Raw genomic sequence first — 72,089 nt, forward strand, 5'->3', positions numbered from 1 at the left:
GAGATGTTGAGACCCTAGAACAGACATGTCAAACACAAGGCCCGGGGGCCGGATGCGGCCCGCGAAGTGGTTTCATGTGGCCCGTGAAGCCATCCTGGAAACAGTGAGGGAACGGCCCCCACTGACTTGGCCCTGGCCCAGAGACCCTCCTTCTGCCAGAGACCCTCAGATCTGTCCCACTCCAGCCCAGGCCCCCATAGGCACCCTTGATGCCAACGATGTAGAGCTGGCCACGCCCACCCAGTAGGCCATACTCACTCTAGCCACGCCCACCCAGTAGGCCACGCCCACCCTGGCCATACCCACCCAGCCCCCTGAGGGCAACCGCAATGCTGATGCGGCCCTCAATGAAATTGAGTTTGACACCCCTGCCCTAGAAAGAGTACAGAGAAGAGCAACAAAGATGATAAAGGGACTGGAGGCTAAAACATACAAGGAACGGTTGCTGGAATTGGTTATGTCTGGCTTAATGAAAAGAAGGACTAGGGGTACATGATAGCAGTGTTCCAGTATCTCAGGGGCTGCCCCAAAGAAGAGGGAGTCAAGCTATTCTCCAAAGCGCCCCAAGGCAGGACAAGAAGCAACGGATGGAAACTCATCAAGGAGAGAAGCAACCTAGAACTAAGGAGAAATTTCCTGACAATTAGAACAATTAGTGGAACAGAAGCTGTGAATGCTCTAACACTGGAAGAAGAGATTGGACAACCATTTGTCTGAAATGGCATAGGTTTCTTGCCTGAGCAGGGGGTTGGACTAGAAGACCTCCAAAGTCCCTTCCAACTCTGTTATTTTCTTATTCTGTAGCTAGTTGAAGCTGAAGTCCACACGTCTGAAAGTGGCCACGTTTGGAGACGCCTCATCTACAGTGTTATGTTTGTACATTGACCCACTCCTACTTATCTAAAATAGAGAAAATCATAGAAAATGAAGAAGCTAAAATGCTCTGGGACTTTAGCAGACACGTACCCATCACATTACACTGAGATTTAACCATTGTTGATAAGAAAGACAAAAAATAAAAAGTCTGGATAATGGACGTTGTTATGTACTGAGCTTTTGAGGCAGCAGTTAACATGGCGGGAATAATGGGTTCAATCTGTTTGGCTGTTCAGAGCTTGTGGACTATATATATTGTGCAACGTTACCCCAAAGCCCCAGTACAGTTCAGTCTTAGTTACAATAAAGCTATGTTGCTTCTGTACTCATCTGCCTGGCGTCTTCCCTGCTCTTCAGAACCCACAAGACAACAGACGTGGCACTTTCTGAAGACCGCAGAATAGAAGAGAAAGAACTGGAGAAGATAACAACGTACAAAAAACTGCAAATAGAAGTAAAATAACCGGGGCAACAAAAAGCAAAAGTAGGATCAATAGCTCGCTGCCTTGGGTGCAGTCCAAAAATATCTGAAGCTCCGTTTGAACATCATCGGCTTTGACCAAATCCCCATCAGTCAATTGCAAAAGGCAGCTTTACTCAGTGGTGGGATTCAAATACCTGAACAGCTGATTCTCTTATTGGATGCAGGCCTGGGCCTCTGAGGCCTAGAATGGACTTCCGGAAGTGGCATCCACACCCTTCCGGTGGGCCGTTCTAGACCTGGGAGGCCTCCTCCAGGTCTCCGAGGCCTAGAACGTACTTCTAGAAGTGGCATCCATGCACTTCTGGCGGGCTGTTCAAGGCCTGGGAGGCCTCCTCCAGGGATCTGAGGCCTAGAATGGACTTCTGGAAGTGGCATCCATGCACTTCCGGCTGGCTGTTCTAGCCTTGGGAGGCATCCTGCAGGCCTCCCAGACCTAGACTGTACGTCAAGAAGCAGTGTGCATTAAGCCAGTTCTCCAAGCTCAGCAAAATTTAGCTATTTGTTCTATTGGACTGGTGCAAACCACCTGAATCCCACCATTGGCTTTACTTCGAACAGCTTACATCTGATGCAATAATACCTTTAACATCATCAAACATCCCCATCTCCCCATCCCAGGTCCTTGGGAAGGACTCGATAGGTGGACAAAAATCCAGTGCTTTTTTTCATAGAACACACTGGAACGGTGTTCTGGCACCTTTTTTTGACGGAGTTTGTGGGACTAAAAAAAGTTCAGTCAGACCTTCCAACTTTTTGTGAACAAACAAACAAACAAACTCACAAGGAGTTGGAAGGTCTGACTGAACTTTTTTTTAGTCCCACAAACCCCGTTTCCCTGCAGCAGAAGAGAAACACACCAGGAAGTGGCAGGAAACAGGGGCTGCCCTTTCCAGAAGGATGAAGGGAGATTTGGGGCATCCCTGCATGGAGCCTCTGCGTTTTCCGTTCTTGGAGGGAGGTGGCAGGCAAGGCTTGTGCCGCCCAGTCACAGCGCAAGCCACGGGAGAGATGGCGGAGGACAAGGAGGTGGCGGCCGCACCCGGGCAGGCGATCTGTGGGGCGAAGCTTAAAGAAAGCCCCTCCAGTGGCACACAGCAGCAGCAGAGCCATTCACCGGCACTCCCCCCGGCTCCAAAATGGCGGAGGGGAACCAGGCCTATCCTGCCCATCCCATCCACCTTAGCATGGCAGTCTGGCTCGGACAGGGGAGTGAAAGGTTGGCGATCAAGGAATGGCCCTGCGGGAGGAAGAGGGGGCTGAGTTGCAAAAAAAAGCACTGCAAAAATCCAACCTAAACCTCTTGCTGACCATGTGACCAATCATAACAATATGATAGTAGTACTACTCAGAGCCAACGTGGCAGTGTAGTATAGCAGTGGGATCTCACTGGGTGACGTCAGGTCAGTCACGGTCTCTGGCAGGGTTGCTATTTTGGGGATATGATGAATGGAATATCCTGGAAGAACGGCCAGAGATAAATCTACGGAAATAAAAGAAAGTGGAGCAAACTTTATTCAACAGGCACTTCAATATTGAAGCATTAACTTACTGCCCCGTGGGAGAGCATCTAGGTTAATTGCTAGGTGCCAGAGATCGTGCCTTCCCTCTGAAGGCCCATCCAATTCCTCTGTGGTAGGCCAGGTTCATCCAAGCTAGCTATATCGCAGTTTGCTCAGTTTTTAGCTTAGAGAGAATCATTGCATCAAAGTGTCTTGTGTCTTACCAAACAAACTATGGTTAAAACAAAGCTGGCCAAATGTAGGGGCATCCTCAGGACAGTTGGGACCGGACAGAGAAATTTCAGCTGTACACCCAGGGCCCACTCTTTTAATTTGGGGCACTTTCCCTACTCGGCACACACTCCTGATCTGATGTGTGTAAAATCTCAAGAATGAAGGCAAATATAGGCATCCTGGGATAATGACGTGAGACTGAATTTGGGTCAGTCACTGGGACCAGAGATTTAGTCTTCTGAGATTTTGGACTCATGCTGGAGCTCATCTTCAGGAAATTTCTCTCTAATGGAATACGTACTTTGGGCTGTTCTATGAGTTGTGTTTATTGGTGCTTTCCTATTGGCTGAATGGTGTGTTGGTTGGCTGTCGATTGGCTAGCAAGGGCTTGGGCTGCCAGATCCTCGGCTTCTAGGTATTTGATAGGCTGGTGGTAAATCAGCACTCCTGTTGACTGACAAGGGGCCTGTTTCCCAGGTTTCAATCATTTCCCTGGCTATTTTTGTACCTGCTTGGCCAACAATCTTAGTAGCTGAGAAATTGAATGTATGTCCTTATTCATTGAAATGTGAGGCTACCAATGAGTTTGGATCTTTTTCATCTGACCAGTCACTTGTGTTTTTGCAGTCTGGTACTTAGCTTCCTCCCCATTTATGCTACATAGTCAGGGACAGTCTATGCAGGGGATCCGGTAGATTACGTTGCAAGTATCTCCCAATGATGTTTACATAATTTGTCCTCGTATGGTAGCTTCTGGGCAATGTGCAATGCCCGCTTGCAGATCCTGGAAGCTGCATTCCACTGCTTCTGAAATGTTTTTGATGTACGGCAGGGTGTGCCACATAGTAGGTCTTTTACCTTCTTTTTTTCTATTTTCTCCTTTGCTTTTTTTGTGTAGGCATCTTGTGTGAAATCTGGATATCCAGCCTGAGTTGCAAAAAACAAAACACAAACAAACAAACTTTTTATTTTTATTTTAGACTTCTTTATCCCACTTTTATTACTTTATAAGTAACTCAAGCTGGCGAACATACACAATTCTCTTTCCTTCTCCAGTTTTTGGCACAACAGTAAAACCTATGTGGTGGGTTGGGCTAAAACAGAGAGGGAGTGGCCTAATGTCACCTAGCGGCCTATCAAGCTAGGCAGGACTACAACATGCTGTCTCCAGATGATTGGTCCAATGTCACCCAGCTGCCAATCATGCCTAAGGAGGGACTAGAACTCACCATCTTCTGATGATTGGCCCAAAGTCACCCAGTCGCCTACCGTGCCTATGGTGGGGCTAGAATTCACAGTCTCCAGGTTTCTAGGCCAGTTTCTTAACCATTACACCAAACGGAGTCAATTTAATGACAGTAAAGAGATAAAGAAAAGTCTAACCCTTCATTGCTCTCTAGGGTTTATTTGAAATTTTTTCAGCCCAGTGGATGTTTTGCATCAAATTTTGTTTTGTCCCATCAGGTCAGTGATGACTCCTGGCTGAATAGGTCCCTGCAGTTCTCTTGGCAAGATTTCAAAAGTGGTTCGCCATTGCCTCCTTCCTAGGGCTGAGACAAAGTGGCTGGCCCAAAGTCGTCTAGTTGGCTTCACGCCCAAAGTAGAACTAAAACTCTTGGTCTCTCAAGAGTTTGAACCTGATGCCTTAACCCAGGGCTAGGCAACCTTGGCTCTTTTATGGCTTATGGACTTCAACTCCCAGAATTCCTCAGCCAGTATGGCTCAGCTTGGAAACTCTCCCTTTCCCCTCAGCATGGCTGGCTCAGGAATTCTGGGGGGTTGAAGTCCACGAGTCATAAAAGAGCCAAGGTTGCCTACCCCTGGCTTAACCACTGCAGCTAGTCCTCAACTGATGGCAGGTTGCTTAGTGACTATATTCAAAGTTAGAAGAGACCTACCTATAACCTGGGTTCGAAGTTCTGACAGTTGCAAAGTGAGCTCTTGCCCCATTTTACGAGCTTTCTTGCCACAATTGTTAAGTGTATCACTGCCGTTGTTAAGTTAGTAACATGGGTTGTTACTAAGTGAATCTGGCTTCCCCATTGACCTTGCTTGTCAGAAAGTCACCAAAATGTGATCACGTGACCCCGGGATACTGCAACCATCATAAGTATGAGCCTGTTGTCAAGCATCCAAATTATGACCACATGACCGAACTTTGGGTGCTCAGCATTTATGGCTGTTTGTAGCATCCCAAGGTCAACTGATCATGTTTTACAATGTTTTTTCCCCCTCCAAATTGGCATTTACTACCAGTTTTCAGCAAAAACGGAGCCACAGTGCACCATGGGTTCACTTAACAGCCGTGTTTGCTTAAGGACCATGGCATTCACTTAATGACTGTGGCGTTTCTCTTAAAACCACCACTACAAAAAGGTTCGTACAATTTTACAACCGGCATGAGTTACCGTGATGGACAGGCTCTGTTATGGTCATAAGTTGAGGACTGCCTGTACGTCAACCAGCTCCTTCTTGCATTGAATGCATGACCTCGTCCTTCCTTAAGGCAAAATAGAAGGACATGTTTCATATTATCCAATCGAAAAATGCAATGGCATTTTTGCTAACTTTGTTTCCTCCTGCAATCAGAAGCTGTACACCCCAAATAGAACCTCTTCTGCTTCCCTTAGCAAAAGCAAAGAAAAAACTTAAAGCTTTCTTTAAATTGGCTTCAGTCTTTTTTTTATTTTTTAGAAAAACTTGATTGGACAAGTACAATTCATTTATTTCTAACCCTTCGGCAGATCCTTAGGGTCATAATGCCAAGGAGGAAAACAACAACAACAGGGTTTAACTCTTCTGAATCTACAGAGAAATGAGATTGGCAAGGTAACAGAGGTGGTATTTAATTTTTGGGATTTATATCAGCAACCATTTGCTTAGCAGGCACCTAGTTCAAGAGGGCATGACAAATAAATCACATCTGTGCATTTTTCCCTAGTGCTATTGTCCAACCTCCAGCAAGTAAGCTAGAAATTAGATAAATTTTGATCATTCTGGCCGATTGTAAAAACAATAAGGCTGCATGAAATAAAGTTGATATGCTGTAATTATACCTTTAAATTTCTGATGAGATTCAAAACTCATTGGTAGGCTCACATTGCAATGAAGAAGAGCATGCTTTTAATTTCGCAGCTACTAAGATTGTTGGCTGAGCAGATACAAAAACAGCCAGGCAAATAATTGAAGCCTGGGAAACGAGCCCCTTGTCAGTCAACAGGAGTGCTGATTTACCAACTGCTTATCAGATACTCAGGAGCTGAGGGCTTGGCAGAAGAAAGAAAGAACAGCAATCACTGGCCATCAGCACACCAATCAACCAATAGGAAGGCACCAAATAAATATGACTCATATGGGTAAATTACAACTCAAAATGGGTAATTGGTAATAGGTAAGGGATTATATCAAGGGCAAACCCAAAGGTATCTGGGAATGGATAAGGACTCAGTCGAGGTTAATTCTGCTTGGCACATCATTTACGTCTTCAATACTCACTTGAAAAATTGGACATTTAAGCCTAAGTTACAAACAAAAACCATCCAGAGGAATTTTTAAACCTAATCTTTATTTCAAGCCCTACACAGACCAGTTCAAATTCTCAGGCTGCATTGATCTGAAAGCAAAGCCCATAGTTTTTGTGTATAAGCAGGATTTTTTTAAATGTTTGTTAAGTGCCATGGTTTCTTTTTTTTTTAAGTCAAAGTATCTGGTTAGGGCTCTCCACAAGTTTTTGGGCACATTTTTAGTTCCTGGGTAACTAATGGGCCTGGAACAGTCACTTAAAAAAAAACACCAAGAAGCAACAACTGAATTAAGCACTGGAGATATAGGATTTGACCCCCAAGTGAACTTCCAACACAGCAAAGGATTTCAACATAAAATATAGATATAGGACTTGACTTAAGATTGGACCGGATGGAAAAATTGGTCTCTGCAACCCATATATTTTGCAGAAGGTTTTGATGTAAAGGGTTGAATGCAAGAAGCAATCTATCTTCACCTAGGGACAAACATATATCCACAAAACCCTTGCTTTTCCTGGGTTAAATATAGCTTCATCTCTAAATATAGGGTGATCCCTACAGGTCACCCCTGCAAGTCAGAACTGTGAACTTTTTGCTTTATCAAAAGCTGTGATGGGGTCAATCATTCATGTTTTTCCTCCATTTCTCCTTTATCTTGTACAGGCAGAGAACGGTGCCAATTTATCTACCACTGTTTAAACAGAGGTGAGATAGTAAGGTTATCTGTTAAGGGGAGTTCAGCAGTGAAGAGTGGTTTGAAGTAATGTGGAAAAATAACAACGATGGAGGTTAGTAGATTAGGAGAAGGCCCCACCTTCACCCTGTTTACGCATTGGTCCTTTTTATCCAGTTTGTGGCTAATTTTAATGTTCTAACTTTTAATGCTTAATGTTTTTAACACTGTTTTACAGGGCTTTTTTTGTCATAGAACGCTCAGAACGGAGTTCCGGCACCTTTTTTTGGATGGAAACTTGTAGGGTAGGCAAGGCGGGTTGTATGACCTTTTTCTTTTACAAAAAAGCACTGCTGTTTTATATCCTTATTTTATGATGTTTTAAGCTGCAGAGCGACATGTGATAGTGACTCCCTTTAGCTGGTGGTACTCAGACTGAGGCTAATAAAACCATTGCAATAAGAAAAGAATTGCAAACTGCTTAAGAAATCACTATTTATTCAAAGAGTGAGCTCAGTATAAGCAGGGGTAGGCAACCTTGGTTCTTTTGTGACTCATGGACTTCAACTCCCAGAATTCCTGAGCCAGCAGGGCTCAGCTTGGAAACCTCTCTCTTCCCCTCAGCATGGCTGGCTCAGGAATTCTGGGAGTTGAAGTCCACGAGTCACAAAAGAGCCAAGGTTGCCTACCCCTGCCATAGATATATCTTCCTGTTTAATCACCTTGGACAGGGGTAGGCAACCTTGGCTCTTTTGTGACTCGTGGACTTCAACTCCCAGAATTCCTGAGCCTGCATGACTCAGCTTGGAAACCTCTCCCTTTCCACTCAGCATGGCTGGCTGAGGAATTCTGGGAGTTGAAGTCCACAAGTCATAAAAGAGCCAAGGTTGCCTACCCCTGTACTAAACCATAACCTACCAAATGGGATTTTAACTTCCTTTGATATTTATTTATTTTATTTATTTTAATTCCATTTATATCCCGCCCTTCTCCGAAGACTCAGGGCGGCTTACAAACTTAGCAGTAGCCTTCATTCTATGTATATGCCTGCTTATTAGGGCTTTCACACACACCCCAAGCGGCATTATTACAAAGTCAGCTTAATTGCCCCCAACAATCTGCACCAAGCCAGGGCAGATCGAAGAAATGTTGCTAGTTAACCCCATTTTAAGGTACTGTATAAACCTCGCCAATTTTTGTGTATGTGGGGGGGGGAGGGGATTTTGGGAAGAGTGGTCCATGTCCCTTGAGGAACTAATATGGAAAGTATCCCTTGGAGGTGAAAGTTTACTTTAGAAATGCAGATATTCCACGGCAAACAAGAAGATTTATGAGATCTTTCTCACTTCTTTCAGTGGATTTTGAATAATCTCTACCTCCAGCTCTTATTTATGGACTGCTCTAATTTATAACCTTTTTTATTCACAGAGGAAGAAAAAAAAATCTTCTCTATGGTGTGTCACTCTATGGGAAAATATAAATCACAAAACACATCTCTGGCAGATATTGCTGAGAGCTTCAAGGACAGCCGACTCTTATATGAGGGAACGTGAAGTGAGAAAAAATAGCAGAAACTTGGAGAAGAGAGATGTATGTTTATTCAACTGCCCTGGAAAGTATTCTGCTTCGGCAGTAACAAAACACAATACTTGGTGCACTCTGAGCTTGGTTGTTTCAATAGAGCTGGAAGGGACCTTGGAGGTCTTCTAGTCCAACCCCCTGCTCAAGCAGGAGACCTTATACCTGGGGGTCTTCAAACTTGGCCCTTTTATGACTTGTGGACTTCAACTCCCAGAATTCCTCAGCCAGGCTGAGGAATTCTGGGAGTTGAAGTCCACAAGTCATAAAAGGGCCAGGTTTGAAGACCCCTGGTCTGGATCCAAGCCTGCAGTTTCATCAAAATGGCTGGCTGAGGAATTCTGGGAGTTGAAGTTCACAAGTCATAAAAGGGCCAGGTTTGAAGACCCCTGCCCTATGCCATTCCATATCCTCTTCTTAAAAGCCACCAGTGACGGAGCACCCACAACTTCTGTAGGCAAGCAAATACCGTGAGTAAACCAAAAGAATCTGTAATCCATGAAGAAGAAGAAAAAAAATGGAATCATCTACTATGACCTTTTTTTCACCCTTATGACCGTTGCAGCATCCCCACGGTCATGTGATAAAAATTCGGATGCTTGGCAACTGGCATGTATTTATGACGGTTTTGGGTGTTCTAAGGTCATGTGATCCCTTTTTGCGGCCTTTTTAGTATTATAATTCCCCCCCCCCCGCATTTTAATAATTTTAGTGTTTTCTCAGAATATAAAATACAAAGAAAAAATAAAAAAGTACTAATAGAAAACTAGAAAAAAGGGATATAAAATATAGAATAGAATATAGAATAGCAGAGTTGGAAGGGACCTTGGAGGTCTATACCATTTCAGACAAATGGCTGTCCAGTCTCTTCTTCAAAGCTTCCAGTGTTGGAGCATTCACCGCTTCTGGAGGCAGGTGGTTCCACTGGTTAATTGTTCTAACTGTTAGGAAATTTCTCCTTAGTTCTACGTTTCTTCTCTCCTTGGTTAGTTTCTATCCGTTGCTTCTTTTCCTGCCCTCAGGCGCTTTGGAGGATAGCTTGACTCCCTCTTCTTTGGGGCAGCCCCTGTGATACTGGAACACTGCTATCATGTCACCCTTAGTCCTAGAAAAGAAAAAAGAAAAGATAAGAAATAAGCACCAACTTCTGAGTCTCTTTAGCACAGTAAAAGATACCAATATTACAATCACACAACAATACGTGTTAACTTTTTACCTTTTACAGAACAATACATACTAAACTCATCTTATTAGCAAAAAGCAAAATCCAAATTTCATTTTTCTTTTTCATTCATCAAGCACAAAGTCCGGAAGCAATTTGAAAATAAAAGCAAGGTTCAATATATTCTCTTCTTCGTACAAAAGAATCAGTTTGACCATCGGTATACAAATAAAATTATTATTATTATTATTATTATTATTATTATTATTATTATTATTATTATTATTATTATTATTATTATTATTATTAACTAATTATTATTTACTAATTATTATTATTAATTAATTATTATTATTATTATTACTATTATTATTATTATTATTATTATTATTATTATTATTATTATTATTATTATTATTATTATTATTATTATTATCTCTGCTACTCTTTGCAGTGGGGAATAACACATAGCTCTATTGACTCAGTTTGTAAAATATCCAAATCAGGATATATATTTTTTTTTATTGAAAAGTTTTACAATACATTTTTCAATACAAAAAACCCCGTCCTCCCCCTCCCCTCTCCCCAACCCAAAATCAGGATATTTTTTTAACCCTTTAGGGTTAGGGTTAAAAAAACACAACAACACAAAATTATATAGAGGATTCCCTTAATATGAATTATGACTTTTTGCAACCTTTTGACAAGCAATGACACATGACCCCAGGACACTGCAACGGTCATAGATACATGCCAGTTGCCATCCACATTTTGATCGTGGGGCCACAGGGATGTTGTAAAGCTCGTTAAGTGTGAAAATGGCTTTAGTCAATTCTGTTTGGTGCTATTGCTACTTTGAACGGGTCGCTAAACTCATGGATGTAAGTCAAGGGCTACCTGTAGATTTATTTTTTTTATTGAAAAGTTTTACAGTACATTTTTAATACAAAACCCCTCCCCTCCCCCTCCCCTCTCCCCAAACCTCCCCAACTCTCCCCTCCCCTCCCCCCTCCCCGACTTCCCAGAGCTAAATACAGGGTATAAAAATACAAACAAACATAATCTAAAATATGCAAACAACAATAAGATATTAAATTCTATCGCACATTAACTCTTAATAAAATAACTACAAGCTAATTGTACATCATATAAATCCGTTACTTATACAAATGCTAAGTGAAACGTTTTAGTCCCATATTTATTCTGAATATAATCTATCCATCTCTTCCACTCCACAGTATATCTCTGTTGCGATTGGTCTTTCAAATACGCTGAAATCTTTGCCATCTCCGCCAAGTTAGAAACTTTTAAAGTCCATTCTTCTATAGTCGGCAGTTCTTCCTTCTTCCAATATTGCGCTACCTGTAGATTTGGCATTGTTCCTAAGAGCTTGACAGGAACAATTCAATAGTGCAATAAAGAGTTTAAAGCCAAGCTTTAAAGCAGGGGTGCCAAACTGCCAGGTCCGCGTGCCGAAACTGCGCCCATCCCATTGCCGGCAATGGAAAAAAAGTCAAGATACATTGTGACATGTCACGTGACGTGGCGAGTTGGACACCCCTGCTTTAAAGGATTCTCTCAGTATTTTGAGAGGCTGAAGTGAAGCCCATCTCCAACCAGCCAATAGAAGCGTGAGAAACAGAGAAGTTGGATAAAACAAGATTTACGGAGGGGAGACAACCCGAAACTTGTACTGAGTGGCAGCACATCAAGCCAAAAAAGGGGCCAGATTTGACAGCTGTAGACACACTGCAGCTCAGCCAAGAATAAATCAACTCGCCTTTCAAATATTGCTGACCTTATATGGCAAGTCCGGCTCAGGTCAGATTTTGAACTGTTGCAAAAAGCTTGCATGGAATTTGCAGCTGGCTGCAAGTAAATATTGCAACCAGCTGTCTCTAAATGCTGTCAGTGTATTAATTTGCATTTTTACTGGCAGGGAATACGTTTCTGCTTGAATGCCTCAGGTGCTAAAATAACAGCATACCTTGGGAGAACTGTTTTATTTTATTTATTTTATTTTATTTTATTAGTTTTCTATACCACCCTATTCCCGAAGGACTCAGGGAGGTTTATAGGGCAATATTTAAAAGACAATATAAAATTAAGATAAAAATAGAATTAAAAAGAATTAAATTAATAATAGCCCAACAATAAAACAATGTTAAAAACTTAAAACTAAAAACCCCCTCAGTCCAGGCCAGATAGATCGAAAAGCCAGGTTTTCAGGTCCCGGCGAAACGAGCGCAGGTCGGGGGCAGTCCGGAGTTCCACAGGTAAATCATTCCAAAGGGCAGGCGCGCCCACAGAGAATGCCCTCCCCCTGTGGATCGCCTGCCGGCATTCCCTGACTGGCGGCACCCTAAGGAGGCCCTCCCTATGGGAGCGCACAGGACGATGGGAAGTTGATGCCGGCAGCAGGTGTTCCCTTAGATAGTCCGGACCCAAGCCATTTAGGTCTTTATAGGTCATCACCAGCACCTTGAATCTCACCCGGAGGGCAACTGGAAGCCAATGCAGCTCGCGGAGAAGAGGTGTTACAAGGGAGTATCCCATCACAACTCGCGCGGCTGCATTCTGCACCAGCTGAAGCTTCCGAGTGGTCCTCAAGGGCAGCCCCATATAGAGAGCGTTGCAGTAGTCTAAAGATATCATATAATTTTTTAAAAAAATATGCATCACCTGGGACAGCTCCGTGTTCTGTTCCCTGGGTATCTTTTGGCAAACCCAATGTTTGGGGATGTACTAACTCCAAAACTTTGGCTCCAGCTCCAGCGTGTTCTCAAGGCAGTACTGTTTAGCGACTTTGTAAAGATGTCGGTCCAAATTTCTCAAAGCATCAGGCCAGCTGAAAGGAAAAAAAAAGAATAGTGATAGGCTTTGCAATGGGGATGGCCTTCAACACAGGTCTGATCTTGAACCAGAGGAGAAATCCGTATCTTGCAGCTTTGGAGCCACGCGTGACCCTCAATGCTTTTCTTTACAACTCTGAGAGGATGAACAAAGTTCAACGGCACGACAGCAGAACATGGAAAAGAGTGTTTCCTGACATTTTGAAGCAAGAAGCAGGTAAAGCTGATAACAGTTAGTCCTTGACATATGATCACAATTGGAACTAGAATCTCCATTGCTGAAAAAGGCAGTTGTGAAAGATTTTATTCTTGGATTCAAGTCCGACTCTTGGTGACTACACGGATGGATACATACGGTTTTCTTGAGATGTTTTTAGAAGTGTTTTGCTAGTGATGTTCTTACTTCTCCTCTTCCTTCCTTCCTTCCTTCCTTCCTTCCTTCCTTCCTTCCTTCCTTCCTTTCTTCCTTCCTTCCTTCCTTCTTTCCTTCCTTCCTTCTTTCCTTCCTTCCTTCTTTCCTTCCTTCCTTCCTTCCTTCCTTCCTTCCTTCCTTCCTTCCTTCCTTCTTCCTTCCTTCCTTCCTTCCTTCTTTCCTTCCTTCCTTCTTTCCTTCCTTCCTTCCTTCCTTCCTTCCTTCTTCCTTCCTTCCTTCCTTCCTTCTTTCCTTCCTTCCTTCCTTCCTTCCTTCCTTCTTTCCTTCCTTCCTTCTTTCCTTCCTTCCTTTCTTCCTTCCTTCCTTCCTTCTTTCCTTCCTTCCTTCTTTCCTTCCTTCTTTCCTTCCTTCCTTCCTTCTTTCCTTCCTTCCTTCCTTCCTTCTTTCCTTCCTTCCTTCCTTCTTTCCTTCCTTCCTTCCTTCCTTCCTTCCTTCCTTCCTTCCTTCCTTCCTTCTTTCCTTCCTTCCTTCTTTCCTTCCTTCCTTCTTTCCTTCCTTCCTTCTTTCCTTCCTTCCTTCTTTCCTTCCTTCCTTCCTTCCTTCCTTCCTTCCTTCCTTCCTTCCTCCTCACTCACTCTTCTTCTTCTCCTTCTTCTCCTCCTTTTTCCCAGGACTGACAGAAAGAAAATGACCCAAAGTCGCCCACTTGCTTTCATATCTAAGGCAGAACTCCGTTTTTTTATTCCAGGGGACTTTAATCACTACACCAAACTGGCTCTTAAATTCTTCAACTCGGGTTGCACCTGCCTTTAAAAAAACTGCTTTTCTCAGATATCCAATGAGCTGTCAGACGGTGGCAGATGCAAAAAGTAATATAAGAATGAAAAAAAAACCATCACCTTTTCCATCTTTTTTCCTTCTCCTTTCAGCTTCTAGATCTGTAGCAAAAGAAGCCCTGGAAATCATCAGAAATATACTGAGGCTGTTTTTTTTTTTTTAAGATTTTGTGCTTCTGTGGATCACAACGCTTGGAACTTTTGAACATTCATTTGTTTTCTCCTTACCCACTCCAACCGGGACTGCGAGTGAATTTGATAATCAAACTCCGCACTCTTATTTTTAAATATTAAATTTAAAGAGATGGAGTTCAAAATGTAACCCTTTGTATTTCCACGCTGAAACTGACCTGATTACTGTTGTAAAGTTGAACTAGTAGTACACATTTTGCCCATTTCTGTGACGGAAATGTGTGTGTGGCAATTATATCAACTCCACTACAGGAACCACTTCCTGTCATGGTTCCGACAGATGAAACTCTTTAAAAGAACTTTGAGGCATTGTTTAGCTTAAAGGATCTTGTATTCGAGGAGCATAACATCGGCACTTACATAGTCGACGCCAAAATCTGAATTCCCCTCCCCTGAGCACATTTTTTATTTTATTTAATTTTTATTTTAATCCCATTTATATCCCGCCCTTCTCCGAAGACTCAGGGCAGCTTACAATTTAAGCATAAACCAATGTGCTTAGCAATAGCCTTCATTCTATGTATATGCCTGCTTATTAGGGCTTTCACACACACACACCCAAGCAGCATTATTACAAAGTCAGCTTAATTGCCCCCAACAATCTGGGTCCTCATTTTACCTACCTGGGAAGGATGGAAGGCTGAGTCAACCTTGAGCCTGGTGGGATGCGAACCTGCACTAATTGCAGGCTGCTGGTGTTACTTAAGGAGGCATTAGCCCACTGCTCCACCAAGGCTCTTTTAAATAGTAACCTTCAAATGTAGCATTTGAAAAGTGTTCCTTATTTTCCCTGGGATTTTTTTCCAATGCCTGTACTTAAATATAAGAACCTAATAATCAGGCTTTCTGTGATAGTGCACTGATTAATTTTCATTGCTCTTAATCGCCCAACATCCGTCCATCCATCCATCCATCCATCCATCCATCCATCCATCTCCTAGGTAGTGAACACAAATGAACAAGAAGATATTAATGATGTATTTTTGTTTTACTATTCTCTGGCCAGACATTTGCTGAATCAAAATCTACATTTTGAAAAAAATGAGACAAATACCTAACTTTCTTTTATAAGAAAACTCCTGTGCGCACATACAACACGTATTATAGACAGATCCTGCATTTATTATTTTTATAAATAACTCAAGGCCACAAACATATCCAACACACCTTCATCCTCCTATTTTCCCCACAACAACAACTCTGTGAGGTGTGCTGGACTGAGAGAAAATGACTGGCCCAAGATTACCCAGCTGGCTTTCATGGGTAAAGTGGAACTCATTCTCACAGGTCCTTGCTTTCTAGTCTGGTGCCTTAACCACTAGACCAAAGTGGCTCTTTAAAATTATTAATTTATTTGAACTAAATTATTTAGTTTAAAATAATGTTGCTTAACAACTGCAACACCAAACACATGGATAATTTTTAAAATTAAAAAAAAATCTTCAATGATTACCAAAGTAATATAGGATCAGATTTCTGATTTGTACTACTTAGTATGGTACACCCTAGATGGATTATGGACAAGATGGTTATTATAATTATGCACAATAGTATCTCATTATTTCACTACTTCTACTGTTTGCTGTACACATCCTAATTTAGTAAGAACATATAACTAAATCTTGGCTTTATTAGGTAGATAATAGGAAGTTGTCACAGAAATTGTGGTTTCCTTAGTTTTGTGTGTGCAAAAGGTGTAACTCATGCTGTTTCTTTCAACTGGAGAGTCATGTGATTGAAATGATATTACCTTTTGGCGGGAAACTCCTAAAATAATAGCCCTCTGTGAGGTCTTTTCAACTCTGAACAGTAGCAATAGTTCATTGGAACAAATGTTAAATGTAGTTGGACTTTTAGATGTATCTAGCAGTGGTCTTTCTTTATATGCATTTATGCTTGGTGGAGCAGTGGGCTAATGCCTCCTTAAGTAACACCAGCTGCCTGCAATTAGTGCAGGTTTGAGTCCCACCAGGCTCAAGGTTGACTCAGCCTTCCATCCTTCCGAGGTAGGTAAAATGAGGACCCAGATTGTTGGGGGCAATTAAGCTGACTTTGTAATAATGCCGCTAGGTGTGTGTGTGTGTGTGAAAGCCCTAATAAGCAGGCATATACATAGAATGAAGGCTACTGCTAAGCTTGTAAGCCGCCCTGAGTCTTCGGAGAAGGGCGGGATATAAATGGAATTAAAATAAAATAAATAAATAAATAAATGCTTACTTTTTAAAAAGGCCAACATAGTATCAAAGCACAATTCCCTCCTCCAAGTAATGGTCATAAATCACATCCCCCAATCAGTTTGAAGCACGCATGCAAACAGGGCCACACCCACTGGTGCAGTACTACCGGATGTGTTCACACAGGTGGCATGCACTAGCGCCATGCGCATGTGTGAATGGCCGTGCATCCCCACGGCAGCTAGCACCTGTTTGCATAAGCGCAAATGGGCTGTGCACACCCCTCCTGTGCTAACGGCCCGTTCGTGCCTGCCCGCATGTGCAAACAGGGTCGTGGCACTAGCGCAAGTGGGCGGGAATGCGCACCCACGTGTGCGTGCCCTAGCCAGCCATGTTTGTGGCCTGCAGGCCAAGAGGTTGGGGGACCCTGCTCTATACCATTTCAGACAAATGGTTGTCCTGTCTCTTCTTTAATAACTCCAATGTTGGAGCACCCACAACTTCTGGAGGCAAGTCATTCCACTGATTAATTGTTCTAACTTTATTTATGATGGTTGCAATGTCCCCAGGATCATGTGATCCTCTTTTGCGACTTTCTGATGAGAAAAGTCAATGGGGGAAGAAGCCAGACTGACTTCATAACCGTGTTACTAACTTAACAATTGCAGTGATTCACTTAACAACTGTGGCAAGAAAGGTTTTGTAAACCAGGGCAAAACTCACTTAATAATTGTCTCACTTAGCAACAGAGGACTTATTCCCTGTATTAGGGAATCTCAGGGTTGTAGGCTAGAGCGAGAAGTTTTTTAAAAAAAGAGATGAGGGTGATGATGGTGATAGAAGATGAAATTTCCAAACCGTTTTTACACCGTCGAGACAGTTACGAGAATATTTCCACAAAATCCTCAAGAGTAGACTTTCCCAGTTCCCACCTTCTTTGCCACCCAATTGGATGGATTTTATTTCTTTAATAGACTCATATGAAGCTCTCTCTCCCCCCCCCCTTTTTTAATAAAAAGAAAATTCTTAATTAATTACATCAATCATTCCTTGGCTAATCCATCCTATTGGGAAATACACCCTTCTGGTTCCAGAGCCTAGAGTTCAGTCTCTTTTGTCTGTCAGTATACTTCAGGGCAATACTGAGGCGCATTTTCTAAAAAAAACCCACTCTCAATTTATTTATGTTTGCTTTTAATAAGCACCATAAAAACCTGTCTCAACATGCAGCAATTTAATTGCACCATTGCGTCCAATCAGATGAACATCCTGTACATAATAATAAATGTTCCTCCTAGACAGAAACCTTGAAAATACAAATTAGGCTTCTCTGTTAAGCTGTGCCAGACAAAACGTCTCAATTCCTTTTTACTACGTCTTGCAAATGGGAATTTCTCCATCTTTTTTGGAAGTTTAGGCTTCCCTCTATTTCCCCTGAGCTCCAGGAGTTGCCAACATTTTTTCCCCCCACTGATACTTGCAAAGGAGGAAGGCTATTTGAAACGTATTGGAAAAAACAGCAAGGAAGAAAAAAAATATATAGGCTCCTGGGGGCCACAGGAATTTAGACATCACTTAGAACCAAAGTAAACCTTTAGGTGTGCACTTGTCAGGCCCAAACCCAAGAATAATGCATGGTGGTTCTTGCAGGCTGAATTCTTTACTGTTTCATACCTATAGACAAAATATTGCCGTACTGAAAGACTCTATTACCTGCAATATACTCTGAGAACAATCAGATATCTGAGGGAACACCTGCTGCCGGCATCAAGCTCCCTTCGTCCAGTGCGCTCCCACAGGGAGGGTCTTCTCAGGGTGCCGCCGATAAAAGATTGCCGGCGGATAACACCCAGGGGAGGGCCTTCTCTGTGGGTGCGCCTGCCCTCTGGAACCAGCTGCCCGTGGAGCTTAGGACTGCCCCCGACCTTCGCACATTTCGCCGGGACCTGAAAACCTGGCTCTTCGAGCTCTCCGGCCCAGGCTGAGAATTTTTAACTGGGGTTTTTAATTCTAGGGATGATTTAATCTTTTTTTAAATTTGTTTTTAACTTTTGTATTGGTTGTTTTAAATGCCCTGTAAACCGCCCTGAGTCCTTCGGGAAAGGGCGGTATATAAATTTAATAAAATAAATAAATAAAATAAATAAAGGAGAGGCTGCCTTCACCCTCTTTCTCTTACACAAGATATCTGGGCTGAGTTGACTCCTACTCCTCTGGAATGCAGCCCCTCCCTCCAGGCGATCCACCTCCTCCCCTACATAGTGGCACAGTACTCTCATATTTGAATTTCACCCCCCTTGCTTTCCCTCTTTCCCTTGTCCCCCTCTCCTTCCTTCCTTCCTTCCTTCCTTCCTTCCTTCCTTCCTTCCTTCCTTCCTTCCTTCCTTCCTTCCTTCCTTCCTTCCTTGGGAGCTAACATTAAAACCACTAAAGAAACATAATAAAAATATATCCTTCCTTCCTTCCTTCCTTCCTTCCTTCCTTCCTTCCTTCCTTCCTTCCTTCCTTCCTTCCTTCCTTCCTTCCTTCCTTCCTTCCTTCCTTGGGAGCTAACATTAAAACCACTAAAGAAACATAAATAATAAAAATATAACCTTCCTTCCTCTCTCTTTCTTTCTTTCTTTCTTTCTTTCTTTCTTTCTTTCTTTCTTTCTTTCTTTCTTTCTTCTCTTCCTTCCTTCCTTCCTTCCTTCCTTCCTTCCTTCCTTCCTTCCTTCGTCATCCTTATTCTTCCTATTTCATCTTTCCTTCCCCTTCCTTCCTCCCTCCCTTTCTTCTCTCCTCCCTCCCTCCCTCCCTCCCTTTTTCCCCTGTCTATCTCCTCCCTCCCTCCTTCCATAATTTTATGGAGAGAATTAGATAATTTTATGGAGGGAACTGGATACTTTTATACAGTTTATATTAATCAGTATCATTAGGCCTTTCTATTATCTGCACTATTAGAGTCAGCATACCTTTGAATACTAATTGCTTGGAAATGTAGGTAAAGAAGTAAATTACAGCCCTCTCATTCCACTGATGTTCTTCTTGGCTATGTGGAAACACAATGTTGAATTGTACAGAACGTGGGTTTGATCAGATCAGATTGTTACATGGTCTGCAAATTGTATTTAAAATAAGTTGGGGGTTTGTGTGTTCTCGCTCAGGCAAAAGATCTGATGAACTTTCAGAGACCCCAAAGTAATTGACATGATTCTCTGTGGACATAAGGATATCCCAGAGTATCATGCCATTTTTAGTTCCCTTGAAATTAAATATAAATATTGAGGTTCTTTCTCAGGTTAAATCTCTGAAGGGTATCAAAGAAAGAACTTTTGAGAAGGCAAGCAAGAAATGTCCATTGCGTGGAAAACCAGTGTCTACATCTCTTCATGTGTGCATGAGGGAATTCTTGGCCACTGGGCAGGATATACATAGGATAAACAAACAAATATTTATGTTATAAAAGGGAAAATAGGGCTTTGAAGAGCTATAAAGTACAGTGGTACCTTGGTACTCCTCATTAATTGGTTCCGGGAGGTGCATTGAGTATCAAAAATGATGACTACCAAACAATTTTTCCACATAAGGAATAATGTAGTGAATCACAAGGCAGCCAACTCTGACAAGTTGTAGCTTGTGAGTTGACTACCAAACAAATAATGAGTACCGGGACAAAAGTTTCACGTCAAAATGCACTGAGTACCACATTCAATGAATGGAGCACCAAAGTATCACTCTAGAGCAGTTGAGTACTAATGTACCACTGTATCTTTATCTCTGCAACATTCTAGAACAGGGGTCCACAACCTGTCAGTCCGTGGACTGACACCGGGCTGCAGCATACCAGAACCTGGGCTATACAAACAAGCAAAGCCCCATCCACGAGATGCAGGCAGCATGCGCAACCACGGCCCTTCCGGTCTGTGGAAAAACCTCTCGCCACAGAACCGGTCCCTGGTGCCGAAAAGGTGGGGGGGCACTGTTCTAGAATGCACAATTTGAAAACCCTCTCAAAAAAAGGTAACATACTGTTGAAGGAAAAGTCTTCTTCGTGGTTCAGTCCAAGCTGGTGATAAACAACATAGTAACTGCTTTAGAAAGAAGGTTGCAGTTTATTGAAGAGGAGAGCCAGACAGAAAGATGGCTCTAGAAGAAGAGAGAGAGAGAGCACATGTAGGGAGTGGGTTTTTATACCCTCTGGAGCCTTTTGTTTGGAGTTGTTTCCTGTTCCTGTTTGAGGCTTTATATTTCCTGTGTCATGTATTCTGACCTGAGTCTGAGTGTGCTCTCCTGGCATCTGTGGGTTAATCCTATTATGTCCCATCTTAGAGTTCGGGTGGGGTATGTAGATTTTAGGTGTCTTTGTCTTCCTAAGCTTCTAGCTGGGGGCCTCCAACCTTCCTGAATGGATTATTACATCGGCATTTCTACAGAGCTGGTTTCTGCTTGGGGGAGGGAGACTTGGGGCTGTTAAGAAAAAACTAGGCATGCTTTCCTGCCTCTTTAAGATCCTTTGAGGAAATATATTTTTCTGCCCTTTTAATATTTCTTTCTCTGGGGGGGGGGCTGACTTCCCACAATACTTTTTGTAAAGAAGAAAAAAGAAAGGATGATGGAGGAGTTTTAACTCCTCCTGATTTGTTATGTTTAATTAAACTCTGCACTACATGGTGGGGCCAGTCGCAAAGGGCATCTCCTACCTTATGCTGTATCTATTAATCAGAATAAGCAGCTGATCCGGAGGGAATGTCCACGCGCATAATAAATCTACTTAGCATCAATTAAGCTAAGCAGTGGGCAGCGTAACCCTTCTCCTTGCTCCAAGCCACTTAGCTCCTAAAGGGAATTCTGATTTCTCCGCTAAGTGTTGCTGAGCTATCCGTAAACTTTCCTTTCTTACCATTTATCCATCCCTGAAATGCAAGCTTTGGTATTTTGGGCACATGGGGGGGGGGGCTAAATTTGGGCCTCCAGTGAGGTTTGAAAGAGGAAGCAATCCAAACGTAAACGAAAACTTGTTTGTAATTGGATTTACACATAAATTGATTTCAATTAATTTTAATTAAGCATGTACGGCTAACAGAATTACTCCCAATGTATTTAATGGTTTCTCCCTTCTGTCATGTTAAAAGTGACAATTTGGTGATCATGTTTTGGCAGGTTTCTAGGAGCTGCATCCAAGATTTCAGGGAACAAGTATCTGGATGTCAGCCTTCCCAGGTAGACTAGACAGGAAACAGCATCAGTTGAACTAATTTTATTTTAGTGGTAGTCCCTACTTACGACCGTTTGTTTAGCAATCGTTATAATTGTGGGAAGAATCCAGAGAAAGAAAGGGCTGGCTGAGGAATTCTGGGAGTTGAAGTCCACAAGTCTTAAAGTTGCCAAGTTTGAAGAGCCCTGGTTTAGCCTCATTTTGCGAACTTTCTGGCCACAGTGGTTAAGGGAATCACTGCAGTTGTTAAGTTAGTGACATGGTTGTTAAGTGAATCTGGCTTTCCCCATTGACTTTGCTTGTCAGAAGGTCGCAAAAGGGGATCACATGACCCTGGGACACGGCAACAGTCATAAATATGAGTCAGTTTCCAACTGTCTGAATTTTGATCATGTGACCCTAGGGATGTTGCAACGGTCCTAAGTGTGAAAAATGGTCTTAACTCACTTTTTTTTTTTTGCAGTGAACAGTCACCAAATGAAATGTTGTAAGTCAAGGACAGCCTGTAATAGGCTGGAAAGTTTCAAGAACCACTGAACGGGTAATCTCTCAAAATTAGGCTCCCTTTGTTTTCATTTCAAGTTTCTTTCTTTCCTGAAAATGAGCCGTACTAAATAATGATCATGGATTACCACCGGCCATATTCATGTTGCATTATTGGACTGGGATTGAATTAATTTTTCATCCAGACTGTTTTCCTAATGTTCACTTTCTGCTTACATCTGTGACAGTTTGGCTTTTTTCAATGTTGATATAAAACTGTATTTTGGGTTGTTCTTCATTTAAATGTATTTCTGCCCGATCTTGTTTCATTTCACCCAGATTTTTAAGGGGAGTTCAGCTTACTGCAGTGTAGAGTGATGATTGTGGAATTACACTAAGCAGCGTGTTATTACTTCTCACAACTCACAAATATTTGAATATATTTGCTCATAGGAAACGTTGGCTTAGGCACTTTCAGGAATGGAATTGTTTTACAAAAATACACATCCATACATAGTGACACTCCCAAACTGGAGTGATTTCTTTATAAGAATTACTTAAAATGTGAAAAAGAAAAAAATATGTCTGCATGTATCTCTTTATTGTTATATTGAGTTTTTTTTTAAAAAAACCAATGCATTATTCTTATATTGAGGTTTGTTTTTTTTAAAAAAAATAATGTATTAGGGAACACAGTTTCTCATAAAATGTAGGGTGATGGATTACTAGCAATTTATTTTCACACATTTTCCCTTTCTCTTTTTTTTAGCGGGTTAGCCTTTCTCCATTTTTCTGTCTATTCTGAGGACTACCGGTACTTGGTTTTCTGGAACATTCTGTGGAAACCTGTTGGAGAAGATACTGAAGCTGTTTTTATGACAAGGTTCAGGAAAGCCCACCCTTTGGCAAACCAAGTTTTGCAAGAATGGGGTGAAGCAATTTCGGGGGTCCCTCAATTCATAGATGTATATGAGAACAGCATATTGTAAATTTTAGTGCCCAGGAATGATCTAACACACTTCTCTCTAAGAAGAGAGAAACAATGATTTCTCTTGATCTTGACATCATACATCTGTTAAAGCAGCTACAGTTGACCCTCCTCCTCCTCCTCCTCCTCCTCCTCCATTTATTTTACTATTTCTTCTTCTTCTTCTTCTTCTTCTTCTTCTTCTTCTTCTTCTTCTTCTTCTTCTTCTTCTTCTTCTTCTTCTTCTCCTCCTCCTCCTCCTCCTCCTCCTCCTCCATTTATTTATTTTACTTCTTCTTGTTCTTCTTGTTCTTGTTCTTGTTCTTGTTCTTGTTCTTGTTCTTGTTCTTCTTCTTCTTCTTCTTCTTCTTCTTCTTCTTCTTCTTCTTCTTCTTCTTCTTCTTCTTCTTCTTCTTCTTCTTCTTCTTCTTCTTCTCCTCCTCCTCCTCCTCCTCCTCCTCCATTTATTTATTTTACTTCTTCTTCTTCTTCTTCTTCTTCTTCTTCTTCTTCTTCTTCTTCTTCTTCTTCTTCTTCTTCTTCCTCTTCCTCTTCCTCTTCTTCTCCTTCTTCTCCTCCTCCTCCTCCATTTATTTATTTTACTACTTCTTCTTCTTCTTCTTCTTCTTCTTCTTCTTCTTCTTCTTCTTCTTCTTCTTCTTCTTCTTCTTCTTCTTCTTCTTCTTCTTCTTCTTCTTCTTCTTCTTCTTCTTCTTCTTCTTCTTCTTCTTCTTCTTCTTCTTCTTCTTCTTCTTCTTCTTCTTCTTCTTCTTGCCTGAGCTCACTCTTTGAATAAATGATGAATTCTTAAGCAGTTTGCAATTCTTTTCTTATTGTAATGGTTTTATTATACTTCCAATATCCTTTTTTTGGTAGAGGTTTCTTCCCATTGTCAGTAGATCATGTCACACTGTTTTCTGGGCTCAGTTATATTGCAATCCTTTTAAAGCCCTCTGGATTAGATTTGTTCTCGCAGGAGAGGAATCGGCCTTCATCTGCATCCTGTACGATTCTTGTCATCTTCAGGAAGACCAACACGGACGGAAGACATTTCCTACAAGCACAGATCATGAGAACATTCCCATGTTCTTTTGGGGAACCAAACCAACCAGCAAATGGACCTGACCTTTGACCTGCCATGAATTTACTTGTCAAACTCCGGCTTCCTCTCTCTGCTTGTACAGTGGTCTCACTCACTCTGCCACAGCTAGATCAATAGGGAATAATGCTCAAACATAAGGGGTGATTGCCGGAATCAGATAAAATGTCTGCCTTCTCAGGTAGAGCATTCTGGGAGTTGAAGTCCACAAGTCTTAAAAGTTGCCAAATTTGGAGACCCTTGTTGATTATTAAGATGACTAAGGGCCTGGAGACTAAAACACATGAAGAACAGTTGCAGGAATTGGGTATGGCCAGTCTAGAGAAAAGAAGGACTAGGGGTGACCTGATAGCAGTATTCCAATATTTGAGGGGCTGCCCCAAAGAAGAGGGAGTCAATGTATTTTGCAAAGCACCAGAAGGCAAGACAAGAAACAACGGATGGAAACTAATCAAGGAGAGAAGCAATCTAAAACTAAGGAGAAACTTCCTAATACTGAGGACAATTAACCAGTGGAACAGCTTGCCTTCAGAAGTTGTAGGTGCTTCATCACTGGAGATTTTTAAGACTGGACAGCCACCTGTCTGAAATGGTTGAGGGTCTCCTGGTTGAGCAGGGGGTTGGACTAGAAGACCTCCAAGGTCCCTTCCAGCTCTATTCTGATTCTGAAATTCTGTTGTAAAGCTGTAGTACCCAAAGAGCACAAAATGGCAATGGGACTGACTCCAATTATTGTATACATCTCCATACCTCTTTTCTGTCAAATTCATGAAAAATAGGATTATCGAGGATTATTTATCCATTTTGATTATTATGATATTTCCAGGTTGGTGGAAGAGACCTCCAGATGCCAGGTTTAGGGGAATGACAGTGGAACGTGGTAGGTTTTCATTTTCTTCTTGCAAGCACCCCAGGGGTATCTACTGGATCACTAATCTGGGTGTGATCCGGAAAGGCTTTATTTATAGGTAGTAGAATAACAAGAAAAGAGGAAAACATTATAAAGCAATCAGGTACAAATAGACCTTCATGAGACTTCTTTCTTAGTGTACCAGCCAAGCAACTGTCAATTTTTATGTACAGGTAGTCCTCAGCTTACAACTGCAATTGATCTCAAAATTTCCGTTGCTAAGCTAGACAGTTATTAAGTGAGTTTTGCTTTTATGATCTTTTTTTGCCATGGTTGTTAAGTGGATCACTGCAGTTGTTAAGTTAGTAACATGGGTGTCAAATGAATCTGGCTTCCCCCATTGATTTTGCTTATTAGAAAGTCAGAAAACGGGATCACGTGATCCCCGAGACACTGCAACCATCATAATTTGTCTGAAATGGTATGCCTGAGCAGGGGGTTGGACTAGATGACCTCCAAGGTACCTTCCAACTTTATTATTATTATTATTATTATTATTATTATTATTATTATTATTATTATTATTATTATTATTATTATTATTATTATTATTATGTTGCCAACTGTCTGAATTTTGATCATGTGACCACATGGATGTGGCAAGGGTCGTAAGTGTGAAAAAATGACCATTTTTCCCCCAGATCTACTTGTAGCCTGACAGCTTGATTTCATTTTGTCACTAAGAAATCAAATCAGCCAGGATCAACATTTTGTTTTACCTTAAACACACTCATGCCTACGCACCCACCTCATTGTAATATGATTGCAGTAGAGGACAAATTGAAATTTAAAAGTAAAATGACAAATAATGATGAGTAATCTCATGCAAATGGACCGAAGGTCCCCCATTGGTGTGGCTGAAAAGTCAGAATTAGTGTTCTTACCATTCCAGCAATTATCATAAAATTACCCAGGATGCCCTCTGCCGTTGCTGTTTTCAAAGGATGTGCCCTTTTTTTATCGCAGGTGCCATTAATTGCGGCTTTGTTGAAAAATATGCTAATCCCAATCAAGGTCATAAAGTAGAAATGGCATCGAGAATTTTGTCTTAATGAAAATATGATCAGAGGAGAAATGTCTTATCTTGCTGTGGAATTAAGCAGTCTGACCGCCTTCCAGTTCAAATATAAGAAAACTCACAAAGAGAAGTTGAACAATCATTCAGGCACGGGTTAGATAGAAGCGGGCAAATTGGTGGGACCTCAAGCTGAATTTCAGGAACATCAAACAGTACTTCTTAGGTTTCACGCTTCTCCTATGCCCAAATTGATTGAGTAATTTATCCTGTTAACAGAATTGTGAGGCACAATGGCTCAGCAGATGGTGAGCTTGTCGGCTAAAGATGCTGAGTTTCTCAGCTGGAGAGCTGACAGCCCAGGTTCGAGACCAAACACTGTGCAAAGGAGTGAGCTCCCGTCCCTTGCTCCAGCTCCTGCCCACCTAGCAGTTTGAAAGCATGTAAATGTGAGTAGATTAATAGGTACCACTTTGGTAGGAAGATAACAGTGTTCTTTGCGCCTTTGGCATATAGCCATGCAAGCCACAAGAGTAGAATAGAATAGAATAGAATAGAATAGAATAGAATAGAATAGAATAGAATAGAATAGAATAGAATGGAATGGAATGGAATGGAATGGAATGGAATGGAACGGAACAGAATAGAATAACAGAGTTGGAAGGGACCTTGGAGGTCTTCTAGTCCAACCCCCTGCACAGAAAGGAAACCCACATTTTTCTATCTTATCAAGTAGTAGGTTGTGGTCTACTTTATCAAATGCCTTACTGAAGTCCAAGTAAATTATATCCACAGCATTCCTCTGGTCCACTAATTTTGTCATCTGGTCAAAGAATGCAATACGTTTTGTCTGGCATGATCTGTTTTTGACAAACCCATGTTGGCTTTTGATTATGACTAGGTTTGCCTCTAGGTGTTCGCTGCTTTGTTGCTTGATTATCTTTTCCAGAATCTTCCCAAAGATTGAGGTCAGGCTGACATGACCAGGGAAAATGTCTTTGGACATTGCTGGCTTTCCAACTGTAACTTTAGCCCGCCAAAACTTAGGAAACTGGACCTTGGTTCCCACAGAACAATTTATTGTTATGTCTAAGCTAAGAAAATACATCTCTCCCCCCCTCCCATCACTGTGGCAACTGAAAACGAAGTTAAGATGGCTGCAGCCAAATTCGTATGAAGGTTGACAGCCTGGTTACTTATGGGATTGTCTATCTTTAATTGCTTTTTTCCACTTGGTGTGCTCAGAGTGTAAAACTTCAGATCCACTCAGTTGTTGCCTTGTTGTGGGATCAAGGAAGCATGTCTTCTCTGTCATGGCCCCTGCCTTCAGGAATAGGGCTGGAACCATATCTGGTTCCAGAAAACTCCAAAGACCTGGCTGTTTGTGGGACTCTGGTGTTTTATTGTTATGTGTGATTGTTTTTAGCTTTTTTAAATTGAATTGAGTTGAATACTTTATTTGGCCAAGTGTGATTAGACCAGGCATGTCAAACTCATAATGTCACATGACGTTGCGTGACGTATTGCGACTTTTTCCCCATTGCCGACAATGGGGTGGGCGTGGTTTCGGCATGACGCATCCGGCTCGTAGGCCGGGAGTTTGACATACCTGGATTAGACATATAAAGAATTTGTCCCCCGTACAGAAGCACTCAGCATATACGGTTTTATGATTTTCATCTTATGCTTTTAAATTGTTTTAATTGCCTATTTGGATTTTGTAAGCCAGAGTCTAGTAGAGTAGGTGACCGTAACAAATTTAATTAACAACAACAATAATAGTTGTTGTTGTTGTTGTTGGTTTAGGCACAATTCCTAAAGGAAAACCGATTGAATTTCTTTTTAAATAGCTCTTTGGCTACTTTATCCTCTAGGAAGCTTTCCGAGGGAGTTTAAGAAAAATGCTGGTCCTTTATTTGAAACCTAGCCACAGTCTAGAAAGAACGGAAGGAGATAATCAGAGGTATTTGAGGCTTTGTTAGAAGTGCCCCTGGAATTCTAACAAGCTGATATTCCTGGAGAATCCATGTTCAAATTGACAGCTAGCCCAAGAGTCTGCTGGCCTGAAGACCAGCTTAGTCCAAACTGAAGAGTGTAAGAATGAAATAAACAGAGGTTATCTACAAGCTTAGATCAGGCCTGTCTTTTCTCTAAAAATAGCCGACCCCTGTCAGTTGGTTTTTCTTCACTTTCTCCATTTTGCAAATTATCAGCTTCGCTTGTTCATTTTCCTTCCTTCCTGAGATGCATTGGCAGAGCTGTTCGGAAAAGTCACAACAAAAGTGTCAAAGCCCTGTCCTTTTGTTGTTGTTGTTGTTGAGGATTAAAAAACCCTGCGGGGCACTGCATCGTTCCAAACACCATTTTGGTCTTCAATGTTACCTCACGCACCATGAGGTTTTGTACATTATTTTCATGTAAAAGGAAGGAAGGAAGGAAGATACTGCGAATGTGTGAATCTCTGTTACTAAAGTTCGAATCTTTCCACAGTCCTTGTCTCTGGCTTTATTGAACCATCTCTTCTCAGAATAATGGAATAACAGAGTTGGAAGGGACCTTGGTGGTCTTCTAGTCCAACCTTGATGGAACAGGACAATGTCCACCAGACAGAAAGTGGACAGATCTCCATCAATGAGCCACCTTGAGCTTCCTTTGACTACAAATGGATGATGAACATGCAAAGGTCAGGAGAATGAGATAAGCAGAACAAGAGAGTTGATAGGGACCTTGGAGGTCTTCTAGTCCAACCCCCTGCTCAAGCAGGAGACCCTATACTATTTCAGGCAAATGGCTGTCCAATCTCTTCTTAAAAACCTTCAGTGATGGATTACCCACAACTTCTGGAGGCAAGTCGTTCCACTGTTTAATTGTTCTCACTATCGAGAAATTTCTCCTTAGTTCTAGGTTTCTTCTTTCCTGGAATATGGGTGGATTTCCATCCATTGCTTCTTGTCCTGCCTTCAGATGCTTTGGGGAATAGGTTAACCCCCCTCTTTTTTGAGGGTGCCCCTCAAATATTGGAAGACTGCAGTCATGTCACCCCTAGTCCTTCCTTTCATAAAAATAGACATACCCAATTCCTGTAACTATTATGTGCTTTAGCCACCAGCCCACTAATCATCTTTGTTGCTCTTCTCTGTACTCTTTCCAGAGTCTCAACATGTTTTTTTATGCTGTTGCTGGAAGTCACTGCTTTTTTAAAAAAGTATTTTATTAATTTTCTATTATTACAATTCATAAGTGCTTAATGAACAACATGTCGTCTGGGTTAATTTTTTGCTTAGTAATAGAAGTTAAGTTCTTACTCTCTATCTGATTTTTTCAGCCATTGATAAAATAAGTTCCATGTTTGAAAATATTCTGTGTCTTCTTTTTCTTTGATTCTCAATGTAAGTCTATCCATTTCAGCACAGCACAGTCGCTGCTTTTTATTTCTTTTCCCTCTGTTCTATACTTCCTTCCCATTTTCCCATTGTCTTTCTATTTGTATTTTATATGAAGATAAACTCAAATAAAAGAATAAAAAAATGATGAGATTTAATGGACATGAATGGATCCCTGAGAAGCCAGTGAGGCTGGATACTGTAACTTAGGGGAAATTATAAGTAAACCACAAATGACAGTGCATCTGTATACAGCTTTTAGCCAGCACGTTGTGAAATACATGCAAGAATACCACCTTGGAAAAATTCACCAAAAGTGTTCATTTACTTTGAAAGAGGCATTGAAAGCAAATTGTCTTTCCTCACATGGGGTGATCTTAGAAGAAAAGTCTCAGGAGAAAGAGTACATCTCATTTTTAAAGACTCATTCAGTGGGATTATCCTTCCCTACAGCTTTGCAAGTCAAGGGGAAAACAAAAACAACAACCCTGAATGTGTAAACACAGTAAGCATAAAGTCTCATGGAATGTGCTTTTACACCTGCATGGAGCTTCTTCAGAATCATATTTAGATAAAACGTCAGCAGAAGATAGTGAAGGAGGGCAGTTAAATTCACATCAATCAACATATGAGGAAAACTGAAGTCTAAATGACATCTTAAAAGGTCACAGACCAGGCAGTTTTTAAGAATAACGGGGAAAAGATTAAAGTCGTAAGCATTCTGGCCGGCAGCTCATTCAAGGTTGGAACACACTCCCAAGAGAAGAACTAAAAGCTTTCCTGTAGGGTCACTCGGAAATGGAATTGGACAATTCATTGCTGGACTAGCTGCGGGAAGCTGCTTGAAGGAGAAATAAGCTAAAACATTGACTTATTTTTGTGGTTTACTGAGATTCAGATCTTGAAAGGCCAAGAAAAAAAAAGATAGCTGTGGGAGGAATTGGTTTTTAGTGGGGTTTGTTTGTTTGGCTATTTATTGTATAGATTTATATTGCCTTTATAAATCCACCTGTCACAGGAAAAGAATAAAGATCTATAAAAGCTACTCTGTTTACCTTTTAAACTGGGTCAAAATTTGCCTTGCAGTCTCTGAAAAGTTTTCTTCTCCTGCCTACTGCAATAAGGGCCAAATGGACAGCAGTCACTAAGTGTGACGGCTAAGGCCAAATGGCAACATCCAGATCTTTGAAGCAGGCTTTATACCCGTGGTGGCGAACCTATGGCACGCATGCCACAGGTGGCACGTCGAGCCCTCTCTGTGGGTACGCGCACCGTCGCCCCAGTCCTAGGCCTTCAGCTGGATTTTATAAAACCTTTTCGCTTTAGGCCTCCACCGCCGTGTGCAAAAAAAGAGAGATTCAATCAATCAATCAATTTCAACTTCTCGCAGGGAAAAAAAAAGATTTCGCAAAGGTGGAATTGATTGATTGAACTTTTTAGTCCCACCCAGTCTGCCGTTACCACTGCAGCCATACCCACCCAGTGGGCCACACCCTCCCAATGGGCCATGCCCACCTGGCACCTGACGATACATAAGTGGGTTTTGGGTTGCAGTTTGGGCACTCGGTCTCTAAAAGGTTCACCATCACTGCTTTATACAGTGGTGGGATTCAAATATGTGAACAACCAGTTCTCTGTGTGGATGCCGCTTCCGGATGTCTGTTCTGGGCCTGGGTAACAAAAAATTAGCTATCAGTTCTGCCGAAGTGGTGCGAACCGGCTGAATCCCGCCACTGGCTTTATACCTTAGTCCTGTGCCCACCCAATGGGCCATGCCCACCTGGCACCTGACGATACATAAGTGGGTTTTGGGTTGCAGTCTGGGCACTCGGTCTCTAAAAGGTTCACCATCACTGCTTTATACAGTGGTGGGATTCAAATATGTGAACAACCAGTTCTCTGTGTGGATGCCGCTTCCGGAAGTCTGTTCTGGGCCTGGGTAACAAAAAATTAGCTATTGGTTCTGCCGAAGTGGTGCGAACCGGCTGAATCCCGCCATTGACTTTATACCTTAGTCCTGTTCCCACCCCTTGACATTCTGGTACTACCCAATAGCTATCCCATTTCCCTTTTCTTGTTAAAACCATCATCATATGACTTTCTGGAATGCTTGCTTTGCTTCTTCCCTTTTCTAGGAACCGAGCTCCAGGTCAGCTCCTTATTCCTGGAACTGACCACTGGGTTAGTTCCGTATTCTTCTTCTGTTGTCCTGGTTACTGAACCACTTGGCTGTTCTACCCAGTTCTTGTTCTAACCACTACCTCCCTCCCTCCCTACCATTTTTACACATGTCATTGCAGAGGTTGTACCCAGGAGCAAAAGTCACTTCCTCTTTTCTCATACATTCTTGTCCTACGTTCTGTTGTTGCTAAGAAATGTGTGCCGACCACATACTGTCACTATTTCCTACAGAGGGTCAACAGGAAGCGACAGCCAAGTGCTTGTTAGCAAGTTCAGATCTAAGCTATAATTGATTATACCATCAGTGGTGGGATTCAAATAGGTGAACAACCAGTTCTCTGTGTGGTTGCTGCTTCCGGAAGTCCATTCTGGGCCTGGGCCACAAAAAATTAGCTACCGGTTCTGCCAAACTGGTGCAAACCGGCTGAATCCCACCACTGTAAAAAGGTAAAGGTAAAGGTTCCCCCGCAAATGTGTGCTAGTCATTTTCGACTCTAGGGGCCAGTGCTCATCTCCGTTTCAAAGCCGAAGAGCCGGCGCTTGTCCGAGGACGTCTCCGTGGTCATGTGGCCGGCATGACTAGACACCAAAGGCGCATGGAACACTGTTACTTTCCCACCGTAGTGGTAGCTATTTTTCTACTTGCATTTTTACGTGCTTTCGAACTGCTAGGTTGGCAGAAGCTGGGACGAGTAACAGGCGCTCACTCTGTTACGCGGCACTCGTGATTCGACCCGCCAAACTGCCGACCTTCTGATCGACAAGCTCAGCATCCTAACCCACTGAGCCACCACGTCCATACCACTCATAAAACATACCACTCATAAAACAGTTATCGATATATTTTTCCTTTCACAGTGCTGTGAATTTACCCCTCCCCCCACCTCTCATTCTCTCTCTCATTTTTTTCCAGGCCTTTTCTTGATCCTTTTTTCGGTCTCCTAAACCTTCAGAAGGTTTTTCCTAATCAAGGCGAGAAGGAACCTAGAACTAAGGAGAAATTTCCTGACAGAGAGAACAATTAATCAGTGAAACGGCTTTAGAAGTTGTGCGTGACCCATATCGGGAGGTTTTTAAGAAGAGACTGGGCAGCCATTTGTCCAGAATGGTATAGGGCAGGAGTAGGCAACCTTGGCTCTTTTATGACTCGTGGACTTCAACTCCCAGAATTCCTGAGTCACCCATGCTGACTCAGGAATTCTGGGAGTTGAAGTTCACGAGTCATAAAAGAGCCAAGGTTGCCTACCCCTGGATAGGGTCTCCTGCTGAAGCAGGGGGAAGGACTAGAAGACCTCCAAGATCCCTTCCAGCCCTGTTATTCTATGTTCTATTTTCCCTTATCATTTAAAGGAATGATCCAGAAAAATCTGGATTTTTTTTCTGCCATGAAGACAGTTCTGGTGATGTTCATATGAATTCAGGTATACAGGTAGCCTTTTACTTACGATCACAATTGAGCCCATAACTTCAATTGCTAAGCGACACAGGTATTAAACAATTTTTGTCCCATCATATGACATTTCTTGCCACAATTAAGTAAATCACTGTAGCTGCTAAATTAGTTACACGGTTGTAAAGTAAATCCGGCTTCTCTATTGACTTTGCGTGTCAGAAAAGATCATGAAACGTGATCATACGACGCCGGGAGCATTGTAAACGTCATAAATACATGCTACTTGCCGATGCTGCAGTGGTCATAAGTGTGAAAAATAAGTCACTTTTTTCAGTGCCGTTGTAACTTTGAATTGTAAATGAATTGTTGTAAGCTGAGGACTACCTATACCACATTCCTACAATTGGCTGGGTTTGTAATTGAACTTGTACAGCAAGCCGAACTTGTTAGTGTTCGTATAAACTGGTGCTAGTTTGTGTAAATTCAGCCCCTATGGTTGGTTTATAATTCAGTGCATTTTTTGGAACCCATAAAATGGGATCAATTTTTCTCCCAAGAGTATAAAAAGAAACAATCATTTCCTCTGAAAGCAACTTTAGCAGCAGTGGGAAGGGAAAAAAAATGCACCTTGCAAAATTATAACTCGGTACAGTATGGAGAGATATAAACATCTCTTGATATTTGATTGTTTAGTGCTTCCATCCATCTATGGTGACCTTACTTGCAGACCTGCCTACCAGCCTACTAGTTAAATAAAGGGCATGGAGAAGGTCTACAAACATCTGGTCCAAACACTTAATCATCCTGTTTCGTGAAGACTGGTATTTTTATCTTATACCTTGATTGAGTTTGCATAATTTTATTCCCTTGCAAATTGGTATTTAAACCTCTGAAGAATCCCGTCTCTTAACTACATCTGTCATTGATAGTTTATTGTTTAATTTCTTTTTATGGAGCCAAATTGCATAGCTTCCTTCCACGCAGACTGCATATCACACGTCTAATTTGCCGACATGTTCTATGATGATAATTTCATTGATTTAGAAACTGATATTATGGAGAACATATGTTTTGCCGAGGAACAAAATCTTGTTAGGGTAATAATTTCATCAAACACCCCCCCCCCCCGGCTTGGTAGTAGAATATATGTCTGTAAAGCAGCTGAAAAATTAACTGCTCAAATGCCATGTTTCTCATTAAAATGTTTCTATCTGTGAGGATTTCATATTGTGTTAGCGTCAGAGAGCATCCATTTGCTGGAGATATTATGCAAGTACGGTAGGTGTAGCCCACAAATAATCTGAAATTGATATAACTGGAGAACATGACTTCCTTTGTGTTGTTATACACGTGTACACTCACTCACACACTAACAGCCCTGGAAAATTGCCACACTCAAATTACTTTCAACTGAACACTGAGCCATAAAGGGTTCTTTAATACATGGAGACCCAGTGAATTTTTAAAAAAACAGCTAACATTACTGGTTGCAATGGGTGCACATTTTCTCTTTCACACATGCACTCATCCACACTTACCCACATCCTCAACTAGGCTGGCAGGGACAGAAGCTGCCAAAAACAATTCAAAGAGTGGGTGGGCTTCAGGATCCCCTTTATCGCCAGAAGTGCTCAAGCCCAACTTCTTTTGTCTGATTCAGGTGAGTTTTTTTTAAAATAACTTGATTCCTTCTTAATTGTTGTTGTTAGATGCAAAGTTGTGTCCGACCCATCGCAACCCCATGGACAACGTTCCTCCAGGCCTTCCTGTCCTCTACCATCTTTTGGAGTCCATTTAAGTCACTGCTTCAGTGACTCCATCCAGCCACCTCATTCTCTGTCGTCCCCTTCTTCTCTTGCCCTCAATCTTTCCCAGCATTAGGCTCTTCTCCAGTGAGTCCTTCCTTCTCGTTAGGTGGCCAAAGCATTTGAGTTTCCACTTCAGGATCTGGCCTTCTAAAGAGCAGTCAGGGTTGATCTCCTCTAGGACTGACCGGTTTGATCGCCTTGCAGTCCAAGGGACTCGCAGGAGTCTTCTCCAGCACCATAGTTCAAAGGCCTCAATTCTTTGGCGCTCAGCCTTTCTTATGGTCCAACTTTCACTGCCATACATTGCAACTGGGAAGACCATAGCCTTGACTATACGCACTTTTGTTGACAGGGTGATGTCTCTGCTTTTTAGTGTGCTGTCTAGATTTGCCATGGCTTTCCTCCCCAGGAGCAAGCGTCTTTTAATTTCTTGGCTACAGTCCCCATCTGCAGTGATCTTGGAGCCCAGGAAAATAAAATCTGTCACTACCTCCATTTCTTCCCCATCTATTTGCCAGGAATTGAGAGGGCCGGATGCCATGATCTTGGTTTTCTTAATGTTAAGTTTCAACCCAAGTTTTGCACTCTCCTTCTTCACCTGCAACACGAGGCTCTTTAGTTCCTCTTCACTTTCTCCCATTAGAGTGGTATCATCTGCATATTTTAATTACTTCTGAACATATGAAGAACGGTTGCAGGAATTGGGTATGACTAGAAGGAGTAGGGGTGACATGATACCAGGATTTGAGGGGCTGCTGCAAAGAAGAAGGGGGGGAGATCAACTTATTTTCCAAAGCACCAGTAAGCAAGACAAGGAACAATTGATGGAAACTAATCAAGGATAGAAGCAACCTGGAATTAAGGAGAAACTTCCTGTCAGTGAGAACAATGACGCGGTGGAACGGCTTTGCCTTCAGAAGCTGTGGGTGCTTCTTCACTGGAGGTTTTTAAGAAGAGACTGGACAGCCACTTGTCTGAAATGGCAAAGAGTCTCCAGCTTGAGCAGGGGGTTGGACTAGAAGGCCTCCAAGGTCCCTTCCAACTCTATTCTGAATTGACTTGAAATACTTACCCCGAGGAAGCCTGTCCTGGCTTTTGTCCACACTGCTTACGTGCTTGGTTCACTTTTAGATATGGTGGTTTAGGCCTAGTCTCTCAGTGTTTTTCACACTGCTCAAGAATACTCATCGCTGGGGTTGTCATTTAATCCCATAATAACAACGAAAGAGAAATTTGTAGCTCAGAGTTGTGAGATCCTTGGTGTTCTCTGAACTTGGTGGTTTTCTTGCAGATGTTTCATTACCCATCCGCATAATATGTGTTAGATAATAATAATAATAATAATTTAATTTCTATACCGCCCTTCTCCCGAAGGACTCAGGGCGGTGTACAGGGCAATAAATACAATAAAAATACAATGTACAAAAGTTAAAAAGAATTAAACATTGTAGCCCAATTACAGTAAAAATAATAAAATTAATATTAAAATACCCCAAACCCATCAGACCAGGCCGGCTTGTTCAAATAAGTAAGTTTTTAGGTCACGGCGGAAGGAGCGAAGGTTGGGAGCCATCCGGAGCTCCACCGGTAAACGGTTCCAAAGGTCTGGCGCGCCCACAGAGAACGCCCTCCCCCTGGGAGCCACCAGACGGCATTCTCCGAACGGCGGCACCCTGAGGAGGCCCTCTCTGTGGGAGCGCACTGGGCGGAGGGAAGTTGACGCCGGCAGCAGGTGCTCCTGTAAGTAATCTGGACCCATGCCATTTAGGGCTTTATAGGCCATCACCAGCACCTTGAATCTCACCCGGAGGGCAACCGGGAGCCAATGCAGCTTGCGGAGTAGAGGTGTTACATGGGAGTATCGGGAAACCCCCACCACCACTCGCGCAGCCGCATTCTGCACCAGCTGAAGCCTCCGAGTAGTCCTCAAGGGCAGCCCCATGTAGAGAGCATTGCAGTAGATGGGAATGGGGTCTGCTCTCTGTTTATATACACGTGCCTGACCCTGACAGTGATGGTGGGGGTGTTCTTGGTGATGCCTTGATTAGTCAACACCCAGATAAGCAGAGATTAACACCAAAATTAACACTAGACCATCAATCAAGCAATAGACAATACCCCAATCAAGGAACCACAGGGATGGGCAACCTTGGCTCTTTTATTATGACTCGTGGACTTCAACTCCCAGAATTCCTGAGCCAGCATGGCTCAGCTTGGAAACCTCTCCCTTTCCCCTCAGCGTGGCTGGCTCAGGAATTCTGGGAGTTGAAGTCCACGAGTCATAAAAGAGCCAAGCTTTCCTACCGCTGACCTAGAAGATTCCCAACAAAACTGACCTAGCAAGCCACTTATATAAAGAAAGAGCAAACCTCACTCCCTTCTAGCACTGATGATATTACCTAGCTGGGTAATGAAAGGTCTGCAAGGAAACAAAACAAAGCTCAGAGGCTACTACGGACCCCACAATCCCATGGTAGTTATGCATCTAATAGCTCAAACTCAAAGTATTAATTCTTAAGGTAGGATGAGTTCAGTTCTTGAAAAGAGAATGTGTGCAAGACTGGAATAAGTGCATTGCAATCCTCACTAGACGTGCAAGGACAGGTTGGGTAAAAGCTCTTCCATCACCACCAACACCAGTTAAACCAAAAGAGGACATAATACTGGATAGAATCCATAAGTCCCAAAGGTGCTTTTTCCCCCAAAAGTCACCTGGATTGTCTTGTATTTTTTTTCTTTGAAGACCTTTCATCCAAGAAGCTTCTTGAGTTCTGCAGGAGAAGCAAAACATTTGCAAAGAACAAAAAAAAAAACCCAAGAAAATCCAGTTGCCTTTTGACCTGGATGATTGAAAATCTCCATAGACAATCCATGATAAGGCAAACGTTTACTGAGTCTCTAAATTCAATTTAACTGAGACACATTTACTTGGTGATAGGTTGCACTTTCCTGGTTTAAAAGCAAAGCCCTGTTTTTTGTTTAGAGATGATCAGAGAAGACAGATAATATGAAATCAATCATTCAGGATAAACCGCCATAATCTTCTAGGTTTATGTGGTTTCCTTGGCAACAGTGCCTAGAAGATACGCCATTATCTTCTTTAAGCCTAGAGAACTTCTTAGTTGCCTCTCATCCAACTCCTTTGCAATTCTGACCCTGCGTAGCTGTTAGTCATAGGGGAAAAAGTAATATTATCATATTCCCCAGAAGAAGGCATATCCATAATGCACTCCCTAAGGGCAAACATGGATCAAGCCCAAATACAGAGCCAACATCTAGGCATCTTCTTCAAAAAATCAGCTCCAGAAACTCCAAAACCGGCTGCAGGCTGATAGTAAGAATGGCCTGCTAATTGCAAGATGGTTTTTCAGTGTGTGTGTGTGTGTGTGTGTGTGTGTGTGTGTGTGTGTGTGTGTGTATATATATATATATATATATATATATATATATATATATATATATATATATACACACACACACACACACACACACACACACACACACACACATATATAAATTTTTATTCAAGACAAAGTTAAAATACAAAATACAAAACTGAAAAACAAAATCCAAAAAAGGCAAAAAAACCAACACAAACAATCAAAATGTTAAAAAAGGAAAAAGGTGGATCAAAAATACCCAAACAAATCAACACAAACACACATATTATCCTTCCTAACTGAATACTGATTAATATGTTACTACAGGATTGGTTCCCATTCCTTTCGAAACAGCTCCCTTCCCAAATTTTTAAACTAATAAATCTATTTGCAAATTATTGACCCATCTCCTCTCCCCCCCCCCCCCTCTCTCTCTCTCTCTCTCTCTCTCTCTCTCTCTATATATATATATATATATATATATATATATATATATATATATATATATATATATATATATATATATATATATATATATATATATATATATATATATATATATATATATATATATATATATATATATATATATATATATATATATGATATGATATCATATGATATTACCTAGTTTGGTTAATGAAGCATCTGCAAAAAAAAAAAACAAGCTCAGAGAGCACTCAGGACCCCTCAGTGTAAGATTCCTCTAGTCAATATTTCCTAAACAGTTTTTGAATCTGTGAAAAAAATGCTCCCCATGGAAGATCTTCTATCTATCTATCTTGTATTCCTCGGTTGTATAACGAAACAGCACTCTGGTGTGACAGGCCTCTGAGGGCAGACTTGGCAAAAGCTCTTGAGCAGAACCCAAACGGTATTGTCCCCCCCCCCCGATCCTTGAGTTTCTGCTCTGTATTTTACCACTTTCTACAAAGGGACGATCGAGAGCATCCTGTCATACGGCATCACAGTCTGGTTTGGAAGCATCCCTGCTTCAGACAGGAAGTCGGTGCAGAGAGTGGTGAGGATGGCCGAAAAGGTCATTGGCAGTTCCTAACCCTAACCCTAACCCTTCCATCCAGGACGTGGCATATAAGTGTTGCTTGAGAAGGGACCGCAGGATTGTCTGGGACACTACACATCCTCTTCCCAACCTGTTTTCCTTGTTAGCTTCTGGGATGAGGGGGCTCCATGGAATCTGAAGCAGAACATCCAGATTCAGCCATAGTTTCCTTCCATACAGCATGAACCTTGTGAACTCCCCTGCTTCCTCCTTCCGTTATGTATTCAAGAGGGACAGTATTTAATATTTATTTGTTATGTATATGTAGGGGTGGGGTCTATACATATATAGTATGGTTTAGGTGTGTGTTATGTCCGTGTTCACTTTGAGAGCGGGCAAGTAAATTTCATTTTTGAGGTGTGCCATTGTGCCCACAGTAAAAAAAAAAATGACAATAAAGGTTGTCTTATCTTATTTCAGGACAAGAAAGACGAGGCTGAAAGAAAGACATAAAATATCTTGTGTCTCCTGGTCTCTAACTTTGCTACTGAGAAATGAAACAACGAGGGAAAATGCTTTTGTCAGTGTGAACGGACACTGAGAAGACTGTCCATTTTATTGTGCAAGACTCATAATAATGGCTTCGCAAAGGAAAAACTTACTTCCTAACTTTAGAAGAGGGGGGGAAAACCGGGTTCGTCGCTTACTCAGAGGAGGGAAGAGCTGAATAGTTCTTGCTTCAGCATCCTTTCTCACTGCTCATATTCGATTTGGAAAATAGTACTACATATAAGGATATTACTAATGAAATGGGAGAACTGAAATCTAGACAGGAACTAGAACAACAAGGGATAAAGAGCCTTGGTGGAGCAGTGGGCTAATGCCTCCTTAAGTAACACCAGCTGCCTGCAATTAGTGCAGGTTCGAGTCCCACCAGGCTCAAGGTTGACTCAGCCTTCCATCCTTCCGAGGTAGGTAAAATGAGGACCCAGATTGTTGGGGGCAATGAAGCTGACTTTGTAATAATGCCGCTTGGGGGTGTGTGTGAAAGCCCTAATAAGCAGGCATATACATAGAATGAAGGCTACCGCTAAGCTTGTAAGCTGCCCTGAGTCTTCGGAGAAGGGCAGGATATAAATGGAATTAAAATAAAAAATAAAAATTGGAATGGTGGGCTTACCTACAGATACAAACACGATATGGGAAAGATAAGAAAGAGTGGGGGATAAATATTCAAGAAACTGCATTGGATAAAATTTTATTGGGGCCAGATGAGAAACAAATAAGGAAATTGTATAGTTTGCTATTGGGGTACAAAATGTTTGAGGAACAAGTTAAAGAACCAATGCTGATATGGGCTAAAAATTTGGGATATGGCATAGATATCTGGCAAACTCTCTGGGATAGAAATAAAAAGATAACGCTGGCCTCAGCTTATAAAGAAAATTTATATAAAATGTTTTTTCGGTGGTATCTCCCCCCAGCACGGTTGTTGTGATTCAGGGTCAGCCTGTGGCTTCGGCAGTTGGGTCGGACGACTCAGAGGAGGAGGAGGGGGGTGTCCGCAGAGCCCTCAGCCGGGCCCCTCCCACTTGGTCATGACGGAGACCCAGCTGTGTGAGCCTGACAGCATGGATGAAGATGACCCACAGCTAGCCCTGTTCAAGGACGCCCGACGCAGGAGGCAGTCAATCAGGAGTAAACAGAGGAAGGCAATGGGGCACCTCGGAAGGAGGCAGAGAGAGGCCACGCCCTGAACTGTATTTAAGGGGAATGTGTGGGAGGGCTGGTTTGCTGAAGGCAACCGCTTGGATAGTTCCTGTTTCTTAGCTCCTGTTTCATGGTTGGTGTCTTGTCTTGCTCTGTTTTATGTGAATAAATTTGGCAGGCTTTATTCCAGCCTCTTGCCGTTTGTAAAGGGGTTGTCCCTGCTTTTGCTGCAGGGCCGGTAGCAGGCTGGTACAGAACAACAGTTAGCCAAAATGTACAAGACAATATCCCCTAGCTGTTGGAAGTGTTCCGAAGAATTAGGTACTTATTTTCATGTTTGGTGGTCCTGTAATAAGACGCAAAAGTATTGGCAAAGGATTCGGACATGGCTAGAGGAAATATTAGGACGGAGAGTCGAATGTAGACCAGAATTTTTCCTGCTTGGCATAACAAAAGAGAAACATAGCAAAGAAGAGTTATATTTAATAATACATATCATCACAGCAGCAAGAATGACGTTCGCCCAGAAATGGAAAAACAGTGAAATACCGGAAGAGAGTGAAGTGATAAGTAAAATTTGGGCGTGCGCAGAAATGGACAAGTTAACTTTGGAAATTAAAAATAAAGACCAGTCAGATTACTACAAAATTTGGAATAGGTTTTACTCATGGTGGGAACAGAAAGGAAGGTCACAAAAGAAACACACAGGATGCTGATTTCACATATTACTAGAATAAGGTGGTTGATAAGATTGAATATTCTATAACTGTATATAAATGATGTGTACATAAAGTGTATATATGTATATAAAACACAAAAATGATGTAATGACAAGAAGGATTGTCAGACCGTGAACACCTTGTCCAAAGTTTTAAATAATAAAATTTGTTATAAAAATTTATAAAAAAAATAAAAATAAAACCAATAAAAATTGATAAGTTCTTCAATTAAAAAAAATCCTTTTTGAAGGGATATTGTTGTGTCCATAGTTATGGGAGTGGTTTTCCTTCGGCGGGAAACCCTAGTGCAATCATTGGCTGTTACTTCCCGGCAGGAGATTCTGAGCCGGGGATTGGTTATGTTTGAATGGAACCTAGTATATAAGGTAGGGTTCAACGGCTATTAGCCAGTTGACCCATGTGAGTTGAATAAACGTTCCTTGTTCTACCTCGCTGTCTCCGCTCGTCATTCCGGACGTAACAGATATCTTCTTTCCCTCTTGCACTCTGCAACTTTCCTGGCTCCTCCCTATTCAAGTACCGTATGTTTTAAGAGAAGCTGATAGAAGGCAATGTAAAGGACCGTCAACACACCATCATCAATTCCTGGAACATTTTGATTTTATCTTGCACAGGATTGACTAGAAACATTTCTGGGATTGTTTTAAGAATTCTGAAAGTGAATATCTCAGAAGGGGAAGGGGTTGGTAGTGCTCTTGGTAAGGATGCTCCATATCCATTTGCACCACTCAGGCCACCCTGAGGACACAGACAGATCCCCAAGTGGCCTCAACGTCTCTCTAAAAAAAACGCAAATGACCAGCTGTCTGCAAGGAGTATAAATCCTTCCATTCCCCACCATCCAGTCAGAGCTGAAGAAGCTTCTTGGATGAGAAGTGAAATGTCTTCAAAGAAAAACAAGGAAGTCCAGTTGCCTCCTGAAAAAGTACCTTTGGGACAACCATTGTTTTCTTCCAGCCTACGACCAGCCCTGTTTGTGTGTCAGGGACAACCCCTTTTTCCTTTTGACAAATTAATAGGCTGGAAAAAAACCCAACCCAAATTTATTTACAGTTTCAAATAATAAAGTCTTTCCAACAAAAAAGCAGCAGAATATTTTCTTCAACCAAAAATACATGATTTAAAACATCCAACAAGAGTCAAACAGATTAGCAAAAACAAACCAGGATTCTCTTTGAATGTCTCCGAACGGTTGCCTTCAGCAACCAGCACCATCCACACTTTCCCCTTTTATTATCTGTCCCAAGGCGTGGCTTCTCAATCCCTTCTCCTCTTTTCACTGAGTTGTCTCATTGATTTTCTCTGGTCTGCTCTGCTGGATTGCCTTCTGCTTCTAGCATCTCTGAACAGATTCAGCTGTGACTCCTCTGAGTACGACACCTCCTCCTCACACAGCTGAGCCTCATGAGGAACACGACTGGAGGGGCCAGGCTGAGAGTCCTGCAGTGCAACAGAGCCTCCCTCCGACACTGAAGGCCCTCCAAACCTCTCCTCCTCCTCCTCCTCAGATTCCTCAGACTCAGCTGCTTGGAGCACAGGCTGACACTGAATCACAACAACCATGACCTGGATGACTGAGAATCTCTATAGATACTTGGAGGACAGTAATTCATGATTTTTATTATCTTGGAGATTCCTCCAGTAACTACTTACAGAACTTAATAAGAGCTGAGTTGAATCCTTCCCCCCTACTTTGTTTTTCATATAATAAAGGGAGAAAACACAGCCGTACTGCTGCTGTATTGTTCTCCAAACACCCACCAGCAAACATTAATCCGAGAGTGTAAATAGCAGCTTCTATTTCCTACTAATTACCATTTTCCTAAACAACTTCTGAATATTTGATGACTGTATACAGACACCCAAGCATTTAACGCAAATAAATGATGTGAAAGGCAAGCAAACATGCCTTTAATATTTCACATTGCTCATTCAGAGAGGACAGCTCTTAGATGGACTTCCAATCTTTTAGAAAAGCTGATTAGAAATGCATTTTCCAAACAGGAAGGAAAAAGAGGCAGTTTCTAAAGGAAAAAAAAGGTTACATTTTCTTTCTCAAGATCTTGATTTTATTCCAGGCCAGCTTCTCCAGTCAGTCCAAATTCCAGATCAGTGTTGGCATTTTACCATTGCACAAATATAATCTTTATTTTCCTTGCCTTTATGTTTGCATTTATCATGATATGCATTTGCTGTTGGGTGAAATCAGTGCTTTTTTTGTAAAAGAAAAAGGTGCCGGAACTCACACACATCATACAACCCGCCTTGCCTACCCTACAAGGTTCCATCCAAAAAAGGTGCCGGAACTCCGTTCTGAGCGTTCTATGAGAAAAAAAGCCCTGGGTGAAATTGTCTACAGGTATCAACGTATGATTCCGAAATAGGAAAATTGATCATTAAGCAGTGTGATAGGGAAGTGAAGGATCATATCACCAGATCTGACTCTAAACCCTATTTTGCGGAAGTTATTTATCCAGTTTCCCTACTGACTTTGCTTGTCAGAATCTGGCAATGAAGGTCATAAATGATGATCACATGATTTCAGGCACGGTGTGCTGTATTTTAGGCTCAAGATACAGAAGGATCTTGACAGACTTGAACACTGGGTGTTATCTAACAAAATGAAATTCAGTGGTGAAAAAAAGTAAGCTTCTACATTTAGGCAAGAAAAAACAAATGCACGGATTTAGGCTAGGTGGTACCTTGCTCAGCAGTAATAACTGTGAGAGAGATCTCGGAGTCCTAGTTGACAATCACTTAAAGATGAGCCAGCCATGTGCTGCAGCTGCCAAAAAAGCCGACACAGTGCTAGGCTGCATTAACAGAGGGATAGAATCAAGATCACGTGAAGTGTTAATACCACTTTACAAGGCCTTGGTAAGGCCACACCTGGAATACTGCATCCAGTTTTGGTCACCATGATGTAAAAAAGATGTCGAGACTCTAGAAAGAGTACAGAGAAGAGCAACAAAGATGATTGGGGGACTGGAGGTTAAAACATATAAGGAACGGTTGCTGGAATTGGGTATGTCTACTTTAATGAGAAGAAGGACCAGGGGTGACATGATAGCAGTCTTCCAATATCTCAGGGCCTGCCCCAAAGAAGAGGGAGTCAAGCTATTTTTCAAAGCACCTGAAAGCAGGACAAGAAGTAACAGATGGAAACTAACCAAAGAGAGAAGCAACCTAGAACTAAGGAGAAATTTCCTGACAGTGAGCACAATTAACCAGTGGAACAGCCTGCCTCCAGAAGTTGTGAATGCTCTAACACTGGAAGTCTTTAAGAAGAGACTGGACAGCCATTTGTCTGAAATGGTATAGATTTCCTGCCTGAGCAGGGGGTTGGACTAGATGACCTCCAAGGTCCCTTCCAACGTTATTATTATTATTATTATTATTATTATTATTATTATTATTGTTGTTGTTGTTGTTGTTGTTGTTGTTGTTGTTGTTGTTGTTATTTATGATGATTGGATTTTATGATTATTATCATGATTTATCACTTGTTGCTTGTATGTACACTGAGAGCTTATGCACTGGAGACAAATTCCTTGTGTGCCCAATCACACTTGGCCAATAAAGAATTCTATAAGCGCAAGCATAATCCAATGATATTCTTGTCATTTCCACAATGCTGCCAAGAAAACAAAAACCTTAGGAAATCTTGGCCAGCTTGGAGAATCGGTTTTTAAAAAAGCTCTTCAAAGTTGACCTTGATTCTTGATGACATCATGGAGGTTTGTAGATCTTTTTATTTATTTAGTCCATTTATATAGCTGCTCTTTAAAAAAAAAACTTGGGGCAGCATATATTTAAAACAAAAAGAAACAAAGAAAATAAATCCAAATAAAATATGCCAAAGCATAAAAGAGATTACACCAGACACAATTCAATGAAGAAATTGTTCTTGGCAAAAATACCGAAATGATTTGCCATTATAGTGGTCAGATTTCCTGGTCTTTTCCCATCTAAGTAATGATTAGACCCCAACCCTGCTTAGCATCCAATCTCAGGCCAGGTAAATTGTGTTAGTAGACAATGCTAACAAACCACCGCATTAAATACCAACCCAATACAATGAACTACAGTGAGAAAAGCAAAAAAAACAAAAACAAAACCATCCCTAAATCACAATTTTCCCTTCAATCTGAAATCCAGAGAAAAACATTTTACAACATGATGAATTGAGGAACAAACCAGCCAATAGAAAATACCACATTCCTTCTCTTTTATTCAGCCATCAGTAGAGGTAGTCAGCCATTCAGAATAAATATTCAGCCATCAATAGCCACCTAGAAGTAAACAACACTTACCTCTACACACCATTCAAAAGAGACAATTTACACACCATTCAAAAGCTAAGAAAGAAACAAAAAGACCAGAACACATCTTCTCCAACAACCAACTCCCAGATAAGCATGGATTAAGGTAAAGGTAAAGGTTCCCCCGCACATGCGTGCTAGACGTTTCCGACTCTAGGGGCCGGTGCTCATCTCCGTTTCAAAGCCGAAGAGCCAGCGCTTGTCCGAGGACGTCTCCGTGGTCATGTGGCCGGCATGACTAGACGCCAAAGGCGCACGGAACGCTGTTACCTTCCCACCGGAGTGGTCCCTATTTTTCTACTTGCATTTTGACGTGCTTTCGAACTGCTAGGTTGGCAGAAGCTGGGACGAGTAACAGGCGCTCACTCTGTTACGCGGCACTCGGGATTCGACCCGCCAAACTGCCGACCTTCCGATCGACAAGCTCAGCGTCCTAACTCACTGAGCCACCGTGTCCCTATTAAGCATGGATTAACACCAGACAAACAATCAAGCAGAAAACAATCAAGGAACTACCAACAAGAAAACCATACCCTTACTAACACTGGCAGGGCACACTACTGTGTATAAAAGGGAGCAAACCCCACTCCCATCTAGCATGGATGATGTTACCTAGCTTGGTAATGAAATGTCTGCAAGAAAACAACCAAGCTCAAAGAGCACCAAGGGCCTCCCCCCCCCGCCATTTCAACCCTGAGCGACACATATTCCCCTTTATAAGTCGGTTTTTTCAACGTTGGCAATTTTAAGATGTGTGGACTTCAACTCCCAGAATTTCCCAAACAGCATGCTGAGAGTTGACGTCTACTTCTTAAAGCATGCTAGCTGGGGAATTCTGAGAGTTTGAAGTCTTCACATCTTAAAGCTGAGATTCGGTCGATAGGGAGAGAACAAGAAAGGAATTCCGTGTGTCATTTTTGGTACTTAGGGCCTGGCATGCATTCAGACTAGCCAGATTCTGTTACTATAAGCTTGTAATAAAACTGTGAGCCAATTTGGGAGAGAGGTTAAGGCATCAGTCTAGAAAATGGGAGAGCATGAGTTCTAGTCCTAAAGGCCTTAAAGCCAGATGGTTGATCTTGAGTCAATCCCTCTCTTTCAGTCGGAGATGGAGGAGGGGAAAAAGAAGAAGAAGGAGGAGGAGGAGGAGGAGTAGGAGGAAGAGAAGGAGTAGGAGGAAGAGAAGAAGAAGAAGAAGAAGAAGAAGAAGAAGAAGAAGAAGAAGAAGAAGAAGAAGAAGAAGAAGAAGAAGAAGAAGAAGAAGAAGAAGGGCTGATGATATTGATCTTCAATGTCTAATATTCAGTTGCTTATACCTACAAGCCCCAGTGAACTCCACATGGCTTTTCTCTGTATAAGGGAAATGCAGTTAATTTCATCTGCAGTTTTGAACTGAAAAAAACAAACAACACACTGAAAAATTTGGACATGGATATTCAAAAGGAGAGGGCAGGGAGAAAGATCAAGGTTCCTTCTCAGAGCGCGAAAGACGTACTAATTTAGCAGGAGGTCTCCCCTAAGGAAACTTGATAAATAGTAAAAAAAAAGGCATCTGGTTCCATTGCTAACACTGTAATGTGTTTTGCACTAAACATGCAGTCCAGAGGCAATGCATAAACTAGATCAAGTGCAATGGGTTGCTAATGATCTTTGCCAGTATAAAATCAAGATATCCTGGGGAGCAATTGAAGAGGGGAAAAAAATCACCATCTGGAATTAATATTCTGAGCAAGAGCTTATCACTTTTGATTCACAATTAAGCTTTTTACATTCTAATCCACTTTCTCCCCATTGCATTTCAGCAGCATCCCAGGCCCTGCAGCCAAGACGCCTCATGTCATTTGACGGGCGAAAACCAAAGCCGTTTAAGAGAGAGGAGATGCTTTGCAATGAAGGGACCCATGAGAGATTTCCATGAAATGGCTGGAAGTCAACAAGGTTACATTGGCTGCTGTTCCAGATGATGACGATTAATGCTTAGACCAGGGGTCTTTCAAACTTGGCCCTTTTATGACTTGTGGACTTCAACTCCCAGAATTCCTCAGTCGGCCATTTTGATGAAACTGCAGGGTTGGATCCAGATCAGGGGTCTTCAAACTTGGCCCTTTTATGACTTGTGGACTTCAACTCCCAGAATTCCTCAGTCGGCCATTTTGATGAAACTGCAGGCTTGGATCCAGACCTGGCTGAGGAATTCTGGGAGTTGAAGTCCACAAGTCATAAAAGGGCCAGGTTTGAAGACCCCTGGCTTAGACTTTGGAGTTTCCACCAGATCTTCATTACACCTTGCTGAAGGAAGATTCAGTCTATTCTCTTCACTGATGCCACAATTTGCTTATCCAGCCACTCCATTTTAAAAAAACACCCAAAGAGTTCCTTGTTTGGTTCAAAATGGGAACACATAAACTTAACAGAATAACAGAAGAGGTCTTGGAAGTCTTCCAGTCCAACCCCCTGCTCAAACAGCAGACCCTATATTATTACAGACAAGTGGCTGTCGAGTCTCTTCTTAAAAGCCTCCAGTGATGGAGGACCCACAACTTCTGAAGGCAAGCTGTTCCACTGGTTAATTGTTCTCACTGTTAGGAAATCTTTCCTTAGTTCTAGGTTGCTTCTCTCCTTGATCCTCTCCATCCATTGTTTCTTGTCTTGTCTTCTGGTGCTTTGGGAAATAGGTTGATCCCTTCTTCTTTGTGGCAGCCTCTCAAATATTGGAGCACCTCTATCTGTCCACTGTCCTAGAGTCTCTTGTCCTAAGATGATTGAGTTGGGGGAGACCTCAAAGTTCTTCCCCAACTAATATGAATGTTTTCTAGTCTTAAAAGCCAAAGATGTCAGCCCTACAAAATAGACTAGATCAGGGGTGTCAAACTCAATTTCATTGAGGGCCACATCAGCATTGTGGTTGCCCTCAGGGGGGCGGGTGGGTGTGGCCTGGGTGGGTGTGGCCTACTGGGTGGGCATGGCTGGAGTGCGTATGGCCTACTGGGTGGGCATGGCCAGCTCTACATCATTTGCATCAAGGGTGCCTATGGGGGCCTGGGCAGGAGTGGGACAGATCTGAGGGTCTCTGGTGGAAGGAGGGTCTCTGGGCCAGGGCCAAGGCAGTGGGGGCCGTTCCCTCACTGTTTCCAGGATGGCTTCGCAGGCCACATGAAACCACTTCGCGGGCCGGATCTGGCCCCTGGGCCTCGTGTTTGACATGTCTGGACTAGATCAAGAAACAGACACCACATAGGCTTAATGCTACATTTATTACAATGAATGTAGTAACAGAACCTTGCAAGTCTGAATATATTTACTGTCCTTTTATTTTCAGGTGAATTGGGAGATGAGTTGTCTTAATCATTTTCATACATTTCTATTTATTTACCAATCAATCATTCAATCGACGAAAGTAGCTTTAGCCTCTATTTGGAGTTGGTTTCATGTGATCTACTCAGTCGAGCTGACAGATTTAGCAGCTTATCCCTGCAGGTTCTGAAAGATCTCCTCTAATACTTGTTTCTCTTTAAAAAGGCCGGGGGTTTAATCACATGGTTGAAAACACCATCTTGACTCCGTTTCCCATGGACTACCTTACTGTAGCCTATAGAAATCTTTGGTCTCCCCAATTTCTCATGAGGTTTCAATATTATATTTCAATTAATGGAAAGTTTGAAGGAAAAACAACATATTTTCATTGGAATATTTGAGGCAACCCTTGGGCATCAGGCAATGAAATAATATGTAATTAAAATGTATTTTGGGCTTGTCAGGGTTTCTTTTAGAAGAGACACCTAAGGAACACATATACAAATAGGAAACCTGCCTGAAGCAGAAAAATTAGATTTTCCAGTCTACTATTCTACCCCTTCAAAATGCCCCAAATTGGAAAGAGAGTATGTGAATCACAGCATCTGTGTATGTGTGTGTGAGAGAGAGAGGGAGGGAGGGAGGGAGAAAGAGAGGGAGGGAGAGAGAGGGGGGAGGGAGAGGGAGGGAGGGTAGGAGAGAGGGAGGGAGGGCGGGAGAAAGGGAGGGAGGGGGAGAGAGAGGGAGAGAGAGGGGGGAGGGAGGAAGAGAGGGAGGGAGAAAGAGAGAGAATTAAGGAGGGAGGGTGAGTGAGAGGGAGAGAGAGGGAAAGAGGGAGAGGGAGAGAGAGGGAGGGAGGGAGAGGGAGAGAGAGGGAGGGTAGGGAGAGAGAGGGGGGAGGGAGAGAGAGAGAGGGAGAAAGAGAGGGAGTGAAGGAGGGAGGGTGAGTGGGAGGGAGAGAGAGGGAGAGAGAGGTGGGAAGATAGAATGGCGTGGGAAACTTATTTATTATTTATTTATTTTATTTATTTATTAAATTTTTATACCGCCCTTCTCCCGAAGGACTCAGGGCGGTGTACAGGGCAATAAATATCAAAATATAAATACAAAACTTAAAAAGAGTTAAAAAGAATTAAATAATTATGCCCAATATAATAGAATAATAAAACTGTGTTAAAACTAAATCCAACCCCAAACCCATCAGACCAGGCCAGATTGTTCAAATAAATAAGTTTTTAAATCGCGCCGGAAGGAGCGAAGGTCGGGGGCCACCCGGAGCTCAACTTCCCCCCCTATATGGAAAAATTCAAAGCATTTTCCCATATCCCTATCTCACCATAAAAAAAGGAGAAGAAAAATAATCACAAATAATTCCAAAACTATATCACAAGCGACAGTAACCTGATTTATTTTAATGTTACAGCAGATGAGTTCCTGATATTTCACAATCCATTTTTTTTTTATTTGAACATGGTCAAGGTTTTATTGACCGGCGTAAAAAAAACAACACCATCTTTGTTTCTCTTATCCTTGCCTTCGTTTTAAAATCGTTCCACCTGCTGTGTTTCGATTTTACTGGAAATGTTCTGTAAGAGGTAGAACATCAGCACAGATTACTAAAATATAATATCTATAAAATGTGCATTTGGTGGGAACGGATACCTTCTGATCCCGTGGATTAAAAAAAAGTAAAAATCTCCTAACTGGTTATTCACGGGAAAACACAATTTATCCACTTCACCTGTTCAAAATTCTAGATGCATGTATTTCATAACTAAATGATGAAAGCGTTTTATTTTTGCATTGATAATGTCGCATGGATGTATTATTAAAACATCTCTGCAAGTTGTCCCCTTGTATTTAGACTGTCAGCTGTTTATACTCCACAATTTGGGGGAAAACTGCTGGGATTGAAACAAGGCTCACAGAAACAGTAGGAAGTAAATATTTGATAGATCTGCAGTACAATACAGGCACTGTTTTGAACTCAGGATTAGTGCAGATCTGTTTTTCCTTCCATTGAGCGAGACTTTGTGTAGGCCACATGTCCATGTTCCTAAATCTTAATCTAGATCGTCTTTCTTCATCCAAACCACGGCCCTTGATGTAAATTTGGAGTAGCAAGGAAGAAATCTGAGCATCGGCATAAGTCCAATGAGCAGGAAATAGCCAGGTTGAAAATCGCCCAGGGGTATCTTGGGTGATTTTGGGCCAATCACCAGGAGATGGTGAGTTCTAGTCCCGCCTTAGCCATGAAAGCCAGCTAGGAGACTTTAGGCCAATCACCAGGAGACTGAGAATTCTAGTTCTGGCTTAGGCATGAAATCCAGCTGGGTGACTTTGGGTCAATCACCAGGAGATGGTGAGTTCTAGTCCCATTTTAGGAATAAAAGTTGGTTGGGTGACTTTGGGCCAGTCACTTTCTCACAGCCCAATCCACCCTACAGAGATCTTGTTACAGGGAAAATAGAACAAGGAAGGAGCATTATCTATCTATCTATCTATCTATCTATCTATCTATCTATCTATCTATCTGTCTGTCTGTCTGTGTGTATGCGTATGTGTATGTGTATGTATATGTATATGTATATGTATATCTATATGTATATCTATATCTATCAATCATCTATCTATATCTATATCTATCTATCTATCTATCTATCTATCTATCTATCTATCTATCTATATCTATCATCTATCATCTCTCTCTCTCTCTCTCTCTCTCTCTCTCTCTCTCTCTCTCTATCTATCATCTATCTATCATCTATCTATATCTATATCTATCTTTCTATCTATCTATCTATCTATCTATCTATCTATCTATCTATCTATCTATCTATCTTAATCTCTCTCTCTCTCATAATTTCCCACCTTTATTATTTTTACAAATAACTTAAGGAAGCGAATGTGTCCAACACACTATTCCTACTATTTTCCCAACAATAACCACAACCCTGTAAGGAGGGCTGGGCTGAGAGAGAAAGACTGACCCAAAGCCACCCAGCTGGCTATCATAATGATGATAACAGCAATAACAACTTCTTTATTTATCCCTCAGATTTCTTGAAGAATAGTTCCATCCTCCCTGGAAGATTAAAATTTCTGATTAATGGGCTAAATAAGGGACAATCAGGATGAAGACCACTTTCAGCTACAAAAACCCAGTTGGTGACTTTGAGCCAGTTAGTCTCTCTCAGTCCAACCTTGCCTCACAAGGCTGTTGTTATTGGAAAAAATAAATGTACAATGAACCCACTATAAGTTGCTTTGAGTCCTGGAGAAAAAGCCAGCTGTAAATCTAACCATTAAACAATCAACTTATTTCTCCCAGTCTGCATCCTTTATATAAAAAAGGAAGATTTATGATCTTCAATTTTACCTGCCAGGTTAGTGAAGGTTAGCTGTTTCTTTTGATCAGAGACCCTCTACTGTAGTTTTTGTGACCCTTTTTTTTAAGCCATTCTGGCTCTTTAATTGCCTCTCCGATGGATTATGGAGAAGTCAAACATCGATACTCTGATGCAACCGACTTCAAAGCAGAACTTTTCTTTCCAAGCATATCCTTAATTGACTTAATTTATCACCCACCAAGATGTATTGTGTTTAAGATTTGATCTTATAGACAGCAGTTGACTGATATAATTAATGGCACTCTTTGATACTCTTAGATGGTTTCCACTTAATGCCAGAAGGTAAGACCTGCATTGGAGAGAGAGAATATACAATTTTGCTTGTTTTACAAAAAGAGAGAGAGGGAGGGAGGGAGAGGGAGGGAGGGAGGGAGGGAAAGAGAGAAAGAGAGACGGAGAGGAAGAAAGAGGGAGAGAGACAGAGAGGGGGAAAGTTAAGAAGAGAGGGAGAGAGAGGGAGAGGGGGAAGAAGGGAGAGAGAAAAGAGAGAGAAAGAGGGAGGGAAAGAGAGAGGGAGGGAGAAGAAGAGAGAGGGAGAGAGGAAGATGGGGAAAGAGGGAGAGAGGCTGAATTTACAGAATGACATCTCCACTGATTTGGAGAATGTATGAAGGAGAGATTGGTGCTGGAGAACCCTTCTGACTCGCCTCTTGTCACTTTAGATAAGGAACTACTTTGAGTATATGCAGAAAAAAGATGTGGGTCTTGAAAGCTATCACGGCACGTTTCGGCTTGGGGACTGTTTTGCATCTCTGTGTCCAACCGAAGTAGAGGCTGCTGAAAATCTCCATCACTGACCGAGAGGAGATAAAAATCACCCGGTGTAGTGAGGGCCTGGCATCCTAAGATTTACCTTGTGGCTCATTTCCTTCAGGATCTTAGTGCTCCTGCTTTAAAATCCACACATAATGGTGCGCAGGCTGATGAGGTTACCTAGTTGGGTATTGAAATGTCTGCAGACTCAGAGAGCAACAAGGACGCCACAGTGCATCCCTGAGCTACAAATATTCTCTAGAATAGAATAGAATAGAATAGAATAGAATAGAATAGAATAGAATAGAATAGAATAGAATAGAATAGAATAGAATAGAATAGAATAGAAAATCTTTATTGTCATTGTGTAACTCACCACGAAATTAAGTGCTGTCCACAGTGCACACTAAACACAAGCAAAAAGCACAAATAAGAACGTACATTATATGCACACATCCTTCACCTTCTATTCACCATTGCGCTGCCCCTAATATTGCACTTCAACGTTGTACTATGCAGTGGTATTTAATATGGTTACAGCTCTGGGATAAAAACCCCGTTTTTCAGCCTATTTGCACTCCCGTCTAGCACTGATGATGTTACCTAGTTGGGTAGTGAAACGTCTACAAGAAAACCACCAACCACAAAGAGCATCAAGGACTCCCACAACTCAACTCTTAGCTACAAATACTCTCTTCTGCTGATAATGGTGCTTAGAAATCCATATTTGTTCCAGTGCAGTCATGGAATTTCAGCAGTGGGTTCGTATCTCCGTTCGTTTCATGGAGAGGTCTTCGCAGCTGGAGCGGCAGCTCTTGCTGAAATCAGCAGAGAAGCCCTTACAAGTGGCAAGGGAGTCCTGATCACCCTCTTGGGCACCCTGAAGTTGGCAGATATCCCTGCAGTTCTCCCAGGCGGGCACCATCTCTGGGAGTGGTGCTTTTAATACGGCTCAGAACCATCCACATTTGGAAACATACGTCTTTAATTCTATTCATGGGCCTTTTGAGAAAAAAAGTAGGGTAAAAATAAAAGACGGGGAAGATTGAACATGGAGCAGTAGACACCAGACAGCCTTAAACTGTGATAGTCTCTTCTCCATCTTCCTAGAGTTGGCATAATACTTCTATGACTTATTCTCCTTCTTGCTTCTGTCTGTTTGTCTGTCTCTCAGTGTCTGTCTGTCTGTCTCTCTTTATCTGTCTCTCTCTCTCTTTCATCTCTATATCTATCTATCTATCTATCTATCTATCTATCTATCATCTATCTATCTATCTATCTATCTATCTATCTATCTATCTATCTATCTATCTATCTATCTATCTATCTATCATCTAATCTGATAGTTTATCTATCTCTATTATTCGTCTAATCCATCATTCTTTCTTTCCTTTGTCTTCTACCCATCCATCCATCTGTCCAACCATCCATCCCTCTCATGTATATGTTGTATGTTTTGCAATGTGCCTTATTTATTTATTATTTTATTTTATTTATTTCCCACCTTTTCAATATTTTTACAAATAACTCAAGACGACAAATATATCCGATACTCCTCCTTCCTCCTATGTTTTCCCCCTCAACAATAGCCCTGTGAGGTGGGTTTGAGAGAGAGAGAGAGAGAGAGAGAGAGAGAGAGAGAGAGAGAGAGAGAGAGAGAGAGAGAGAGCGAGAGCGCATGGCCCAAGGTTACCCAGCTGACTTTCATGGCTAAGGAGGGACTAGAATTCCTGATCTCCTGGTTCCTAGCCTACTGCCCTCACAACTAGGCCAAAACTGGCTCTGCCTTTTTTCCCCCTCTTAAAAATAAACATTAACAATATTTTTAACAGTCGGGTGAAGCAGAGCTCCAAGCAAATATCTCGGATATCTGGTGCTTATGAGGCCCAGGTTGCTTCTTCCTGTTTCAACTGGGGAAAGAGTTGGTCATACAATTTTCCACTTTTGTGCACTGATATTAATAAAAATAGTAGCCAGCCAGCCAGCCAATCACACCGCTCTGAAAATATCAACCTCTATATTAACATTAAGCATCCAATTAAGTGAAAGAGGTCAATATCTGATCGTTCATATTGGCAGATTATGAGGAACAGCCACATACGGTCAATTTCTTGTTTGGTATTTTGCAATGGGCTTGCTCGTATTAGTCCAGCAGAGGGGGAATCTAATTTGGGCCGAAGTGTAATTAGTCACACTTTCCGTTATTGCTCTTAACTTCAAGTCTCTGGAAATGAGTGTCGAGTGTGTGTTGATGAGACGTAGGCAGGGAATTGTACAAGGGGCTTGCAACCTCCTTCTCCCCCTCCCACATTTTTTTTTGGAGAGTCTGGTTGTATTGGAAATGTTGCCATCATGGGTGATATTGGGTTATTCATTGGATTAGCATTCAGTTGATCAGTTACCCCTTCCAACTATGCATTGTTCACTCTGTCTTGGATGAGAATTTTAGTGAATTAAATATCGAAATTTCTCCATGATACAGTGGTATTTGGTCAAAGGATAGCGTAATGAAAAGGCTTCTGGAAAAACAACCTTCCTTCCTTCCTTCCTTCCTTCCTTCCTTCCTTCCTTCCTTCCTTCCTTCCTTCCAAATTTTATTAAAATTATTGTAATACAAAATGCAGCTAAATATAATGATACAAAAATGGGGAAGGGGAAGAAAGGAGAAAGAAAGGTGTAGTAGATACAGGGGGAAAGGGGGAAAAAAAGCATTTACTTCTAAGTTTTTTCAGGGCAGTAAAGAACAGAATAGAATTACACCCTCAACTTTTTATTCTACCAACTTAACAAATACTAGCCGTTTCTGTAATAACAAACTATATTAATCAGCAAAACCCAACCTCAAGAGGTGTTTTTTTCTGTCTCCAGCACGTCCAGAAACAGTTTCCAAATAGAAATAAAGCTGGATATGTTCTTTTCTTTAATTAAAGCAGTCAATTTTTTTTTAAAAAAAATTCTGCTGGCCCTATCACTTTTTCCATTTATTTTTTTTATTTTTTTTATTTTAATCCCATTTATATCCCGCCCTTCTCCGAAGACTCAGGGCGGCTTACAATCTAAAGCACAATGTGCTTAGCATTCGTCTGTTGTGGGAATTAATATATCTTTCCATTTCTGTGCATATATAGTAGAATTCTCACTGCAGACAACATATGCAATAATAAAGTCCCAAAATCCCCCCCCCCCAATTCCTTATCAAGTAATCCTAAAAGAAAAACTTCAGATTTCAATTTTATTTTAGTTTTAAGAATCTTTGGTGTTTTAACATGAACCTGGGCCTAATATTTCTTTGCTGGAAAAACGAGTTGTTTCATCCACTTTCTCCTTCCCTTAGACTTCTTCAATATAATAACTGCGTTCCTGCAAGCTTTTTTTAAAAAATGACCTTTTGTCAACTTGTAGTTAGAAGCATCAAGAATATCCCCAAAATTATACTCAGCAAGTATTCTAGTTAAAGTATTTTCAGACCCTCACGGGCAGGCAACCTTGGCTCTTTTGTGACTTGTGGACTTCAACTCCCAGAATTCCTGAGCCAGTATGGCTCAGCTTGGAAACCTCTCCCTTTCCCCTCAGCATGGCTGGCTCAGGAATTCTGGGAGTTAAAGTCCATGAGTCATGAAAGAGCCAAGGTTGCCTACCCCTGCCATAGATATATCTCCCTGTTTAATCACCTCGGACAGGGGTAGGCAACCTTGGCTCTTTTGTGTCTCGTGGACTTCAACTCCCAGAATTCCTGAGCCAGTATGGCTCAGCTTGGAAACCTCTCCCTTTCCCCTCAGCATGGCTGGCTCAGGAATTCTGGGAGTTAAAATCCATGAGCCATGAAAGAGCCAAGGTTGCCTACCCCTGGCCTAGGCCTAGGCTGCTTTATGACTTGTGGACTTCAACTCCCAGAATTCCTGAGCCAACGTGGCTAAGCATGGAAACCTCTCTCTTTCCCCTCAGCGTGGCTGGCTCAGGAATTCTGGGAGTTGAAGTCCACAAGTCATAAAAGAGCCAAGGTTGCCTACCCATGGAGTAGGGGGAAGAAAATTATCTATCAAAGACAAAGTCACAGACACACTTACACAACTCTTATACTACTCTTTCTGTGGCTAAATATTCAGAGGAACATCCTTCTCTCTGATTATCAGAACTGGAAGCTATGGATGCACACCTGCACAGATACATCCACATGGTTTTCTTACCAACAGTATAAACTGGTTGTCATTCTCTTTTTCCAGGATCTCCTCTGACTTCCTAGTCCGGTCCAAAGTCTGGGATTCATATTTCTCCACTCAAATAATAAACATGCCTGGCTTAGTTCCTAAGCTCAAGCTTAGAATAAAATCATAGGCAGGTGTTACCTCCCGTGAGGCATGACTCTACTTATTGGTTACACTGATTGGCTCTTTTTTTTCAGTAATTAACGGACCAAGTTATTTCACAAAGCTGTAATCTCATTTCAATACAGAGAAAAGAATAGGAATGTACTGACATGGAAGAATTACAAACCATTTGCTCGTATCAACTAATAAAAACATTATCGTTGTTTGTAAGCAGAGAAAGAGATGTTTCTAAAAAGCAGCCCTGCTATTTTGAGGATTTGCCACAAAAAACGAAATGGAAATTGTTATCTATACTTTCCTTTAACTAGTTAACTGTTCTCCTATATCAGGGGTAGGCAACCTTGGCTCTTTTATAACTCGTGGACTTCAACTCCCAGAATTCCTGAGCCAGCATGGCTCAGCTTGGAAACTTCTCCCTTTCCCCTCAGCATGGCTGGCTCAGGAATTCTGGGAGTTGAAGTCCACGAGTCATAAAAGAGCCAAGGTTGCCTATCCCTGCAGTGGTGGGATTCAAATATGTGAACAACCAGTTCTCTGTGCGAATGCTGCTTCCGGAAGTCTGTTCTGGGCCTGGGCAACAAAAAATTACCTACCGGTTCTGCCGAACTGGTGCGAACTGGCCAAATCCCATCACTGCTTCTGGGTACAGGTAGTTGTCAAGTTACAACCATTCATTTAGTGACCGTTCAAAGTTATAACATCACTGGGAAAAAGTGACATGTCCATTTTTCACACTTACGACCATTGCAGCATCCCCAGGGTCATGTGATCAAAATTTGGATGATCTGCAACTGGTTCATATTTACGACGGTTGCAGCATCCCGGTGTTATCTGATCCCCTTATGCGGCCTGCTGACAAGCAAAGTCAACGGGGAAGCCGGATTCACTTAACAACCATGTTACTAACTTAAGGACTGCAGTGATTCACTTATAACAACTGTGGCAAGAAAGTTCGTAAAATGGGACAAATGCCAATTAACAGATGTCTCACTTAGCAACAGAAATTTTGGCCTCAGTTGTGCTCTTCCTACAAGGCAAGAAGTTAGAAAGATCTTATTTTTTAAAAAAAACATCCTTCTAATAACAGCTTCATAAGAGGAGAAAACCTGTTAGTGAAGACGACAAATGCAAAATTCTACCCAAGGAGCATTTAAACTCAAGGCTGTTTTGTGTATGTGCCCTGGGATATATTCAGTGGTGGGATTCAACCGGTTCACACTGGTTCGGTAGAACCGGTAGCTAATTTTTGGTTGAGTTCGGCAAACCAGCTGAATCCCACCACTGGATGGCATCCACCGAAGCTGTAGCCCTTTTTTGCAAGGCCGAGAAACGGCCCTGCGGAAGTGAATGGGTGCCACTTCCAGAAGTCCGTTCTGGGCCTCAGAGGCCCGGAGGAGGCCTCCCAGGCTCAGAACGGCCTGCCGGAAGTGTGTGGATGCTGCTTCTGGAGGGCCATTCTGGGCCTGGGAGGCCTCCTCCAGGCCTCCCAGGCCCAGAACAGACTTCCGGAAGCAGCATCCACGCAGAGAACCGGTTGTTCACGTAATTGAATCCGACCACTGGATATATTTACACAGTCCATCACCCTCCCATGTTATCAAGTCACTTAGTTGGGAAAAGTGTTCGTTCATGAGTTTAGATGTGGACAATGCTAAGTTTACCGAGACATCGTTTGTTAGTGGAATAAATCCTGCATTTACACTGATTCTTCTTTTAAGATTTCTGATTAGGTTTGTTATGTACTGATGAATAAGCCTGCATTGGAGTGTTTCGTGCAGAAAGAGACATAGTGATTAATTAATTCTCAAGGCCCACAGAGGAGAGGAGGAAATATTCAGTATGAAGTAAATATAATGCTGCTTACCGCATTAATGAGGCATCCTTCTGTATAAGGGAGAAAGGGGTTGAGCAATCTTTCTTTCTTCACTCTTACATTTCATGCAACCAAACAAACTACTGGAAGATCAAACAACAACAACAAGAAGAAGAACAACAATACCCAAACCCTGAACTAGCAAACCCAACAACAATTTACCACCATCTCTGAACATCTGACTTCTTTTGATGTTCCTTCAGTGACCTTTGGGCAATAGTAGTAGGTGTGTTTGTGTATGTGTGTCCATGTATCTATTTTTTGATGCTGTTTTCTTATTTTTTTCTTGATTATTTTTCCACAACCATCTGACTACCTTTAACAACTGCGGTGATTCCCAAGTGTGGCAAGAAAGGTTGTGAAATGGGGCAAAAGTCACTTCACAACCGTCTTGCTTAGCAGCAGTAATTTTGAGCTCAATTGTGGTCATAAGTCAAGAATTAGTTTTATTATTATTATTATTATTATTATTATTATTATTATTATTATTATTATTATCATCATCATCATCATCATCATCATCATCATCATCATCATCATCATCATCTCTGTTGCCTTGCATGTACACTGAGTGCTTCTGTAATGGAGATAAATTCCTTGTGTGTCCAATCACATTTTGTCAAATAAAGTATTCAGTTCGATTCAATTCAATTTGATTCAATTCTACTGAATGTTGGAAGGAAAATAAAAATAAAAAGGCAGATTCTTCTATTCCATTTTGTCATCCAACAATGCATCCCTTTCCTTTCCTTTCCTTTCCTTTCCTTTCCTTTCCTTTCCTTTCCTTTCCTTTCCTTTCCTTTCCTTTCCTTTCCTTTCCTTTCCTTTCCTTTCCTTTCCTTTCCTTTCCTTTCCTTTCCTTTCCTTTTTTCCTTCTTTCCCTTTGTCCTTTCCCCAAAATTAGCTTGACTAATCAGAAATCACTCCTGCTCGTAGCTCATTATCCAGATACGCAGAGAACACTTGTTTACTGAAAGGAATAATTGGATTAAAACATTGCAAAGTGAAATCAGAACCATGAGGATTAAAGCACGGGGGGGGGGGAAGGACCTTCAAAAGGCGTGAAATGCAACAAAGAGCCATGTAGATTGAAAACCCTAATGGAAGAAGAAGAAGAAGAAGAAGAAGAAGAAGAAGAAGAAGAAGAAGAAGAAGAAGAAGAAGAAGAAGAAGAAGACACTATAAATAGAGGACCATATTTAAGGAACTTGTTTTATTAATATTGTAGCTGAGCTAAATCTTTTCTCTTTCCAGGGAAGATCGAAGGAGAAAGGAAGACATGTTTTTTTCCAGCCCATAAAGTATTGATCGTGCTTTATGAACATTGTAAATGTAAAAATGGGCCTTGACTATATGCTGTTTATGCCCCCTCCTTAAATGCTCCAGTCTTGATCCACATCTATAAAGTGGTAACAGCCAGAGAGAGGTAATAATTAGCCAGTTTTGTTGTTAGTTGCGAAGTCGTGTCCGACCCATCGCGACCCTATAGACAACGTTCTTCCAGGCCTTCCTGTCCTCTACCATCTTCTGGAGTCCATTTAAGCTCACTTCTGGACTCCATCCAGCCACCTCATTCTCCGTCGTCCCCTTCTTCTCTTGCCCTCAACCTTTCCCAGCATTAGGCTCTTCTCCAGTGAGTCCTTCCTTCTCATTAGGTGGCCAAAGTATTTGAGTTTCCGCTTCAGGATCTGGCCTTCTAAAGAGCAGTCAGGGTTGATCTCCTCTGGGACTGACCGGTTGGATCGCCTTGCAGTCCAAGGGACTCGCAGGAGTCTTCTCCAGCACCATAGCTCAACGGCCTCAATTCTTTGGCGCTCAGCCTTTCTTACGGTCCAACTTTCACAGCCATACATTGCAACTGGGAAGACCATAGCCTTGACTATACAATTAGCCAGTAGGGTTCTGATAAAATGAGAATTAAGGAAAAACAGCACAAATATGAACTGGGTTAAAAATATTTATTTATTTATTTATTCATTTATTTATTTATTGGCATATAACAGAGTTGGAAGGGACCTTGGAGGTCTTCTGCTCCAACCCTCTGCAGAGGCAGGAGACCCTATATCAATACAGACAAATCACTGTCCAATCCAGGGGTCTTCAAACTCGGCCCTTTTATGACTGGTGGACTTCAACTCCCAGAATGCCTTCATCCCCCACAACTGACGGGATTAAGAATTTACATCCCCCCCCACCCATCTCCAAGGACAGGACATGACCTTTAGGACATAATAGGATTAACCCACCACCTTTAGAATACCAAAAGGGCACACTCAATCTCAGGTCAAAGTACATTGCACAGGAACAGGCACCTCATACACAAAGCCCAGAGAAGGGATAAAACTCCACCCACTCTCAACTCCATTTGGTCAGCTGTCCCAGAACTGCATGCTGTTGCTGGTTCTGCTCATCAGTAAACAGGAACCTTCTTTCTTAAGCAGCCTCCATTTTTATTTCCAGCGTCTTAGCCTCCATTTTCTTTACTCCCAGCTTAGGCTTGGACCTGATTTTTCTTTCCACACTTCCTTTCCCCACCATCCAGTCAGAGCTGAAGAAGCTTCTTGGATGAGAAGCGAAACGACTTCAATGAAATGAAATGAACCTTGATTGTCAAAGTACAACTATGTGTACATTGAGATTAGCTGAGCCTCCCTTTGTGCTCCCACCCCCCAACACACAGTGACCACAAACCCTCCATCTAAGATGGCGGCGCCTGGAATGGCTGCGGCTGCATTGGCTCTTGAAGGCGAATAGTTTTGGGAGGGATAGTAAGAGCTATAGGCCACATGATCAGGAAGATTTTAATGTGTTTGAGCAACATGGTGGAACTAAGGTAACATACGACATACGACCAACAATCTTTGCTGGCCTGGGCTGTTTCCAGAGGAGACAGAGGAGGAGAGGACCCGGAGCTTATGGAGCGAAGGAACTGGATGAGGCTGTCAGCAGGCCCAGAGAAAGAGAGAGAGGCTTTTGGAGGAGTTGGTGGCAGTGGCAGCAGCGTGCTCCAGGGCCGAAAAGAAGCAAGGCCTCTTTAAGGAAAAGGTGGAAGAGTCAGCATCAGAAAAAGGAAAGAAGGCGAGGTTGTCAGAATACAAGCTAACTTGAGGGCTAATCCACATGGAGCCCCATTTCCATCTGTCCTGTTTGCCATCGTTCACTCCCTAGAGACTAAAATGGACAATGTGAAATTTGAGCGGGCCCCGAACAAGGAGTATATATCGGAGGTGGTGACCCTTTGAGAGCTGTATGCAACGAAATTTCATTTTGATGTATGCCGATTGGTGTACATTCAAAGTGACAATAAAGTTATCATCATCATCTTACTACACCAGGTGAACCAACTACACCACACACCGGCCTCCCAAGTCAAAGAAAAACAAGGAAGTCCAGTGGCCTCTTGAAAAAAAAGCACCTTTGGGATGATCAGGTGAATGTTTCCAATCCTCCTTTTGGCTTTCAATACCTGATCTGCAAGCTACTTTCAGGACTTCTGCGCAGCAAAGCTAATTTCATTTAATTTTCTTAGGAAGATTCTTTGTTCCTGGAGCTGTTAATTAAGCGAGCATCGTTAGGTAAGCAAAACAGGACTTTCTCTGTGTAACCCTAATTGCTTACCCTTTAATTGCACCCCTGATTAACATTATGAAATTTGGGCTTGTGTCTGCCAAGCTGCTAGTCATTAATTGAATCAATGTAAAAGCGGCTATAACAGTCTAGACTAAATGTAAGGCTCTTTTTGTTTATAACGCTAGATGATTTTTATGGTTGGTCACATAGTCAGCCAGATGTTTAGACTGGCTTTGGCGCTTTTATCGACCTATCAAGTCTTTCCCAAGGACCTAGAATAGGCTGATGCGGAAGCTTGATGGTGTTAAAAGGTACTGACGCAGGATGTCAGCTGTCCCCAGTAAAGCTGCCTTTTGCAATTGACAGATGGGGATTTTGTCAATGCCGATGGTGTTCAAGTGGAGCTCCATATGTTTTTGGATCGCACCCAAGGTGCCTATTGCTCTTGGCATTGCCTTTGCTTTTTTTTTTGCCACACTCGTTCTACTTCAGTTTGCAGGTCTTTGCACTTTGTGATTTCTCCAATTCTTCCTCTTCTCTTCTGTTGCCTCTAGGTACAGATAATCCTCGACTTATGACTACAGTTGAGCCTATGTTGCTAAGTGAGTTTTGCCCCATTTTATGATTTTTCTTGTCACGTTTGCAGTTGTTAAATTGGTAATTTACAAAAAAAGATGTTGAGAGTTTTGAAAACATTCAGAGAAGAATTACTAAGATGATCAAAGGCCTGGAGGCTGAAACATATGAAGAACGGATGCAGGACTTGGGTTTGGCTAGTCTAAAGGAAAGAAGAAATAGGGGAGACGTGATAGCAGTGTTCCAATATCTGAGGGGCTGCCACAAGGCAGAGAAATGGTGGGCACTCAATCACTGGAGATATTTAAGAAGAGGCTGGACAGTCAACTGTCTGAGATGGTGTAGGTTCTGCTTAAGCAGGGGGCTGGACTAGAAGACCTCCAAGGTCTATTCTATTCTGTTCTGTTCTGTTCTGTTCTATTCTATTCTATTCTATTCTATTCTATTCTATTCTATTCTATTCTATTCTATTCTATTCTATTCTATTCTATTCTATTCTATTCTATTCTATTCTATTCTATTCTATTCTATTCTATTCTATTCTATTCCATCCCATCCCATCCCATCCCATCCCATCCCATCCCATCCCATCCCATCCCATCCCATCCCATCCCATCCCATTCCATTCCATTCTATTCTATTCTATTCTATTCTATTCTATTCTATTCTATTCTATTCTATTCTATTCTATTCTATTCTATTCTATTCTATTCTATTCTATTCTATTCTATTTTGATTGTTCAGTGAATCTGGATTCCCCATTGACTTTGCTTGTCAGAAGGTCACAAAAGGAGATCATGTGACCCAGGAACATGGCAGCTGTTATAAATACAAGCCAGTTGCCAAATGTCTGAATTTTGATCATCTGACCATGGGGAGGCTGCAAGTGTGAAAAATGATCATTAAGTCCCTTTTTTCAGTACCATTGTAACTTCAAACAGTCACTAAATAAACTTTGTAAATTGAGGACTACTTGTACGGCCATGTCCACTAGACTGAGGTGCAACAAGGTCTTGTAAAGGAATGCAATATATATACCCAGTGCTTTTTTTGTATAAGAAAAAGGTGCCGGAACTGACACATGTCATACAACCCGCCTTGCCTATCCTACAAAAGGTGCCGGAACTCCGTTCTGAGCGTTCTATGAGAAAAAAAGCCCTGTATATACCTTTTTTTGAAAACTTCAATAATATCCCTATTGTTTCAGGCATAGCACTGAAAGAGGATGCAACATATTTTATAATTTGGAAGAAAAGCGGGATAGAAATCTAACAATTATTTTTGCAATGATCTTTCTTGCTTTGGGCACTGAATGGGTAATCGTAGACTAAGCTAATCATATTTGGGCAGCAAACATTTGAAGAACCACTAGATAACAGCAGAGATACAAAAAGACAACAACAAAAACCTCTAACCCTTTGCTGCCATCTGGTGGTTGCATGTGGTAGGACTTTCATACTAAAATCAAAAGAGAATAAAATACTCATCAATCTAACACAATGCATTTTCATTTCTTTTTTTCCTGCAGTGTAGTTGAAAATGGTAAAACACCTTAAAATTAAATCCTGTCTGTTTTCTCCCACAGGATCTCTGAAATCTACAATTTAAAAACTTTCTAGAACAAGTCTTTTTTTTAACACCATAAAGGGCATTGCTTTTAAATATTACTCAGAGTGTTAATCTCTGATTAACTTCCAATACCATGTGGATTTAACCCAAACCATTTCTTCTTCTTTGCAGAAATTAGTTTCTTTAAAGGCGTACAGACTTGCATGCTTCTCTTTTTGCTAAGTTACAAAATGCTAAAGTTAAACTTCCTACACGACCTTTTTCTTGGTACAAATTGAAATGTCAGAAATAACTAGACTATCAGCAAGCTATCACTATTTGAACAAAATGGAGATAGTATTAAAAATCTTCATATTTTTGCCACTGCAGTGTTGTAGGCTTTGGAGACAGTGGTACCGAGGGAGAATTGGTCAAAAAAAGTCAAGATGCTAACTGTGATTGTGTGATTGAAGTCCCACCCACTGTCAACGCTGTGACAATGGATGCCAACGCTATGACAACTGAGAATCAGCAGCCATTTTACCTTTGCTTTCAGAGTGCTTTTTTACTGTTTCGAAGTGTGGGAAGTCAGCCCCTCACTCGCCAGAAAAGAAATATTTTTGGAAATATTTAAAAGGCAGAATATATTTCCCTAAAAGATTTTAAAAGCAGGAACCAACCCCGCCCCCAAGTCTCTCTGTCCCAAACAGAAACCAAGTCTGCCGAATTGCAGATGTGATAATCTTTTCAGAAAGACTGGAGTCAGGAAACTGGGATTAGAAAAAGAAAGATCTCTAGAATCAACAATCCCTCACACCAAAAAAAAATCCAGCACTCATCAGCTCCAGCCCCAGGGAAGCAGGATTGACCTTTGGGACATAATAGGATTAACCCACCACCATCAGAATACCAGAAAGGCACATTCAGACTCAGGTCAAAGTTCATGCCGCAGGAACAACTCCAAACAAAAGGCTCCAGAGGGTATAAAAACCCACTCCCTACATGTGCTCACTCTCTCTCTTTTCTTCCAGAGCCATCTTCCTGTCTGGCTTTCCTCTTCAATAAACTGCAGCCTTCTTTCTAAAGCAGTCGCCATGTTTGTTTATTCCCGGCTTGGACTGAACCATGATGAAGACTTTTCCTTCAACAGAAGTTTAGATGTAGAAGGGGGGATGGGGTAAATGCTTGAGGGTTTAGTTAGCCATAACAACTGCAGCTGTGTGGGAACTCAAGGACATTGCTCGATAAAGTTTTGGCGGGCTGAGGAGCTGGGAAGAAAAGCCTGCGTTTTGCGTTAATTGGAGAATGTGATTTCTGACAGCTTCTTTGGGGCGCGAATTGCAATTTGTTACTTTGTATCTGGGAGGAAGGGAATTTCAGTCTTGGGTTCAACTATGTAAGTGCCGATACTTTGTTTCCTGAATAAAATGTTCTTTACGGAAGAAATCTCTGCCTTGAAGTTCTTTTAATTGGTTTCATCTCTCTGAACCATGGCACCCATTTTTAAATATACTGAACACAAATAAAGAAAGGCCAGGGCTTGGACTACATAGTTGTGGTAATCATCTTGACCCTCTTAATCCCCTTTTGTGGTGGAATGTAGTCCAGAATCGCAAGAGGGAGGGGCTCATTCCCAGAAAGCAAAGAAACAGTGGACCTCAAAATGTCTGGTGGGCAGGAAGAGAGCAAGGTCAGATCCTCCTTAGCAATTCAGAGATGATGGTGATTGCAGATAATTGCTTTAGTCTGGCAAGGTTCTGTCTGTAGGCAAATAACAACAAAGGAACTAATCATAAGTAACTCTAGCCGTGTCAGGGCCAAGTTTGAAGACCCCTGGTGTAGAAGCAAATGCTTTGAAGGCCACTATGGCATTGCACCAGGAAGAAAAGTACGACTGCCAACTTTATAAAGCCGTATACCTCCATTTGCACAGCAACCAAAGACCGATTTTCACAAAATAGCCCACGCATGAACAAAACTGCAGGCAGCTGAACTTCACAGCCATTATATACCATTAATCATTGGGAGGGTTTTCTATCATTTTTACAAGATTCCCTCTCTCCGTTGCCTTTTCTGGAATTTCCATGCCAGCTCTCCAGCGATCAAAATAACATTTGCGAATCCACATAAATTGGAATTGCCAAACCATGGGAAGCCATCAAGTGTTCCAGGGATATCCACAATTTCTGCGGAATGGGATTCCTGCAGAATTCTCCTCTCTAAGTGGCACCACATGCGCTTCATCTGTAGGCACAGTTTTGCTAAGTTATGACTGAGATTTTGGAAAAAGTGCAAAGAAGAGCAACTAAGATGATTAAAGGCCTGCAGACGGAAACCTATGAAGAATGGTTACAGGATTTGGGTATGCCCAGCCTAGACAAAAGAAGGACTAGTGGGGACATGTGTTCTGAACCAGCCCTCTTCTGGCCTTGTAATAAGGCAAACCCCTATTCAGATAGAAGAGACTGGAGAGCGTCCAAGGCTAAAAGGCATCTGCCAAGTTTTATTACTCAATTAACAAAAACACTAGAGCTTGTCTCCTCAAGCGGAAGAGTTGCTTTCAGCAACCAGCCCCTCCCCAAACACTCCTTTTATTGAGAGCTCAGGGCGTGGTCTCCCTGTGCCTCCTCCCGAGGAGTCCCACAGCCTTTCTTTGTTTGTTCCTGCTCGACTGCCTCCTGCGTCGGGCGTCCTTGAACAGGGCCAGCTGTGGGTCATCATCCTCCGCACTATCGGGCTCACGCAGCTGAGAAGAGGTCCCCGGCTGAGGGCTCTGCAAAGCCTCCAAACCATCATCAGCCGGTTCGTCTCCCTCCTCCCCCTCATCTGAGTCATCCGATACATCGGAGCCGGCTGTCGGACCCACAGGCTGGCCCTGAGTCACAACAACATGATAGCAGTATTCCAGTATTTGAGGGGCTGCCACAAAGAGGGGGGGGATCAATTTATTTTCCAAAGCACCAGAGGGCAGGACAAGAAACAATGGATGGAAACTAATCAAGGAGAGAAGCCACCTAGAACTAAGGAGAAACTTCCTTACAGCGAGGACAATTAACCAGTGGAACAGCTTGCCTTCAGACATTGTGGGTGCTCCATCACTGGAGTTTTTTCAAGAAGAGACTGGACAGTCACTTGTCTGAAAGGGTATAGGGCTGGGGTAGGCAACCTTGGCTCTTTTATGACTTGTGGACTTCAATACCCAGAATTCCTGAACCAGCCATGCTGAATCAGGAATTCTGGGAGTTGAGGTCCACAAGTCATAAAAGAGCCAAGGTTGGCTACCCCTGGTATAGGGTCTCCTGCTTGAGGAGGGGGCTGGACTAGAAGACCTCCAAGGTCCCTTCCAGCTGATTCTGATTACCAGCATGCAAAGGAGGAAATGCTTCCAAAGCTGCACAATCCAAGTTTGCAACATATTGGTAATTAGAACTCGCTCCTTGCCAATTTCTACCATTAGATGCCACTAGGATGATCGATCAAAGCTGGGCTGGAATCTAATAAAAGCGAGAGGCCAATTTCATCTGAGAGTTTTAGCACCGTCTCTCTGATCCTGCCCAGGTTAAATATTTGTCAGAAGAAGAAGAGATAGGCGAAATACAATTCATCTTACAGTCTGCTACCCAGAACAAATTTGTTTTCCATGGTTGTTCTTCCTTGTAAAAAAAATCCAAGAGAAAAATCTCTCTTTCCCCCCCCTCTCTCTCTCTTCTTATGCCTGTCATAAGTCATAATGGTCATAAAGCGGATCACCCATGTGACCCGATTTTAAAGTTGTTGGGGCAGTCAGTAAGTGGTTATAAGTGGGTTTTTTTTACAAAAATGTAAATCGTGGGCAGATAACCCTGAGATGCTGCAAACAGCCATAAAAGTGGACTGTTTTGCTGAGCATCTGAAATATGTTCATATAAATGTGGGGGAAGGCCTGGCCTTGCAGCTTCACAACTGTGTCACAAATACGCTTTGGAGGGAGTCTGCCATAAATTTGTATGGTTGTTAGGCAGCTGGTCATAAGTCAAGGAATCTCTCTCTCTCTCTCTCTCTCTCTCTCTCTCTCTCTCTCTCTCTCTCTCTCTCTCTCTCTCTCTCTCTCTCTCTCTCTCTCTCTCTCTCTCTCTTTCTCAATTGGGCATCCCCCGGGTAACAATAATGTCCCTGGCAAATCTTTGCACCACAGAAGCACTTGGATGCTTCCAACATATCTCTCTCTCTCTCTCTCTCTCTCTCTCTCTCTCTCTCTCTCTCTCTCTCTCTCTCTCTCTCTCTCTCTCTCTCTCTCTCTCTCTCTCTCTCTCTCTCTCTCTCTCTCTCTCTCTCTCTCTCTCTCTCTCATCTATCTATTGGCAGAAAAGACTGGAGATCCTGTTTTTTGCTTTCTTTTTGCAATAAAAAGGGTCACAACTGCCATTTTGAACTTTTTTTTGGGGGGGGCTGTTTATTTCCCCGGCTCCCTTAAAAAAAAAAAATCCCACAGATAACCTCAGAAGTGGCTTGTTCCTTGCAACAGTTCCTAGAAGAGTCATTTATCTATGGTCTGTCATAGAAAGGAACAAACACACACACACACACACAACACACACACACACACACACACACACGCGGTTCATATAGCTATGGGCTTTCTTCAACCTTTCCCCCCCCCCATTTTCAGTCTTTAAAGAGATCACAGCAGCCGAAACTTATATTCTCTTGTGGTTCTTTGGCTTAAGCACAATGGCCTTTTAAGCACAATAGGTTCAGACATGATCCTGCAACACCACACCCACTGAAAAAAAAGAAATAGAGAAAAGGGTTTGGCAAATGTTTATGTTGATTTAAAAAAACTAAAACAAACAAACAAACAAAACCCTCTATGAAGCTGAAAACTTCACTAATGTTGTTGTTGTTAGCTGCGAAGTCGTGTCCGACCCATTGCGACCCCATGGACAATGTTCCTCCAGGCCTTCCTGTCCTCTACCATCTTCTGGAGTCCATTGAAGCTCATGCCTCCTGCTTCAGTGACTCCATCCAGCCACCTCCTTCTCTGTGAAAGAGAAGAGAGAGAGAAACAGAAAGAGAAAAACAGAAAGAGAATGAGAGAAAGAAAGAAAAAAAGAAAGAGAGAGACAGAGAAAGAGCGATAGAGAAAGAGAAAGAGAGAGAGAGAATGAGAGAAAGAAAGGGAGAAAGAAAGAAAGAGAAAAAGAAAAAAGAGAGAAAGAGAGAGAATGAGAAAGAAAAAACAGAAAGAGAGAGAGAGAGAAACAGAAAGAGAAAAACAGAAAGAGAATGAGAGAGAGAAAGAAAAAAGAAAGAGAGAGACAGAGAAAGAGAAAGAGAGAGAGAGAATGAGAGAAAGAAAGTGAAAGGGAGAAAGAAAGAGAGAAAGAAAAAAGAGAGAGAAAGAGACAGAAAGAAAAGAGAGAAAGAGAGAAAGAGAAAGAAAAAAGAGAAAGAAAGAGAAAGAGAAACAGAAAGAGAAAGAGAGAGAAAAGAGAGAGAGAGAGAAAGAGAAAAAGACAGAATTCTATTGTAACCATTCTATAGAATTTATCCCTTCCAAAATGAAAATAATTTTAAAGCACTGTCTCGCAATGATGTTCCTTCCAAGAGGGCATCAGGCCTGGGGAAAGATTTCTTTCTTCTTTTTTTTTCCAGAGAAGAAACCCTTCCTTCTTTTCATAAAAAGATCTGAAATCAGTGGTAGCTATTCAGCTAAAGAAAAGCAAATCAAAACAAATCAAATCAAAAAAGGATTTGTTTGAAGACTCAACCCTTTGAGAGATATAATACATCATCAGTGGAGAGTCAACGGACAGTATCTTGTCTCAATCAGAGGCTTGCTCAAGGAATGTGGGTAGCGTAAGAGGTTGGTGGCCTTGCTATTTTGTCACTTGTAAAAGAGGCAAAGTTGGTGGCAGATCAATCAATCCTACTGACTATAAATATGCAAACGTTTTGCTAGGTAGGGCTTGCCTAAAGCTATCTACCCATTTTATCTTCTTCTTTGAGGCTCGTGAACATGTAGGGACCTCGCTTGAAAATGTTTATACAAAATGTTCTAGGAAAAAACAACAACCCACGTTTCTTAGGAATGGATCATTTTAGCAGAGAACCAACCCAGAACTGAGGAGAAATTTCCAATCAGTGTGAACAATTAATCAATGGAACAACTTGCCCCCCCAAGAAGTTGTGGGTGCTCCATCACTGGAGGTTTTCAAGAAGAGACTGGAAATCCATTTGCCCAAACTGGTATACGTAGGGTCTCCGGTTTGAGCAGGGGGTTAGACTAGAAGACCTCCAAGGCCCCTTCCAACTCTATTGCTCTGTTATTCTGATACTCCAGTTTTAAACCTATTGGAACCAAATGATTCTGGCATTTGAGCAAATGTTATTATTATTTTAACCTAACAATGAAAATCTGCTTTGATTTTTCTAAAAATGACATCAACGTTTCTCATCAACATGTCCTATTTAAAGAGAAGCTTCTGTTATAAGCCAGGGCTTCTTACAGCCTCAATTTGTTTGGGAGCTTACCAGGACTTCTTATTTGACCTTCCAATGGACCTATAATTAAAATTAGCCAATACAATTTATTAAATAACATTTAAGGCACCCCTGTGTACCGGGCAATCAAGTAATAAGCCAACAAGTTGGCAATTTATGAGCAATTTAACTGAAAGAATATTGAAGGCTGATTATTGACATCTGTC

This window comes from Vipera berus, assembly GCF_964194415.1.
Source record: "Vipera berus genome assembly, chromosome: 6".
Lineage (NCBI taxonomy): Eukaryota > Metazoa > Chordata > Lepidosauria > Squamata > Viperidae > Vipera > Vipera berus.